The sequence below is a fragment of the Halichoeres trimaculatus genome, unplaced genomic scaffold (assembly GCF_033239565.1).
Source record: "Halichoeres trimaculatus isolate MK-OKI-2021-1 unplaced genomic scaffold, fHalTri1.1 fHalTri1_scaffold_18, whole genome shotgun sequence".
NCBI classification, from domain to species: domain Eukaryota; kingdom Metazoa; phylum Chordata; class Actinopteri; order Labriformes; family Labridae; genus Halichoeres; species Halichoeres trimaculatus.
In genome coordinates this window covers 15,612,207-15,673,154 of record NW_027437196.1, presented here as the reverse complement: position 1 = coordinate 15,673,154, position 60,948 = coordinate 15,612,207, and the positions used below count along the sequence as shown (strand labels likewise).

Sequence of the window (60,948 nt, the reverse complement as noted above, 5' to 3'; positions counted from 1 at the left end):
GTTTATTTATTTATTTTATGAATAGATCAAAGAGCTGCATATGCTCGCAAGCCACAGGTTGGCTATCCCTGCCTTGACGTTTGCCCTACTACTTAGGTCACTTATCTAACTAAATGCTGATACCACCTTTAGTTTCCTTTCATACAAATATGATTTTTTTTCGATTTTTAATTTCCGAGTGTTGTGTAAAAGTTGCAACTTAAAGCTCCAGTAAGGAGGTATTTGATTATGAAATAAACTAAAGTAATACTAGTGCATTTATGTGACCTATAAAGTAAACAGGACCATTATTGGCTGTATTGACTTTTTTTCCCAAGTGGTATCTTTCAATGCTTGAATGCACTGTCACAGGGAAGGTGTCAAATGAATTGATTAATGATATGCTGTCAAAACAGCACCTTTCAAGATTTTCCACAGTAAAGATTTATAGTAAGAGGTATGTTTGACCTTTAAAGGAAAAACCAAGATGAGATTTTTTGTCAAAGAGAAACACCACTGAGGCATGCACTGAGGAAATGGCACCTCTTTGTCTATGAACTTAAAACTCTGAAAACAAGAGCTTTAATTCCTTTTGAGTTGTAAGAATTTTAACAGCTTTGTCTGGAAAAAGCTAGTGGAAGAATTTGTTGTAGAGAAACTGTGCTTGATAAAGACTTAACACTGTCAATACCATAAGAGACAAGGTCCACATATAGCTCTTAATACATGTGAACATATAAAACATGAAATTAGAAAGACGTGAGAATAAGGGTTGGTAACAGAGACAAAAATAGAACAGTTTTTCACTCATCTTGACAGCTGGCTCAATAAATGAAGCATGTTGAATTCCCTCGAGCCTTATAAAGCCATTATTCTTATCAAGAGACTTTATAAAAGAGCCCTCTGATTTCTCTTCTAAAGGTCATCAAGGTCTACTTTCCATATATATCGTTTTAAATGTGTTAATGAAAAAGAACACAGCAAAGCTGTGGAAGGAGTTCCTAGGGAGCTGGAAATATTCTCAGTAGAAGTGTGAATTATAATGAAGTTAAAGTTTTGATTCCATTAAAGCCTAGACCAACTTAGTTAACATGAACTTATGTAAAGTGTTCACTTCTGTCCAAGGCATAAATTGAGAAAAATCACGACACCTTCTTCCCAGACGTTTTTTAAGCTACAGATTGATTTTTTGAGGTTTGTCGCTCAGGGTTTGTCATTGCCATCCCCTTTACCTCCTTTTCACATGTTACAGGCCCTGTGAGGAGCTCTGGAATGATTTCATCATATCACTCTTGTACTGATACTTCTTCACTGTAGACTAAAACATTATTGCCGACAAGATTGGTAACTTTTTTGAACTGAACTTTAGTGACTTTATTCAGGTTCTTTACCATAAAGAAGCATCTCTTGGGGTCTATGAGACAGTGGGTTGGCCTGGTTTACCTTTCTTATAAGAAATAGAAATAGAAATAGAAATAGAAATAGAAAATACTTTATTTATCCCCGAGGGGAAATTCAGGAGTCACCGCAGCATTTAAGAAAACAAAAGTAAGAAAGAGTATAGAAAGTGCAAAAAGGTCCATAAGATATTAGATGACGACATCCCGTCCACCACTCTCCAGCCCAGTCAGCCTCCACCTCCACAGGGTCCAGGACTGAGCCTCCCCAGCAGTCTGTTCAGTCTCTGTCTCCTGGATCCTGTCTGCCCACAGCAGGCGAAGCTCCTCCAATGTGGGGCCGGCGTCCGATGTCAGCTCCGTCAGCCACGTCCGTGAACAGCACGATGCCGCTGGGTTAGCACAGCTAGCTTATCCATCCCCCGGGGCTAGGTCCCACGTTCCCAACAACGATGGATGGAAGGACAGGTCCACGACGTCACCTCCCGGCTCACATCCGAGAACCAGCACGTCGTCCTCACCTCCTCCTCCTCATCTCGAGGGAAATCATCAAGCCCTACACCAGTTAGCATTGACATGCTACAAGCTGCTAACAGCTGAGTTCACATGTAAACAATGCAGCCATGGTTACATGTAGGATCTCCAGACAAATACAGGAGAAAAATAGTAAAAAATATCACCGAAGCCACAAAAAGTTTGGTGTCCTTGGCCGACAATGAACCATACAAAGTGATGATCCACTCCAAATACAAAGATCAGAAAAAGAGATGAAAATAATTACAAAAAAACGGACAAGACGAGAGAGCTGCCGCAACAGGCAGCTGCTTGGGCAGCGCCAGCTATAAACGATGAGTGTTGAGAGAACACTGGTAAAATCCCTGGAAAAAAACACCTGGTTGGTACGACAGGGTTACGGATCATTTTCTTGAAAAGGAACTGAGGGTAGAATTTATGTTTAAATAAATAAACAATTTTTTATTGTAGGCCAGAAAAAAATGAGCTTCCCTTTCTTGACTGACCAGCAGCCACTAGTGTTAAGAACTCAGCTAGTAGAGTTTGGCAGTGAGAAGTAAGTTGGCACGCTTTGGGAGGTTTTCAGAGAGGTTATTAAAAAGTTTCTCAGCATCTGTACATGCATGTGGTGAAAATCATACCTTATGACAGTGGGTGATGGTGCTTATGGGAAATTTAGTCACTATCTAGAATAAAACTTCCACTTCCACTCAACTGTTGAGTTTTCCACAGTAGGTCAAGAGTCAACACAACAAAAAAACATTTCTTATTGTGCTCCTATGGTATAAAGCAAGGTTCCCAATCCTTGCAGCCCATCGCTGCCAATATAACTGTACCTGAGAACAGAAACCACCTGCAATGAGAAGTGGCCAATCCAAAAACTTAGAAAAAAAACTAACAGAAAGGTCAAAAATACATCATTAAGCCAAGGGGCAGAAAATTTGACTACTGATTTAAACATATTGCTGTGTTTGCCATTTACTTTCCTTCCTATCCTGGCTTAGTCACCTCTGTGGTCTTGTGGAAATAAAGGTAGAAAACTATCAATATTTTCTGTTTGCATAGAACTATTTAAGTTTTTATTTTTATTTTTAATGATTTCAAGGGCAAAGGGAAATAGTTTTTGATTTCTAAAGGTATTTCTTGAACCCTTATCAGTGTCTTCCGACCCTCTAGGAGGTCCCAACCCCCTCTTCCAGAACCGCTGGTATACTGTAGTGTAAATGTTTAAAGGAGAAAACCTTTGAACAAACTTTGAAAAGAAACAAACTCATGGTGAGTTAGATATTTTAGCTGTTGAAATTGTAGATGTAAGACCAACAGTTGGTGTCAGTGTTCTTGTAATTGTGTGACCGATTGTCCATGTCCTTTAATCTGCTTTGGCTGTATGTGATAGCAGTTTGTGAAGGAGGCAAAAGTGTGTACCCTAAGGTAACCCACGACTCTCCTGGCTTTTTCTTTTGAATCAAATGTCTCCAACAGATTTTTTCATGCAAATGCAGGTTCAGTAACAGTACGCTGTAGTGAGTTGTTCTTACCAACTGTGTCTTTCTTGCTTCTGAAGTTGCCGAACTCCAGAGGTGACGCTAGCATAGCTGAAAGTGGTTTATTGCCAAATACTATCAATATCAGACACCCTAAAGTTGGTCATTGCTACCAAGCTCTCCAACATCAGTAGACAGTATAGTAGTTGAGTCCTGAGAGTTTCACACTGAGACATACTCCGACAACATACGCACACTTATGCAAACTGCAAAATAAGGAGGGATGTATTTTCCCACCATTGGTTGTTTCTGAAATCGACACAGTAATAACACACACAGGCTATCAGCACAGGTCAGAGGTCTTCATGTTGTGTCTTTGTCCTGACTAATTAGTATGCATTAGCTTCTTCACACACACAAAATGAGGTGACTTCAGTGCACACACATTTTGCATTGAGAGTACAGAGTGCACGCTCCTTGGTTTGCGTGTAATTTGTAGTCAACAAGCGTGCAGAATTAAAGAACCATCAGGAGTGTTTTGTGTTATCTGGAGGCTGCTGTGCTCCTGAGAAAAAGACAGGAAGGAACAAACACAGTTTCTTTGCCAGCTGGGCCTCAGGATGGATGATTTGGTGGAGTCCCAACTCTCAGTCATTATCTCCACTACCAGATCTCATATAAAAGCTGTTGGTTTCACAGAGGGATGCATTCTGACACTGGTCCCCAGGGCTTCATAAAAAGCAGCAAATACTCCCAATCATAGCATTCTGGTAAGTGTGGGCAAAAGGACTATGAGTGCACCTCCAACAGGTTGCAGAGGCAGAAATGTGTGTGTGATGTAAGGTATTGAACATGACAGTGACTGTTGACTAAATCATACGCAAGAGAGTCTGGACACGTATGTATGCTGTGATTATCTGAGGCTTTTGGAAGTGCCCTCGGCAGTGACAGGGCTCCATTGATTCCTGTAATCACTTTGAGGTAATTATGCAGAAATACGCTGAATGAGCTCCTCAGGGGGACGACGCAGAACACTTTCTGTAGCGCGACTGTGGGATTGTAGCTCCCCAGTGACATCCTCTATGCTCCGCAGCAACCCTCCGCCACTGAAAAGCTCCGACTCCCCACATTAAATATGGGCATTGAGGGATGGATCTTAATGCAACAGCACAGCATCAAACACGGAAAGGCCCTGCATACATTACAGCACGCTTTTAAGTTTACTTTGTGCTCGTCCTGCTAACACTCTTCTTTTAAGTCAGGGGGAACAGCTTCAGTACAGATGGTGCGCACAGCCTGGGGATCAGTGGCTGCCGCTCAGGCTCCAGTTTCATTGACAAGTTTTATTTCATAATCCCAGAACGCAGGAATTAAAGAAGGAGGGAAAGCAGCTTGACAACATGCAAAATGTTGTCAAGCATTGGAGGAGGAGGAGGTGAAGGCAATGAGAACAGCTTGTATCCAGCTTACAAAGGGTACAGGACAAAAATACTAGGCACTTTGCATAAGCTGAGTCACTACTTTAATATGACACCTACTGAGCCCAGACCCCAAACTGCAACTGTTTTAACTGCAGCTCAGTGGTGTGTGGGTCCAGCCTTTTTCAGAAGCTCCTTCCAAGATAATCTCTCATAATGATAAAAGTAAATTGACTTGCAAAAAATAGTCAATGCACAAAGTCTGTTTTTTTTTTAATTATTTTTTTGTTTTGTTTTGTTGCACACTGAACACAATATGAAGCGTAACCTTGAGTTTCATGTTTGAACATGTGATTGGGCTTGATGAATGTTGTAAATTCCAAAAATGCCATCTCACTTTAAAACCATTTTACTGCTCTAATTCCAAAAAATGACAATTTTAAAAATTTTTATTACCTCCGCCAAGGAGGTTATGTTTTTGAGAGAGATGGTTTGTCTGTTTGTCTGTGAACAACATAACTCAAAAAGTAACAAACAGATCTTGATAATTTTTTAGGAAATGTTTTTAAAAGGATTCTTTATTCTTGTGATGTAGGGCCATTTTTACCATATAACTCCATGAGAAATGGTTGGATTGCTTTGCAAAAGAATACAAGACAAGGTCACCATAATTTCTGGCAGATGTAAAAGTAAGATCCAGATCCTGGCAATATTCTGGGTACTAAGATCTGGAATATGAAATATGTACAGGGTAGGGATGGGTACCGAATTAGGTACTTTTATAGGTACAGACCAAATTCTGTCAAAAGTACCTGGTATCAATTTACATAAAAATCAAAAGGTACCATGTTTAGGTACCTAAATGCATCCTTGAGACTGTGAGGGAGTGGAAGAGTAGGTGATTTCCCATGCTGGACATGAACACAACATTGCAAGGTTCTATATTGAAGAATAAATTTGTTAAATTGAAAAAAAATATACTTGATTGTTAAACAAATTGCTATTTTTACCTCATAAATACAAAAAAGTACAGAAAATTGGAACCGTTGAGTACCCATTGCCAGATACCGGGCATCTGTACTGAATCATTTCAAAAGTGAAAGATACATTTACGTAGTTATGGGTCATCATAAATTTCCACACTGTCAGGTAACAAATTATCGTACAAACCTGCAACTAACGGCAATTTGTGGCAGACAGCCTGTGGAAAGGGAGTATAACATTAAAGCAGGACTAAAGTGTTGTGTGACAGTCACAATATGCTTGGTGGAGGTCTATGCTTTCTGAGTGCTTTCTTCTTCCTATTTTTTTTTATTATCCCAAGGAAAAAACACTTCAGGAAGAAAATCTTGACACAGGCTGATATTCAATTGTGGAAACCTTTGCATTTCGGAGAAAATAACTTTTTTTTAATATCTATGCACTGCAGTGACCACTATGCAGCTGAGGGTTAAGATGTTTAGCAATAAAAATACTTATCCGTCTTTTTTGTACAGAAAACAGGCTTCAGTGCACAAAACACATCCTCTATTGAAATAGCATCAGTAAGAAAACTATAATCATGATATAATAATAGTAATGATGAATGTGCTCTGACGGGACTTGACAGAGCATTTCAGATGTCTGATGGATGTTTTCCACTTAGTAAGCAGAGGTGATTTTCACATGCAGACTGAGGCTGTTCCACTCAAACTGTCACAGGAAGCTGGCAGCATCAGTTCCTCTGACACATCTGAAATTGGCTTTTGGTCTGTACACACCAGGATCCACAGCAACCTTCTGCCACCCTGATCAGGTAGAAGAAAGGGCAAAGTAGTCCAGGCAGAAAGAGCGTGAGCTGGCAGAAAACAGCAGGCTTCATCATAAGAAAAAATCCTTTGTTACATATCTGCTGATATAAAAAACATAAAATGAGCAGAGGTGAGTGTTATCCACATGTAGCCTACTTCAGTTGAGAATTTGTTCAACTTTGAAGATAGTGAGGGAATGCATACTTCTCTTTTTGAACATTTATTAGATGATTTTTTATTTTCTTTTATGTGCTTTTAGAATAATTCCCATGCAGCTCATTTGCATAGGCTGGAAGGCTTTCTTGCATATTTTGCCACACTGGCGCTCCCTCTGATTATCATGGAGGAACACTTGCTTCTCCCTCTTTATAAAATCACTTAGATACACGATTTACAGCAACTGTGTTTGAAATGCCAAGGACGAAGCTCACTAGTTAAATTTCCAATAATAAATCAGATGCCGTGATTTGCACATGCATGCTGTCTCCCTCGACAGTGCTTACGTGTTTGCACTTCCTAACTCAAAAGCCTTTCAACAAGCTAATGTGATTTTCTCTGTCTGTGTGTGTTGGCTGCAGCTCTTACGTGACTCTCTGATAAGGGGATCATTGTAAATTCCTGAGGGTGTTTTTGGAGGCCGTTAGTCCCAAGAGGCTCTTAAAGACATACATCCCCCCAGAGCTGGGCTCAAGCCATGCCTGCCTATGTGGTGATATAATAAGTGATGCAACGCTTGTTAACTGAGTGGACTTGTTACTTCAAATTATGTTGATCCTACAGTGCTGCATCTCATGAAAGTTTAATGTGTGAGCTGCTTTAAGGCATGTTCAGTGCTGTGTCATGCATACAAGTAGTGGAAGTCTAAGTTGAAATAGCAGAGGAAGCTTCAGGAACCACTGACACAAGGTGGTGCTAAATTTTCTCTGGAAGAGACGAACTCTTCACCCCTGTTGGTTTGTTTGACACATTTGGCTGAGCTTTAATCCACAGGAGATACTCACACCACAGATTTTAAGATCTGGTCGAAATAATGTAGGATTTCGTTTTTTTGTTACGGTTTTATGGATTGTGATCATAACTCAGATTCTCTTTTAAAACTTCAAAAGAATTATTTTTTTTAAAGCTGCACTTTGGGTTTTCTTAAGTAGCATAAAATACTGTAAAAGGATACATAATTTTTGACAAATCAAACCTACAGTATTGAACTGCAGCAACAAGTCTGCTGCAACCAAACATTTCCACTGATGAAACTGGCTGCAAATTCGGAGACATTGCAGTTCCAGAGTTCAAACCAAAATGCAAAGGCATAAATGTACTGGAAATGAAAAATGCACCATTAAAAAAAGCATAAACATCAAACATAAAGCGTTTCTATTAGAATATAACAGAATATTCTTATGTTGATTCCCCATTGGAAGAAATTTGGTTGCTACTGCAGCTTAACGTGAAAGAATGTAAAAATCAATTCTGCTAATCAATTCTAGACTTTACAGGTTTTCTGTCAACAAGATTTTTTTTTTTGAGTTTAAAAATAAGTAATGACATGACACTCTTGATATTCTTGGTGGTGTTGCCACCCTTGCATATTACATTGCTGCACAAATTGCACCATGTCATATTAGGGTCCTTTTTGGTCAAGTGGAGCCAATCTTTTGATCGCTTCTGTCTCTCTGCCGTTGTCTTATAAAATTCTGCTTCTGATTGATGAGCGTGATTGGTGTGTGGCACATCACATGACATTGACAGAAGGTGCGGCTGCTCCGGTGTAATGTAAATAATTAACACAAGAACTGTGAAGCATAAAGGAGAACCATGTTGATGGATCAAACCATTTCTAATCGATTCTTAACATGGACTAGTTATCAATACCCATCCCTGGTTAAGAATATTGAATGGAGCACACCATTAATAAAATAGAAGGGGTAAATGGTTAAAAAGAAAACAACCCTTGACCCTTTCTTAAACTGGTATCCATTTACTACTTGGCCTACTAGGCTAACTAATCAAAAGTTATTACTTCTAGCAGTGACATCACCCATTGGTAGGGCTGCACGATTTTGGAAAATAATCTAATTGCAATTTTATTTTACCAATATTGCGATTGCGATTTAGCATGCGATTGTTTTGGGGGGACATTTATCTTCAGCATTATTCACTAAACACAAGCAATAAATCACTCTATAGTACGACCAAGATAACAAAGGATACTGTCAACATATAAACAGTTTCTTTCTTGTAGGCAAGGTCTGCATGTTAAGATGTAATGAGATGAATTGATATGAATAACATATCTTGATGTAACTATTACAATCACAGCAGAATATTGACTGATTGATTAACTTCAAATCTTTTAGACATGTAATATAATTATCATCAAAAACCTTAAATAAAATCAGAGAAAGTAAGAAAAGCACTGCAGCAAAACAGGCATTGTATGAACAATAATTTGAAAAATAACCATGAATCCTCTCCTCCATGAATCCCACACTAAATAAAGTGCAGAAATATAAATAAGACTTCATCTCTGGCTCAACCAGTAAAATATGTCAACATGTGGAATTCACTTTTAAGATGCACTTTTTAAGGTTTTCTTTTTTTTAATTGCAGTCATTGCGATTTGAGAATTGCGTTGTATCACATTGCAATTTTGGCTTAAATTCAATTAATTGTCCAGCCCTACCCATTGGTTTGAAGAAGTATTACAGAACAACAGTTAATGGTCGCTTTATTGGAAATACTGGTCTTAGCTAACGTCTAACAAGTCAAGAAGCTGGCAGAGAGGTAGAGTTGAAGACAAAGCTCAGGTTAGAGATCTGTTGATGTTAATGCAACTGCATGATGGCTGCTGTGCATAATTAATGTGTTTGTATTGTGTTTACTGTAAATGTACTTTGTTTTTTTGCAGCTTTTCTTTGAAATGACAGAGCATTTATACTGTGTCTCAATGTGACTGTTTTTGAGATTTGCTGACGTGTTGTTCTCATTTTAGATCTATAGGACCCTCTTTGTCCTCATTGGCTGCAATACGAAACCATTGTTTCATGCAAACCCCAAAATAACATCCAGAGAATATCAGCAAACAGAAACTGTGATCAGGACAAAAAGGATATTTGAGACAGTGCACATCAGCAGAAACTTAAGATAAAGAACCTTGAAAGAGATACTGTGTGTGCTCTGCTGAAGTGGCACAGGTCGCACAAGGTAACCTGCCCTGCTGCTGCTGCTGCTGCTGCAGGGGGAACAACTGAAATGGACTCGTGGCACCCACAGAAAGAAATGCACTGTTGGCAAAAGCCCCGTGACGTTGATGAATGTTGTCCTCCGAGTGTTAGGTAATATTCTCTGATGAGATGCAGGGTGCAACTCGACCCGCAAGGTTGCGAGTACGGCACAAAGTGATGACGAGAGGGTGGGAGAGCCGGAACAACGAGGCCGCAGATGGAAGAAGAACAGAGAAGTCAGTGGAGCAGAGAGAGGAATGATTTCTGTCATGACACCTGGACAAAGTAGGGCCAAGGCAGTCCTAGGTTTTTTTTTTTTTTTTTTTTTTTTTTTTTTTTTTGGGGGGGGGTTGATCGGTTCAGTTTTCTTTCTCCGCTGATCATTGTGTGTCACCTGGAATATACAGAATACTGATGCATTTGTATGTCTTATGTTTGCCTTAATAGCAAACAACTGTAATTTCCTTCAAACTCTCGCAGCAGTTTTAGTTTAGACATCAAGAATTTGGGAAATCATCTCTGTTAAGGGTAGAGTCTGCAAGAATTTTCGTTACCTGTTAGTAAACACAACATTCAAACTGGTCTTCTCCGTCCCAACTAAGTGCCAGCAGCAGCGCACACACTTATTTAGTACAAAGCTCTATCTGTTTGACTTTTCGTTTCATACTGGTTGTGTCTTTCTTCTTCTGTGCTATGTCCACTATTGTAGCTGCTCAGGATAGCTTAAACTCGTGATCATCAACATTCGAAGTGACTTGCACACTTGCACTCTCCGCGCAGAAAAGTCCCAATGTAACCAAAACATCAAGAGGGGATTGAGGCAGACACAGACACTGACACACATGTATCAAAGCCCAGAAATGAAAAATGAGCAGAATTATTCCTTTAAAAGTTGACATTTAATTTTTTAAGGTAAATCCTGCAAACACGTTTAAGATCATCCAAACTGACAAAAGACTGATGAAGTGTTCCTCAAATGTGCATATCAACAAATGCAATGCAGATACAGGCTTTTTTCTCTTCTGCAATTCCCACATAAAAAGAGAAAAGCAGAAACATTAGGCAGATGCTGAAACCATTGCATAGCCTTTATTTGCAAAAGAAAAACAAAGAGAAAAGGATCCAAGTTGAATCAATGGATTTTTTTATTGTCTTGCTGTGTCCTAAAGTTGCCTGACAAGCAAAGCAATTTCCCAAAAGGCAGGGCTGCTGTTTGAGCGTTCATCTCAAACACTCAGTCAATACCAGGATGCTTTTATTGAGCGTGACCGACAAAATCCCCTCAAAAAAGGCTTTGGGGCAAAACAACTAAACCGATTATAAAGCAAAATTTCATAGACCTAGGAAATAGATTTCCTGCTTATCTGCCCCAAGAGCGGGGTTATGACCTGAGCAATCCTCACATATACGTTAAGTACAATCAGCTCTTGGAAATACGACTGATTAGTTTCAATACAGCATCTCTTAAAGGGAAAATGCAGTGGATACCACCATGGATTTACTAGAAAGCTCTTTTGTGTAGAGTGGAGGAGGGTGAGGGAGTCACAAGGTACTTCAGTGCCTTCTTGTGGCCACTTTACATTTGTTTTCTTCTATAGGGTTTCTGCTCACCATTGTTGAATAAACCTTGAGAAACACTTGATAAATGCTTTCTAAGTTTTTTCCTTTTTTTATTATAACACCTATAAGCCAGGATAAGAAACACATGCTCTTGTCTCAATGCAAAGCCTGCATACAGCATTCTGAGCTATAGGGGTGTTTACAGCATGACCACTTATACAAACATGAAAAATTATCCCTACCACTCTCCAGTGATCCCGATTAAGCCGTTTTCCCCCTGTGTCATATTTTTCCCCTCTTTCCTCTCCAACAGGTTTCACGTGAGCATAAGAGAAAATTACCTCTCCAGTCCCAGACAAGAAAGGACCATTCATCTTACTAATACCATAGGTGAGTGATCATGAAGTGTGGAGACTCTAGTGGAAAGTTAGGACCTAGTATTATCAATCATCATCATGCCTCCAAATGGAGATCTCTCATCACGCAGCGCACAAAGTAGAAGAGGCAAATGGAAGCTCTCACTTCAGTTGCTGCTAACTGAACTCATTAGTCAGATCTGCTGGTCATTATTTCACGCAGCACCTCGAGGATTGTTGCAACCGAAGAATAACATTCATCAGTCCAATGCAGCGCTGACACATTCAATCGTGGAAAGCGTGAGTGAGTAAAAGGAGCTGCATTTGATTAAGATGGCAGAGTAATGAAGTGAGGTGCACCACACTTGACCTTTCACATTCATTTCACTTCGGCGGAACATGTACTAAGAACTGAATTAATCAAGGCCCTCATGCCATATACACATGAGAAACCACCATAAGACTGACTATACCTCCCTACGTTCTGAAATACATGTTATTTTCTTTCTTTTGTCTTGCAAGTGACGTTTCTATTTCTCCTGATTATTTGATGCACCAAAAGGAAAATTGGTGTTGACATAACCAAGAAACACCTTTGGTGCATGACCTTCCAGCAACAATACACTGAAGTAACAGTTATGATTGAAAAAAAGGACACAGCAGGTCACTATTTACAAACCGTCAACCCAGTGTGGAGAGGCTTCACCACTTTTCTGAACCCACTTTGTTGAAATTCATTTTTAAGCATTCAGAAGTAGTAACATGCTGCTTGTACGTCCAACATCTTGATTAAAGCGGACTTAGTTTTATCATTTTCACCAGTCTTCCAATACAGGGAAAGGTAATCAATAGTGTTTGCCCTGTCGATTGCGCTCAAAGAAGCAAGCAACCACTATGATGCCAAAGCATACCAAATACAACAAGGAGCTTGTTAAAACATTAATTCTCCCTCATAAAGCTGTGGTCGTGTCTTAAAAGAAAACAAATTATACACTTTTAGTGCATAATCCCTGTGAAGAGCCAGTTTGACCGAAAGGATCCCTTGGCTTTGGATGATAAGTGAGTAACGTGGGGTCAATGAGAGTATGGTTGAATTGTTAGCGAACAGTGTCTGTCAGTCCCATGGTATGTCAAAGCTACCTTAACTGAGCTTAACTACCAGAGCAAGCAAAGCTTGAGTGTTAAATAACTTTGAAAAAATTGAGTTTTCAACAAGATACAACCCCCATACTGTGCATGCTGATAAAAAAAAAAAAAAAGAAAAAAAGAAAACCTAAACCATTTTTTTTTAAACCAGGCCCTTAACATGTGTCATTTTGCTGTAAAGATATATTTTTAGATTGGTCTGCAAGTGTTCTCTGGTCGACTCTTGAAGAACTGCAATGTTAAGAGCTTCCACATGGGGTTCCTGTTTTCAGACTGGGGGTAAACACTTAGTTTGTCTCTTGCTTGGTTTGGTTGCATTTCACCCAAAGGCTCACATTATTGTTGATGGCTTGTTTCCTGGGAACCAAGATCAACATTATGAATGAGGGTGGAGATTCAGTGAAATCACCATAGTTTTGAAAATTCATCCACAGAGCACCATGAATGTCTGTAAAAAAACAATGGAAACCCATCAAATCGTTTTTTAAGTATTTTCACCTGGGCTGCACGGTGGCACAATGGTTAGTGCTGAAACAGAGCATCAGAAGTTGGTTTCGCCAGAAAAATGGTGGCAGTTATTTTGCTGTTATATGTGGTGGTGCATTTATTTCTTTACTTTGCATTTGGTCTGAACATACCTTTATTACAGTCCATCTTACCTGGCATTAAAATGTGTGAAAATGTACTTGGGTGTTTTTAAATTTTATTAGCACAGAAAAATATCAAGAGGGCAAAAAACCTGTAGAGAATCAAAGAGTTTGAGGTGATACATTTGGACAGAACACAGTGCATTGCATGAAAATTTTCCAGACCGTCTCATTCACTTATAAATGCGTAGATATGTTCTTACTCTGTGCACAAGTTAAAACAGTTACAGGATATTTTTGCAAACAAATAAATAAGTATGACTGAACAGTGAAGGGGGCTGCATGGTGGTGCAACGGTTAGCGCTGCAGCCTCACAAACATGGTCACCAGTTCGGTTCCCAGCTTGGCTGGTGGGCCTTTCTGCGTGGAGTTTGCATGTTCTCCCCGTACATGAGTGGGGTCTCTCTGTGTGCTCAGGCTTCCTCCCACAGTCCAAAAACATACTCACCAGGTTAATTGAACACTCTAAATTGTGTGCATGAATGGTTGTCTGTCTCTGTGTCAGCCCTGCGATCGACTGGCGACCAGTCCAGGGTGTACCCCGCCTCTTGCCCAATGACAGCTGGGATAGGCTCCAGCCACCCGCGACCCTGAACAGGATAAGCAGTTCAGAAAATGAATGAATGAATGAGTATTCTCACCTGTAACATATCAACTAAGTGGCTCACAGGCTGTTTTATTCTCTATGTGTGGTCAAGAACCAACTCTGCATCTTTCCTCTTTAGCAGGTTAGAAAAGCCTTCAACTCTTTATTGCATGGCTCTTTTTTAAACATAATTAAGGTCCAGAGGTTGGTATTCTTGTGGTAAAAACAATGTCAAAGAGGGTCAGACATGTTAGGTCAAGGGTTATCACCATAGTAACTGTTCAAATGAATCTTTAATTTTTAATATAGCCACAGAAACCGGCTCTTCACAGCATCATCAAACAAAGAGACAGATGTAGAGACAAACAAGAGAAAAACTGAGAATAAAATATGATCAAGGGAGAATTTTTTTACACACTGAATGATAATTAAAAACACTTGCATTCTGTGTGAAACAAACATTATGACTCGTTTACATTCAAATGATTTGGCAGGTTTCCGAGGAAAGTCCTAAGTACCAGTGTGGCAGACTGCCCACATATCCGTCTTACTTTGCTTTGATGACAGGTGCAAGTATGTGGAAATGTTCCCTCTGCACACCGACTGCCCATCAGTTTTAATGGGTGTCACATGCAGGTGGCCTCACAACACAGACGTGATTAAATGGCAGTCACTACCACTAGAAGGATGGCCCTGTTAAAAACACATGTTGGTTTCTAACAACATCATCATGCAGATCTCACTGCAGTGACCTCATACAACCCCAGATAGCCTCTGTTTACTTCTGTTTTTCTGTTTGTGGTTCAAATCTGACACAAATGATGAGTCATGATCCTAAAAGTCGAAACAACAGATTACTATAGCACGGATATAACTAAATGGGATTTTAATAATGAATGAATACCCTTGCTGAGAGAGTTAACAGAGAAAACGAACAATGCAGGGTTGGGTGAGGCTGTCAGGAAATATGAACAAGAGAAAAAGCAGATGATGACATAACTAAAAGGTTGTAGGTGTTTGTACCTGTGACATCCCCGAAGAACCCTTGAGCCCAAACATCATGAGGGAGGCTTCCTTTGTGTGCCTCGAAATCCTGCTTCTCTTTGGTTTCCTCCCTCTCTCTGTCTATCCCTCTTAATCGTGGCTCAGATCAATAGCGTTCGCCTCAGGCACAGACCTTTGCACTAAAACCAATTGTTCCAGGAACTCTGTTCAAGCAGAGCCCAGACTCTTTTTCTGGGAAGCCTGCCTGAATTCAGCATCCCACAAAATGTGCTCGATTTGACATTTTGCTTTTGATTGGAAGAAAAAAAAAAGTTAACTTGGTGCAATATCACAGTCTTGACACATGCAGGGTTCTCTACAGCAACAGCACACTAGTGAAAGAAAAGTTAATATTGTGCTTTCACAGACAAGAGTCTTAAAATGCTTTATGAAAAGAAAATGTTTCACACAGGACTAAAAGAAAAAGAAACAACATGCTAGGCTAAGCCAGTTAATTGGACAGGTTATCTTTACAGAGCTAAGTCTGTTGTTACACCTCTCCCTAGTTCATATGCCAAACTAATGCAAGCTACCAGGCTGCTGATGCTTTCATAGTTAACTATTAATCATTTTATCTTTATTAAGATGTAGAGCAAAAGAAAAGCTAAAAAAAATGTGTTTCCTTAAAAAAAACAACTTTTCCCAAAAAGAATTAATTGGTAATACAAAAAATAACAAAACACAAGAAAACAGACTAAAAGAAAATGAAAATTGAAAAATGTTATAAAAATACAGCTTTGTCTGTCCATAACCAGTCCACCTCTTAAGGCAGCCTTAAAGGAAGCAGCACGAGATGGTCATTGTTTTTGGACGTTAAGCCTCTTACTTGAATGGGTTCCTTTGACTTGATTTATTTTCCTCTGGACAGAAGTTGTTGGGATGTTTTCCCTGTTTCCAGTCTTTTTGCTAAGCTAACAGGATAGCTGTCCCTGCCTAATATTTAACAAACATATTTGAATGATATATCAAACCGCTCGTCTAACTTTCAGAGAGAGCAAATAAACTTTCTTCTTCTCACAGACTGTCAGCAATGTGTTTTTAAATTTAGCTCAGAAATCCAGCTTTGTTCTTCAAAAACCAGGCCATCCTGTTTGAAACTGGAGTCTGAGGCTGCAGGATCAGAAAGCAGTTTGAAGTATACCTGCCTACCAAACATCTGCTCTGAGACCAGACAGTCACAGGATGTTACTGTGAGGGTAATACAAACTAGTCAGATGAGCGAAATTGGGGAAAGCAGTTCCTCTACAGTGTACTGGATAATATGCTGACTCATGTTCCCCCCTCTCAGTCACACACACACACACACACACACACACACACACTCAGACACACACACACACACACACACACACACACACACACACACACACACACACACACACACACACACACACACACACACACACACACACACACACACACTAACACACACACACACACAGAGAGTAGTCTGTGAGTAAGGGAGAGATAAATAGCGGGGAGTAATTTATATTTTGACACAGAGAACATTCACCATGGGATTATTATAGATTATAAAGAAGAGTAGAGGACATTGCTTACAGCTGAATGAATTGGTTCATGATAACCTGCTAAATGAAACAGTGGAACTGTAGATAAAATCCAGCTGTCATTAGGGTAAATGCACAATGCTGCTCTGATTTTGTGCCTTTAATTTTTATCTCAACACACTTCCCTCCTGTGTTGCTGCTTTGCCTGGCTTTGCGTTTACCTCTTTTGAGGTTATGTGCACCTCCCTCTCATAGTTCCCACCTGTGTTAGGTCAGGCCTTGTCAACAGATAGTCGAGTGTTTCTGAAAGCATAACTTTTATTGCCTTTTGGTCGACTGTGCACATGAAAAACTGAGTTTTAAGTCTTGTTCATTTGTTGCACGCACTCGGAGTTGGCAGTTTGTCAGCAAACATCTTCTGGGTACTGTTTAACCAAATGCCTTCATCAAAAGACAAACAAACGCACTATAGAAGAAGTTAATAGTGGGAAGATTTGTTATATCTCAGTGTATATGTGTACTTTTTCTGTGACTAAGGTTTATTTAAGTAGAGGCGTTCAGCTGCTGACAGAGGATCAACACTTTCAGGACATAAGGACATTTTTAAATATTACCTACTGAAGTGGCAAAATTAAAAAAAACAAAAATAACAAAACACAAAAGGTTTCCAATAACCTCTCCAGGGTTTGATTTTACCACGTGGAGAAACGGGAGTTCATTTCAACGCGCAGACCTTTCCAAAAAAGGATCCATTGAGAGTTGGTATGTGGGAGATGAAAATCAACGTTTATTGTACATCTAAACCAAAACTTAAATACAATTAAACTTTCTTTCCATTAGGTCTTAAGGGCTTCGGTCAATGACAGTATGCCTTCTCTCCCGTCTCTCTCCCCCAGGCGAGCTCTGTCCTCCCACTTATCACCTCACCTGGGGAGGGCGTGCACACAAGAAAGCAATTAGTGCAAAAAGTAAAAGATGACCAAGTGTGGCTCCTACACCTACAGTATATCACTGCAGACTAGGAATTCCAGGAATTTCCAAAGTTGGAAGCTTTCCATGAAAATTTTGGGAAAATAACAGGAACTTTCAGAAATTAATGGAATTAAAAGAATTTTTTTGTAAGTTTTTTTTTTTTTTTTAAATTCATATTAACTGTATTTACCTGCTCATATACATGAATAAATACTAAATATTTTGGTTTGTGCATGGAAGCAGGTCTAATGCAGTATTTGTTATTGATAGGAAAATGTGGACTCAATGGAAATGATGTCGGGTAGTAAAGTAGTGATTAGAATTGAAATGTGCTTAGAATTATTTACGTGTGTGATTCATAGTACACACTTGAATTCACATTGAATCATGATGCTTTTTCAAACAAGATCATCCCTGGCAAAAAAAAAAAATTCTCAGGAATTTAAAGAAAAATTAATTGAAGTTAACAGCAACAAAGCCCTGAAATTTTCCTGTAATCCCGAGCTGAAATACGGAAATTTTCAGGAAACTTTCTAAAATTCACAGAAGAGACTTCTACCCCTTTGCAACCCTACTGCAGACTAATGCAGGATTCCTGCCATTTAAAGACCAGTCTTACTGCTTACAGGATGAGCTGCAGCTTTGATAGAAATGCGTTTCTGCACACCTGTCTAGTGTAAATGCACCGTTTAGAGAGAAAAAAGCAGGGATCTTACTGGGCATCATGAGCCTATTATGATATTGTACCCCTGGGATCTCTCCCCTCCTATTTATTGAGTGAATGTGGATGGCACTGTAGCAGGGTTCACATCCAGCATTGTAAACGCCTGACCATCTGTTAATTTGTGGGGTTTGAAAAAACACATTTTACTTTATTACGCAGCTTCTAATAGCGGATTTTGGCTTTGCTTTCGTGGCTGCTACTTTTCTGATCATTACATGCATAATTAACTTCTCTGGCCAAGAGTACTCACCCAGAAGAGCAGTGACAGTGGACTGTTGGGAGTCTGGGCTCTGCCTCCTTCAGCGCAAAACAGCTCTGTGATTATTAACCAGCCTTTTGGGAACTGTAAATTGAGTCTACTGTCTTTAAAAACAGTTAAAAACAGGCATGTTAAATGTAACCCAGCTTCCTCCTGGTGCTCTTCAATAGCTGGCTGTTCTCCTCCAATGAGAGGGCTAAATAAGGACTGTGTCACTGGCTTCCAAGGCTGAATAGTTTGTGAGCCCAGCTGGTCACTCACAAGGGAGAGAATTAGAGGCTAAAAATGGAAGCAATTTTCTTCCAAGATTAGCCTGTGAAGAAACTAAGAAAGATGAGTTTAATAAAGCTCTATGGCACTAAATTTACCCATTCAGTAGCTCGGCCTTGGATTTAGTCTTCATATTTTCTTTGTTGTCAGAGTATTTCAGGTTTTACAACAGGGCTTGCAATTTCTGTGCAAAACAAAGCAGAAAATGAGAACGTTTACCGAAAATTAGAGCATGTAATGCATTCAAACTGTGGAGGAATTCATCATTGTTAAGACTTTCATATTATGCAAAAATAAAGATGATTTTTAAGTGTTGGTGCTTTAACAGATTTAGGAACAGGAGAAAATAAACCAGTGTGCTGTAGAAGCTGCTGTTGTTTACCAAAGAGAGCCATCTGCTGGAGAACTAGCTTTATAGACCTGCATGACAAGAATGCACATTTTTTCATTAAAAATACAAATAAACTTTCAATTTAAATGTTTTCAATTGGAAATCCACCTAATTAATGTCACATGAGCTTATATGCCTCTGTCTTTGGCCCCTTCCTTTGCCTTGGCCTTAAACTTTGGGTAACAGATGTTCTGTTCTCATGGGTCCTCCTTGGCTCCTGTTTTTTCTAATAAAAGAAAGAATGAAGGATTGGCAGTTTGCAGCAGCTGATGTGATTGCAAACAACACTGTGAAGGTCACTTTGGTAGAAATGTGTTGTAACATGTGTACAGGGTATGGTTCACATCATCCACTCCGAATAATGGCGACAGAGTGTGATTTGTCAGTGTATTAAGTGGCCAAGTCAACGCTCAATGTCCGGCTATTTTCATCCTCAGCCATTCAACAGAAGCCACCGAGCCATTCAACAACCCTGATATGGATTGAGTAGGAAAGCTCAAGGCCTGCTAGAAATATGTCAACACATGGTCCCCTCATGATTCAGACACTGTCTCCCTCCCTGAAGAGTTTTTTGTCTCAATTCAATCGTGAAGTTTTGACAAAGACTGATTCATCACGCATACTGTTACCACTCACTTCGTCCCTCTGGCTCATTTCCCCAAATGATTTTTTGGATCCGGTGCCAGTGCAGTCGGTGATGTGTTTGGAAAAATAAGCATCTTTTTCAAGGTGATGATGTCCCCCACTGAGAAAAGAGAAGGAAAGAAGCCTCTGAAATCCTATTACCCAGAGGCCTGGCGTATTTTATTGCCATCAGCAGTGCTGGCCCATCAGCTGCACAGCAACTGTATCCAACTATTGCTCCCTCACTAATTCTATCGCTGGTGCCAGACTTGCCCAGAGTGCGGACGTTAAACTCAAATTTAATCTGTTGTTGTAATTGCATGATGGCTGAAAATCCAATTGAGGTAATGTTGCTGTGTTTGAGTGTAAATGCCATGAGAAGAGAGACGAAAACTAAGGAAATTTTGGAGAGGTGATCGAAAATCTTTGATGCAATTTACTCGTAATGGATAACTTAATTTTCTTTATGTTTGTGAAAGCACTTGATTTTCTCTGCAATTGTTTTGTTCAGAAAAAGAGCTGAAGTTAAGCACATAAAGTGAAATCTGTAATCAAATCACTGTCTTTTTTAAAAAACTTAAAGCACAGGAAATACATAAAGAAACTTTATCAGTGAGGAGGATTTATCAGAAACCAAAACTTGGAAGTGAGAGGAGATCAGAGTCACTATAGTTCAAATGTAAGACACCTCAGAGTCTCTTTAAGGTGTTCCAGAGATAAAACAACACATGAAACTGTGATGGATGTTCGAGTCTCCTCTGCAATCATCTGTCAAACACACATGCATACACAAGGTGACACCAAACAGCAAATGACTGCAAGATTCTGTGTCTGGTGTAATGTCCTCCTTCAGTGCTAGTCTAAATTGTTCCAAGTCACTTAAAGACACAGTGAAAGGAAAATGTAGTCTGAGGTCAGTCAGAATGACAAACTACAATGACCAGTGTCACCTCTGAGCTGGAGCAAACAGATAACACTTTCAATTTGCGCTCAGTCTCCAGTAAAGTGAGTCTATGATAAATACACCAGTGTGAGTGAGCTTTAAACAGCCGAGTGGTTGTCTCTTTCAGGCAACACTGCATTTGGATTTAAAGAAAACCTTAATAAAACACAATAAATGAAATATTGACAGATTCTAAATAAAAATTCATTAAGCTGAATTGTTAATTATGAATAAGACAGCTTAGATCTATACTATACTGACTACTATCATTTTTTAAACTTACTTTTTGGACAATTTGTTCTTCCTCCACTGTACACTGGACATGTGCTTTTTTGCTGGGTCAGTAATTAGCAAGATCTTTTCTAAAAGGGCCAATACCTGCTCTGATCTGCATTTCTATCTTGTAGTGCTCTTTGAGTGATATTTAAAATTTGTACATGTCATTAGTGAATGAACAAAAAAAAAACTGGAGAGTTCAGTTAACTCAATAGGCAAAGTTTTACAAAAAAGTTTAATAAAAGTTACAGCTACTGTGCCTAGCTTTTAATGAGTGATAAAAAAAGACTGAGATTAATTACTGTGACTCTTTGTACTAAAACCAACCTAAAAAACAAGGTTGAATATTTATTCATTTTTCAGAATAATACTACTGCTGCAGAGTAGGTGTCAGATGGAATGGTTTAAGCAATGTGTACAGTGAGTAATGCACTTGAGGAAAATGGGATGTCTTATTTAATTTTTAATCAGAAATCACTACCTATACATTTAGGGGACAAAATCATAGAAAAAGAGGTCATACAGTTCATTTTATCCAGAGGAGGAGCCAAAGTCAACATAAACAAAAAATGCTCACAGGAGCTTTAATTTACAACATTTTATGAACATTCTGTTTCCTGTTTACAAGCAGCCTCTCTGCTTAACACAAAAATTCATTTTTGATTTGAAATAAAAAATTAACGGTTCAAAGTGTATAATACTATTTATTTATCTATCGTTAAAAATGTAAAAAAAAAAAAAAAAAAGAAAAAAATCGATCAATCAATGTTATTACCCAAACAAATTAGTTTCTCAAGCACATCAGTAGTAGCTGAAAATTGATTTCTTGAAAATATCTGTTCAATAAAACACTTTATAGAACATCAACACAGTCAACTTGCTTTCTTAGCAAAAAATTTGCTTTGTTGTGAACATAAAATCTTTAGTAATCTCTACTAAAATATTTGTTGACTTTGCAAACAGTCACAAAGACGACTAAGCTGATTAGGAAAAAACGCTTCTGTTCCTCCATCCATACAAGCTCCATCTTCACCTGACCGTCTGAGTCTTGGTAGTGCATCAGGAAGTGCTCGCCATCATAGTCGTAGACGACGTGTGGTTTCTTCTGGAGCTCCAGGAAAACTGGAGAACTGACACACCAGAAAGGTTTCTTGAATTCATCCACGAGAGTCAGGGACATAATGCAGCAATTCTGAAAAATCAAGGATGAGAGAGATTTGTAAACTTCCTTTTTAACAGAGCTAATGATATAATGAAATCTCCTCACCCTCAGAAGTTCAGATACTTATATATCCATGTCTATCTGTCTATCTGTCTATCTATCTATCTATCTATCTATCTATCTATCTATCTATCTATCTATCTATCTATCTATCTATCTATCTATCTATCTATGTTTTTTTTGCAACACCTAGCGAAAGAGTGCGAGAAGCTATCAGCTCATGTTGTACCTCCACTGCACCCTGCAGGGCCTCACACCTCCAGGGCAGGGTGATGCTTCCTGACAGAGGTAGGTGCTGTAACATCTCTGTCCTGCTAATAGCACCCAGCTGGATGAGACCGTCACAGATGTGAGCTGTACAAACACACAAGTTACAACAAGTTAGTTGGAGAAATAGAAAAAGTACTTTTGTGTGAGGCTTCCAGCTTAGTTCATGTAGCCAGTCAAGCGTTTTTATCAATTCAACAATATCATGTGCTGCATGCTCATAAATTAGGTTCAGTAAAATGAAGTTATTTCACTAGAAAAACTATGGCCCTTAAGTGACACCGCAGAACAGGCAGTGAATGCAGCACCATTCCACAGTATGACTCAGTGAATATGACTGTAAATTAATTACTCCTCCTGCAGAAGAGCTTGGGGAAGCTTCCAGACATGATCTTGCGTTCACTGTTGTGGAGAACAATGTGTAGCTGGTAGTCATGGAGACCATACTCAGGGTCTATGTCATCAAAAGGGGGTTTGAACGTCGGCTCCACGTAGGGGCTGGAGGAAGAAAACAAAAGTAAGAAGGTGTTTAAAACAGGAATGTAGAGAGAACATTAGTGAAAAGTTTGTAAGAAAGAAGGCAGAGAGGAGCTTTTCACTCCTGGTGGGCTGTTATCACAACACACTTTGATGTTGCGCTCTCGCAAGACACCAGCAGAGGGGGTTGTGACCACACTAAGATGGACTACAAGCCTCACCACAGACCTTTTCTCTTTTTTACTGATTCTAGATGCATGAAAAAACAGTAATCGGTTTCTGCTCTCTTCAGCATGTGGCCCTTCAAAATAAATTCACCTTCAAGAGGACAGTAGAACATTGGGTAATTTTTTTTTTAAATATTGCATATATCTTAATGACTGATTGAGCCTCTGCATTTGTGTCACTTAATTGAATATAAAATAAAGATAGAAGATAACACTATTGTTACCTTCTTCAAGCAGAAAACAGAATTTCATCTTTGAGTGGCATGTGGTATTGCATGCCATTAAAAACACATTAAATATTTAAAAATTTAAACTTTTTAATCAAAATCTTAATAAAAACAGACACTCTATACAGACAGGTATGTAGGGTGCTTGGATTTTAAAGTAAGCATGCAGAAACATGTCCGTACAAGAAAATTCTGTTCTGGCTTTTAAAGTCACGCCAGTCCAGTAAGTAACCAGGAGTATAGCAAATAATCACCTTTACTCACTTTAATCACCCTCCACCTTTAAAATTATGTGTAACACTACTTATCAGACAAAGTGGTCAAACAAAGCTAGCGAAAGACTTTTGCTTCATATTTTTAATTATCAAGTATAAAACTGGCAAAAGATGACAAGATTTTTCTGAGCGAATAAACTCATGCACTGCCTAAACTAAGCAAAGAGAAATAGAGTTGTTTGTTGTTGTTTTCCCAAAAGGAGACAGAAATGCAGCTTCAATGTAAGCAGCGAATATCATGACATCATTTACTGGTGTCTATTTTTATTTTTTAATCACTCATTTACCGTGTCCAGTCTTCTGTTTTCGTGAGGTAAATTTTCCTACCAAGAGATCATTTTTGAATATTTTTCTCATCTTGGTTGTCAATCCATCCTAAATTTTTCTTTAGATTATTTCTGTGACCTTATAGGGGACCCAGAGCCTCAGTCTGAGAACCTCTAATCCCACCCACTAGTTTTTCATCAAATTAGCTCAAACACAACACGACTTGGGGATAAGCTTCTACTAATGAATTAATTTACCTGCTTATAATTAACACCTGCTCTGGTTTTGTCCTGACAGCAGATGACTAACAGATCTGCAGTGTCAAAGCTCCTGACACATGACAACAAGAGGAGTCTATATATAAAACATATGAAGCAGTCACAATATCCTCTTGTGATAGTGAAAATCGGGTGTCGGTGACACCGACACATCACATCCCCTCTCCCGCTGTGCATCACATCACAGCGCTTAAAATGAATCCTGTCAGTTATCACACCCTTTGAATACAAGCCTGAACCGTCTAATGGCGATACCCTGCACGTAGTGTGAGCATGTGAGTGTTTGTTCAAGTGCAGCCTACCAAAGAGAAGATCCCTGGACGCTTCTTTCCACCAGCTTGTGGTAGTGGAGAGGGAACATGATAAAGGCGACAGAGTGCTGGTCCTGGAAAGAGAGCCATCATTATGCAATCTAGAGACCTTAGTCTGTGTGAAAGCAGCTTCTCTGTTGCTCTGTCCAGCTTCAGAAAAGGAATGGATAAAAATGTTTAAATTACCTTCCAGACACCGATGATGATACCAGGTTGAAGCAGCCTCAGTTCAACAAGTCGATCCTGGCCAATGACCTGTGCACTTTTAGTCAGCGCATGCATGTCTATCTTCGCCATGAGGGACCTCCAGCCAGGTCTGACAGAGCAAAGAACACAGTAGGTTTACCTGAGGGTGGGGAAAGCGAACGAAGCCATTGAAAGAGTGAGTAGAGATGGGGTTGGTAGTCATACTTCTTTAGGCCTGGGCAGTTGAGGGCAACTCTCCTGATGCCGTGCAGTTGAAGCGTTGAAATCTGCCAGTGGGAGGGCAGACGGCCTCCCCCGCTCCAACACAGAGTCACGGAAGTCTCACAGAAGTGGGAGCAGCTCGGCTCGTGCGTGTCCACCTGCCCTGACTTATCTGAGACTGTTAACTCCCAGGTGACATGCAAGTTTCTGGGATAGGATAAACAATGCAGAGTTAGAAGAATATATGTCAGATTTTAGGAAGTTTGCAGTGTTATTACAGATGTTTCTCTATGCTGGTTTTTAATCACCCTTCAATAACATTTAAAACCAACCTAAGGGCAATGTTTTCAAAACGATCTAATAAAAATCTTTGTATTAACACCCTGGAAAAGACTTTCATGGATTTGAAAGCATGGTAACATAAACATAAAAGCTAGGAACAGGTACTACTAATACTTTAAAGACTGTTAAAATTCAGTACAAAAAGCAATAAATCCAAGCTATGATGATAAAGTGAACTGTAATATCTCATAACTAAAACGTAAACGTAACTTTTTTTATTCATATAGGATTTTCTCCTGCTGTCAATATAATGGCAAGCGATTTCCCCCTCTGAAATTAGAACTCTCTATATCCACACCTACTGTACTGCTAACAAAGAAATACAGAGACTTAAAGCTCCTCGGAAGAATTGTATGTTTGTGTTGGCTTTTGGTGCCCCCCTGTATACAAATTTGCATTTGCAAATTTTGTCATCTACAACAGTCTTTCTTGAAAAAATGAAAAAAAAAATCTCAATATGTTTTCTGTTAAGTGTTAGCTGTGTCAACCACTTTTACATAGAGAGGCTTTAACGTAGGGGTGGGAGAAAGAAATGATTGTATCGAAGTATTGGGTATTTTTGTTCAATGATTTAAAGATGCTATGAGGAGGCTCTGTTTTAATTGCACTCCCTTGCCACCTTGTGGCCCGGAGTCTCCGCACACTGTTGTAAATTACTTTTTGTGTTTGTTTAGGAATGAAATGGAGATCAGATCGAAACAAATAGGCTAACACGACAACAAGTAAACACTGTCTGTTTGTAAGTAGATTAGTAGCCGTTCCGGTGCTCTAAGACATGTCCGTAATCTGTAACATTAGTAAATCCTGGTTAGCTATGTCCTGCCAGTCATCTATCAAGCAGAGCTAAGGTAACCTTACTCTTCATTTTATTGATAGAGTCTCAAGTTTGAACAGACCACTGCAGAATAACTGCTGCATGTGGGCTGGAATGAACATTATCACCAACAGCTTAGCCCTGGTGTTAGCTTGGGCTGTATCACTCTCCCATTTAGCTTTCTCCTGCTCTTCTGTCCTTTTTCTGTCAGACAGTGAGGCTTCTGTGTCTACCATCACTACAAAATTAATCACAGAAGTCATTTTCAGCAGAAAACTTTGGCAATTTTGGCAACAGTTGGTGTGGTGTTGTCAGAGAGACCTTGACGTGCCGCAAATCAATCTGGTCCTGGTCGACCCGACCTGGAAGCTAAGAATTAGCTTTAATTAAAATTAATTAATTTAAAATAATCTATAACCTGTAATACTGTCACTGATAATCTCATTTTAAAGTGTGGATAACAGTCTGGCATATATCTAGAAGACAGACTTTTTCAAGATCACTTTCAAACTCCTCACAGCCCCTTTAAACAGGGATTTTTATGTTCTTTTTTTTTTTTAATTTAAACCCTTCATTTTAGTCCTTATTTATAGGCTGTGTTGGAAAAAGAGTCGAGATGTCAGTTCCCCTGAATAAATCCTAAAATCTGACTCACATGTGATGTGCATTTTTGGGGGAAAATATGGCTCCTGATGTAGTCTGTAGACATCATCATCATCATTCAACTTTGTCACATGGTCTGGTGTTTAAAAAGGAAATTAAAAATCCTACATGTCAGAACTATTAAAGAAACAAAACTTAAAACATATGTGCACCCTTAAAACAATAAATTGAAAGAATGGAATGGGGAGAAAAAAATAGTCCCAGCCATACTTTGAAGGCAGCATGCAGTTACTTAATCCGGCACCTACACATCATGCGTACTGCGTCTGTTGAGTTGTGTGTATATTCAGGGAGAGTAACATGCTGGGAAGGAGCTATGGGTTAGGTTAGTGTGCTGTGTGCTGCATGTAGAAATATTTCTCTGCTTTACTTTGGCTTCACAACATCGGAAAATCACTTTGTCTTAGCAGGAGTTAGAGATACACATCCGTGTTCCTCCCACGGCAGTGCACTCATCAGCTGTTTGGTATGATTAACAAGTCAACTTGATTTGTCCCTGGTCCACTTATCACGTTTCTTGGCCGAACAAATGAAATGAAATGGAAAAAAATAAATAAACTAAACATATATTTGAAGGTAACACATTAAACATAGTTTGAGCAGTGTTTGGCAAAGATGACTCTTGGCTAGGTTTAATGCTTGTTATGTTTCCATAGAGAGCAGCCTGGAACTACTATGACTTTAGTTTAAGCTAATGAACAAATGCAGCTGATGAAATAAAACCACATTTCCTCTGATGAATCTCTTGATCCAGTTCTGTCTGAGCTGCATTTCAGAGCTGCCCCCACTGTGATGCACATATTGTCTTGCTGAGGCACCATCCAGTATCAATTAAGTGGGGGAGCAGAACTGGAGCGTCCCATGGGGCCACAGATGACCCAAGGGAGTTCACTCTGCATTGTCTGTGAGTGAGATGTCTTGTGAAATGGTTATAACCAAGGTAAATCACATGATGTTGGGGGTTTCTAACAGACAGATCTCCACAGGGGGATTTTTTTCACGCTGATGGAAGGAGAGGAAGCATGTTTGTGTGTGTTGTGGATGAGAAGTTTAGGGGGGGGTTGGGGGGCAAAGTAATTTATTTCAACAATTCAGACAGCCTACGCTAGGAAGACAATTATTTCTACTTCCCTTCTGTAACACAACCACTGCCACACAACTCAGAACTGAGTGCTGCACAGCCTCTAATCAGAGGTTATAAAAACACAGCAGAAACCGCAGCGGAGGCGGTGAGAGAGCTCTCCCCTGCGTGCTGGCATCCCCCTGAGCGGACACACCGTTCAGACAGAGACCTCCGCTCTCACCTTTAATAAGAAAGTGTCATCAAGTGCGATATGAAAAACAAACCGAGCTTTGTTTTTGATTGCCAGCGGCTTGAACTGTCCTCTTGTTTCTCCTCTTGAACTTTCTTGACAGCAAGGGTGGATCTCTAAAGTTTTACTATTTGCGAAGCGCTAACAACGAAGGGGCTCCCATGATACCTGACAGAGCTGCTTCCAATGGTAAACAACTAAACACTTCACAGAGGGTAACAGGCAGATAACAGCGTGGCAAGCACAATCAAACACACCTCCTTTAACTCTGAAAAACTGGAAACGGCAAAACTAATTTGGACTAGAGATGTAAACGTCACATTACAGGAGATACTGTTCTGTTTTTGCTGTGCTCTCACCTGAGGATCTGCTCTGTCTGGCTCGGCAGCCCAGTGTGACAGCTGATGAGCCCAAGTTGTCTTTTCCACTTGTTCATGTCACATGCAGCCAAAGTCCTGAAGTGACGCCACTTCCAGTAGCCCGCAGCCCGATCCTGCAGCTCTACCATGTCCGTCTTAAGCAGCAGCTCATCCATGCCCTGAGGTTTCTGCTTCTTATTCCGAGAGAATTCTGCTATGTAGATCTTTATCCACAGGGTGCTACAAAAATAGTTTGAAAGGTACAAAAAGATGGAGTTGAGTGAGTGAGACAACAGGAATCAGAGACAGTGATTTGAAGATAAAGATGTGGTTTTATAACAGATCTGCCATCCAAAGATAACTGAATGACCCTTCAACATGTCTATCTTATAGTTCTGTGTCAATACAAGGGAAAAGAATAGAATAGAAAAGAATAGAAAATACTTTATATATCCCTGATAGGAAATTCAAAACATTATACAAAAGTAAGAAAGTTTATAGAAAGTGCAAAAAGGTCAAAAACAAAATAGATGATGACAGCTTGTCCATCATTCTCCAGCCAGCCTCCAACTCCAAGGGTCCAGGACTGAGCTTCTACAGGAGTCTGTTCAGTCTCTGTCTGTCTGTATCCAGCTCACAGCAGGTGAAGTTCTTCCAATGTGGCGTTGGTGTCTGGTGTTAGCTCAATTAGCCATGTCTGTGAATAGCATGATGCTTCTCTGCTTTCTGGTATTCCCTCTGTTGCTAGGTTAGCACGGCTAGCTTGTCCATCTCATTGGAGAAAGCTCTTACATTCCCAATAATTGTAGATGGAAGAACAGGTCGATGTCATCGCTTCTTAGCTCACAACTCAGTACCAGCACGTTGTCCTCACCTCCTTCTCCTCGCCTTGTGGGAAACATCCGGCCTTGCCCCAGTTTGCAATGACATGCTACAAGCTGCTAACAGCTGATTTCACATGTAAACAATGTGGCCATGGTTACATGTAGGATCACCAGACATACACAGGAGCAAAAATAGTAAAAATATCACTGAAGACATAACCAGTTTGGTGTCCACGACCAACAAATAAACCATACAAATGACCCACTCCAAATGCAAAGATGACAAAAAAGAGATGAAAAAAATTACAAGAGACAGGCAAGGAAGAGAGAGCTGCCGCAACAGGCAGCGACAACAGGGCGGCACCTAGCAATATATGAAATCTAATAAATGAATACAATATATATATTAATATGAATTCTGCTTTTTACTTTAACAATTTAATAGTTAACTTCAAATTCAGGTCTAGTAAGTATCTAGCTGACACTTACTTATCATTGGAGAGCTGATTAAAGAGCTTACTGACATAGCTCAGGCTGAAGAGAGCAGAAGCATCCAGGTACGACAGAATCTTCATCAGGATCTCAGATGGAAGTCTGCGGAAAGGTAATAATCAGACATCAATACCAAGACATAATCAAAGAGTTTTATGCCACCTGTTGTTCAGAATGCCGCTCTTCAGAGGCAGGAGACAATGAGTCAAATGTCATCACACTTTGGAGTTTTGTCACAACTACAGGAACTCACTCAGTCATCAGTTTTACACCCATCTGCTGAGTTTTTGAAAGCACTGAAAATAGTCCAGTTTTTCTAGCTTGGAGATATTCTACATATCTGTAATTTGAGAGTATTGATCAGATTTGATTTGGCAGCACCTGTCCTGGTTAATGATACCAATGTGGTCCAATTAAACCACCTCAGTTGGTGATGTATTCATGACACGTTCTCATTACCTGCCTGGTCAATCACTGACATTCCACAAACAAGTCAAGGAAAAAACGTCTGAAATGCTACACCTAATGAATAAATCATCTCAGGTGTGGGTTTAATGGGGGTAATGTTACATATTTTAGCTCTAAAACTCTAAACACTTAGGTTAACCTCTTGCTGACATTTGGAGCTGTCAACATAAAGCGGCTGTGTTCAAAGTCATTCTTGGCATTTTGAGAGTTTGGGAAGAAGAGCAGATGGGGATGAGTCAGTGAAAAAAGTTTGGATACAGGCACGACGATGCCAGTAAAGTTGCAAATGCAGAAAGCAGGCGTCAGTGGATGAGCAGGAGATGAATCTGTATTAATCTGAGTAATTTATAATTTACTTATTGGAATCATGAGTCAGCCATGCAACCTGTACTGGGAAGCTGTACTTAACTTCAAGGCTACTTGGATCTATTTTAAGATTAGTACGCTATTAGGCTAACAATAACAGTGCTGTTAGTATGATTACACTTGCTTAAAACATTCAGAGTTTTTGATGGTCTAAAAACTTGAACATTGCTCTTATGCTCCATTGCCTGGTTGCTCTATGGCAGGGGTGGCCAACCTGTGGCTCGGGAGCCACATGTGGCTCTTTGCTTTTTGGTGTGTGGCTCTTCGATCCATATAGTTATGAGTTGTGGTGTGCCGATCAATCTAAACTATATGGATGCCAACATTGGGATCAGTTGGGTTTTTGATACTTAAGTTTCAGTTTCTCTTCTCTGGTACGAATTGAAACACACAAACAGTAAATCTCACTTTGAAAATTTGAAATGTATTGTTTTTTATTTTATGTCATTTTGTTTATGTTTGAGAGGAAGTCTGTTTGTAAGACCATGTGTGTGACGTGGCTCTCTGTAGTACTACGGTGTGGCAAATCAAATCTCTTATAAGAAATAAAGAATTAAAAATATTTGCGTGATGCATCATCTAAACCACAAACTGATCATACTGTGGCCAGGGAATAAGAAAAATAAGACCAGGTATAAAAAGGGAGAAAAGTAAGGTCTGACTTTAACTGCTGAAATGAAAAAGCTTCTGTAACATTTTTTTTGTTTTGCATACGTCACGGAATGATTCACTGATGTAACCTTGAAATAGCCTCTCTTTTTTTTTTTTTTTTGCTTTAAACCACATTCAGCAGTTCAAAAAGACAAACATTTGTAAAGGCAAGTGGTTAGGAGATACACGGTAAGAGGACTTCTTTCTTTGATCCGTTTCATTCTTTTTTCATTGTTATTTATTGCTTGCGTTCAACAGCGGACAAATCAGATTTCTTAATTTGAACATGAAGCCGAGTGTCTTCCGTTTCTATTGATTTTTGCAGTGCTTTATTACGTTTGCTGCAAACACGGTCTATAAATCTCTTAACATACAGGGCAGTAAAGCATTGACTGGCTACAGCTTGCGAACACAGCCCGGGTGGAACATATGGATGCCAGCCGGGTAAATATATGAACAAGTTCTGATGGATTACCTCTCCAGAAAGTTCCGTGCGGGTGCCAGAGATGACTTTTTGGCTCTTTTAGTCGTCTTCTCTACTCGTAATCTTGACGGGACTGCTTTGTCTTCTGCCATTGTTTTTGTTAGCGAAGTCCTCTTCAAGACAGATACTTCTGCGTTTAGCTGTGTCGTTGCAAACGACGACTGTTCACCATTAGTTTGATAATGACACGACTGTAACTTTTAGCAAACAAAATGACAAAACTTCATTCTTCAGACTTCAACAGTTAGCTTCAGTTATCACATCTTTACTCTTCTTGTTACCGCTGCTTTAGCGGCTCCAAGTGCTGTGGATAAGTTTCTATACCGCGTCCAGTAGCCATGGTGACGTCCTGTCAAGTTCCGTCCACGTGCAGAAACACATGGCCCGGAGAGGAGAGACGTTGACGCCTTCAAAATAAAAGCTGAGAGGTTATTTATTGTGAAAGTAAAAATTCTTGATCAATACAACAACTGTTAATCATTTAATTTATTGCCTTCTTTCAATAACCTTTCAAGGTTGTTCAGGTGAGAAAAGTATTGAATAAACAGCTGGATAACCTCAGCAGGTAACCTCCATATTGCACCTCAGTACAGCTGTAATTGTGCCAGAAAAAAAATCTGCACAGGCTAGAATTAAGTGAACGAGTTGTCATAATTTATGTCCTAGCACTTCGGAGGCTCAATAGGTGGCCTTTGAGCCTCCTTACTAGCAGCTCGAGCCAGACCATTAGTAATGTGAGCTGCGCCTCTGATTGGACAAACTGGAGGTCTTAATATCTTCTGAACCCCCACATGTGTAGCAATAGCGAAATATTGGAGTAAGACCCAAGCCGTTTCTTGGATCAGGCTGAAAATACATTTTTATCGCCATCTAATTTTTTAATTTTTAATTTTTATTTTTTTTAGCTTGTTGTGTATGTAGTTTCCTTCCTTTCAGCTGACAGCCCCATGTGGACAGTCAATGAGCTGCAACTTTTAGCACTTCAACATAGGCTTCATTTAAGAAAAAAAAAACAGATGATGTAGCCTCTTGTTCCTATACATTCAAAGTGTAAATAAGTTCTTAATGCCATCAAAGTTTTTTCTTGGCTTGGTGTGAATGTGGTTTTCTTTCTGCAGACAGCCCCATGTGGACAGTCAAGGAACTGCAACTTTTAGCACTTCCGTATCAGGCTTCATTTTTTTTAAAACCACATTGCCTCTTGGTCCCAGACATTTAAAACTCCTCAGCTACATTTCACAGCATCAAATTGGTAACAGTCACTCTCTTGTCATCATGAGTTTTGAACTGCCCTTTTCAAGTATTTAGTGTGGTATTTTTGGCATGAAGAAAGACTTAAACATTTCTTTGACCCACTCGCACCAGGGATGGCCGATCAGATCTTAGGGGTAGGCATACCAGCTCAGGTCAGCCATCTAGCTATGCCTCTGATGTAAACATAGACTTTTTTTAACACAAAGTTAATGAATTTTAATTTAGGGTCAAGTATTGTCTTAGTTGAGATTTTTTACTCCAAGGTAGACTTTTGAGGAAGTCAACCATCATGTGCTTCAATATTGGCTTCATTTTCAGGCTCTTTGACTGAGCTGTAAAGGTGCCTTCCCTTCTCCCATTCTTCTAAAACATTGGGGTCAGGAATGGTTTAACAGTGATAGGTAAAACAACGACAGTAAACAACGACACGACTGAAGGTAGAAGTATGAAGTAAATCCAATTGATTAAAGCACATTTAAATCTAAGTTAAGCGCAGTGTATAAATTTACTTATCCAGCAAGTATGGCTTAGAGGCTAAATATGCCTTTGTAGGCTATGACTCATGCTGTACCCAATGCACATATTTATGGATCTTCATTTAAAGTCATAACCTGCTCATCTGTTTTATCTTTGGGCCATTTTATTCTGAAATAGCAGATGGACACATTTACATAACACATCAATTGCATCTGTTTGTCTCTACATCTTTATTTACCTGTCTGACTTCATTAAATAAACAAGGATATAAACTCACGCAACTAAGACCAGGCCATTGTCGAATAAGAGAGAGGTAAATAAAGTAAGTAAACAGTTAAAAGGCGTTAAAACTTTAGGTCAGGGTACATAATTATTGAGATAAATAGACACTTGTGGAAACACACTCGTACATAAGCATTTAAGTCTTTTGCGTTTATTCGTCATTTTATTCGTCAGTTTATTCAGCTTAAGTCTTGCTCTTAAAGGTAACCCACTTTTTGTGCTTTGCGAATGGCAAATAAACCGAGTCTTACAATACAAAGTGATAACACACACAAATACATAAAGTAATAGAAGTTACTGCAGGCACACCATGTTGCTGTTTCAAACGTTCTCTGGGTTTGGCAATTTAACTGCCCATCAGGGTCTTAGTGCAGCACTAAAAGAGGAGAAACAGGCAGGATTGCTGTTTTTTGTCTGCTCAGACATGTTAGAAGAGAGGTCACATCTTACTGATGTAAGACAAAAGAGACATAACACCATCTCCCTCTCTTCCACACAGAGGTTTTTCTCAGGCGCGAAAGCTTTTAAAATAAACTTTCGAGTGTTTGACCTCATTTCAGGGATGAAGAAAGACTTTTTTATAGCTGCACACAAACAGATGGACGTGCAGGCAGATGGATGGACGGATATGTAATTGAAAGCGAGTATTTTTAGTTCTTGGGAAGCATATGGTGATGTGAGCTCACAGGGTGGACATCCTTTGAACTTTTGGGCATTTTATGCATAATTTTTAAGAGGGAATAAGAATGAAACAAGCTGCAGAAAAGAATATAGGCTCACCGCTCCGATTCTCTGCAAAGTCAGTTCTAAGTCGTTGCAGGAATCGTGTCATTATAACTACTTGAGTGATTTGTACATGGAAGTCACAACCAGACTCATGCAAAACCCTCTTCCCTGCAAAAGCAGATGCCTCGCTTTAAGACCCATCACATAATCGACCTCCTCTTGTTCCTGGAAGCCACTTGTCTCTACTAGCTGTCAGGGAAAATCACCATAAAACTGTTGTCAGCCTCGCTGATCAGCCTGCCCGACAGAAGTGAAGTCCCTTTTAGGGCAGCGGCTGCCCCTGGTATGGTAATGCCATGTAGGCCACATCCCCTCTTCCTTTGCATGTCCCCATACTTGACATTTGATGTTGTGTGTACATGTGTGTGTATGTGTGTCCTTCTGCAGGCCTGGGGTCAGTTGTGGCTCTTGGATACCTGATGTCATTCCTCCTTCCGCATGGTTGCTTCACTCAGCTCTGACAGTGCGATGTTTGTCAAATGTGGGTGAGAAAGCAGGGAAGGATCAGACTGATTAAGTCTAGAATAATGTCTTCTGCAAGTCATGGATCGTTGCATTTCATAGAAGCAGCTGGTAGATATTTCTACATCACATCCTGCCTTTTTCAAAGGTTTTTAATGTTTATTTGTTGTGACAGTAATAGCTAAAGTAAAAGATTTAGTTTGTTTCCCCTCCTTTTTTATCTGCTCACATGCATTCAAATTACAGATTACCAATTTGACTAATTATGCTGAGAAAATGCAGACTTCCCCTTGCTTCATTTATGTGCTCTTAAAGCAGAAAGATAAAGGCGCTCTATATTGTATCTTTCTATACATAAACTGGCTACTACCATACATTTAAGTGTGAAATGACAGCTAATTAAAGGTCTAACGTGAGGGTTCAGCTCTTATGAAGCCCACTTGCAGACTCTTCTGAGGTGTTGAGCGCTGATAGGGGCCCTTTACACAGCTCTTCAAAGGATGATGACATGTCAGGAATTGAAAAGAAGAAAAAAGGCCAAAGGGTGGTACAAGGAAGGTCTCTGTGAAGTGGGCATTTTCTGAAGTGTCCCCTTCTTCTTCCTCCTCTTTGGGGTGTTTGTTAAAAGTGATGTGCATGTGGAGTATTTTTCTAATCTGCAGCCAGTGCACACTTTTTGATGGAGAGAGCACTGGCCAAATTCTATAAAAGTTATAATTCTAATCATTTTTAAGCTTTGACTTCTTACTCCTCTTCTGAAATGCATATGCAGCACTTTCTGCAGAGTTGAAAACAGCCACTGGATGGCGCACAAGTATCTTTATTGAGCTCATAAAGATGCTTGTTTAAGTCTCAAATTAGCAACATACAATGCATGTATGCTGAAGATACCATACAGCAGGGTTACCCACTGCAGCACCCCCACCCCCTCACTTTCATTCCGGATTAATCAGAATGAAGCATGAGAAACCCTCAGCATATAAATGACAGCCACTGAGAGCCACTGATCTCCAGCGTCCAGAGGGGCCCCTGAGCTCAAACAACATTGAACTGATTAATATGTAAACAAAGCCATTAAAGTCCACGCATGTGCCCTTAATTACGGGACACTTGTGTGGAGTCTCGTCACATGCAGTGCCCACACACGCGTGAGAAGAATGGGCGTGAGTTGTCCCTCGAAAGGGAGCCCGGAGACTCTTGGTGTTTGAGCACCAGCGATCTAAGCGCTCAGTTTACAGAGTGCGCGAGACAGTGAGCAGATACCAGCGGGATGGAGCGCACAGGTAGGTCGTGATTTACCTTTTTCATCATCGAGAAATGCCTTCAAATAGATTTTTATGCTACGATTATTAATCAAAAAGAGTATGGAACAGCACTGAGACATCGTTCTCCATAGGCATTATAATTTCTTGCACTCGAGAAGACACTCTGCAGAAGCATAAATTGGGTATCCATGATGAAAGAATAGATATGTGTGTTGATATTAGTACGATTTGGGGATTTTAATGTGTGCAGACAAAGATAGCCGTTGATTTTACGCACGATAGTCATTTTACGCACAGAGATTATACTTATTTTTTATGGTTTAACTATCCAAGATGTATTTTCTTCTTTCTGACATTAAATTATCTCCTTTCCTCCCAAATAATCAGGATTTACAACAACACTTGTCTGAGTACTCTCCCCAAATCAACCAAGACGCACGGGAGGGAGGGAGTCACAGCCGGAGAGTCTGAGTGCGTCTGTGTGTCAGAGGCTGTTTGAGAGAGTGAGGAAGCACCGAAGATAGAAGAAGAGAGAGAGGAAAGAAGAGAGAGGGGGTAAGAGAGAAAGGACTAAGTCTGGACCAGGTGATCGAGTACTAACAAACCTCCAAGGGGCTGCCGGGTTCTATCAGTGTGCACGGGATCAGCGATCCAAACCATGGTGCCCGCGCGCTTCCCGGGACCCTGCGCCATGCTGGCGCTTGTCCTCCTCTTGGGATGCGGCGTGGTGGTCTGCGTCGGCCAGAATGACACGGAGCCCATTGTCCTGGAGGGGAAATGTCTCGTGGTGTGCGACTCGAACCCTTCCTCGGACGGAGCCGTCACCTCCTCTCTGGGCATATCGGTGCGCTCCGCTGGGGCAAAGGTGGCTTTCTCCGCCGTGCGTGGGACCAACCACGAGCCGTCAGAGATGAGCAACACGTCCATGACCATCTACTTTGACCAGGTCAGATCACTACTGAATTAAAGTTAAAAGCAGTGCGGAAAAAGTTGTATATTAATCAGATTTTGATTTATCCATAGCTCGAGTGCTGCTTTTTCTCCGCTTCACTCCACAACATACATTATATCTTTGTGCCGTGGGCGAGGAGAACTTGTTTGAGGTCATGTCTCATCGATTTCCTATCATTGCTCACGCCCTGTATGAGCTGATGCCTGTCTGTCTCTCACCTGGAGACCACAGCTATTTTTTTCTTTTCGCTCTGAAAAGGCTTCATTGAATGCTGTGCGTAACTGGCGCGATGTACAGATTCGCTGCCAAAACCAATGACCATCCATGCGGGATCATTTAACATATGCGTCTCAGGCCTCGGCCGACTTGACATGTGCATTGTGTTGCTTTTGCTCGGATGATCTGATAAGTTTTCACGGCTGAGATCTTTGCACAGCGGCCTGTGAGACGCATCAAATTGGGAAGGATCCCAAAGTGCGACTGAAGTGCAGCCAACAGATTTGGCGTAACAGAACTAGAGGATGAATGATACGCCTCTCTGTAGTCACTGTGCATGGCAGAGACAAACAATACATTACTACAGAAACAGCTGTTATGTCGAGTAGATAAAAATGATTGAAAACTGATTGTGCGCCTTTCTTGGTCACAGGTTTTAGTGAACATCGGCAACCATTTCGATCTCAAAGCGAGTGTTTTCCAGGCTCCAAGGAGGGGGATTTATAGTTTCAGTTTTCATGTTGTGAAGGTCTACAACAGACAAACTATACAGGTAAGAAAATCAAGAAAAATCTGTAATTAATAGATGGTTGTATGGAGATGAGACTAAACTCAGAGTATGTGTCTTCCCCTCCCTGCAGGTGAACCTGATGCAGAATGATTTCCCGGTTATATCAGCCTTCGCCGGTGACCAGGACGTAACGAGAGAGGCGGCTAGTAACGGAGTACTGTTGATGGTGGAAAGGGAGGACCGTGTGTATCTGAAGCTGGAACGGGGCACCCTCATGGGCGGATGGAAATACTCCACCTTCTCAGGCTTTCTAGTCTTTCCTCTATAATCTAATCTGCGATGATCCACGTCGCACTCTTCGGACTCTTCTTCTAGGTTGAGGAACAAAAAAGAAAAACAACAACAACAGCAACATGCCATTTATTTTTAACTTAATTAAAAACTGTCAGCCAAGGAAGCCGACGAATATCTGTATACCTACACTCGTCCACTATCTAGTCAAATATGAACGTTTCCTTGGAGTTTCATATATTCAAATCCATCAGTCAACTTTTACGCAATCTGGATGATTCAACGTATTGATCGGCCAGTGGCGCGTGATTGTCGGGTGTGTGGATTTTTTCTTGCTTGGAAAACAAACTTTGCCAATAGACAAAAGGGTGTATCTTGGCAAATCAAGGACACGGGAGAGACAAAGAGAGGAAGAACTGAAGTCCCGGACAGGCCGAGTGTGTTATGCTCTATTTTATGTTTGTATAGCCTTAAAGAATTTATGGTTTCCGTCCAAGTGAAGTATATGGAATAATGGACAACCAGAGAAGAAGTGCTCTCACGCCCAAGGCATTTTTTTGCACGAGTGGAAGTTTTTACTTTATGTTTTTTGTGCTGTCAATGGTGTTGCGTTTGGATGCTGAACATATTGAAAATAAGCCAAATGTAGGCCGAAGATGAGTTTATTAAAACAGAAAAAAGGCGACATATTTCAGCCACCGGAGACGACTTAGAGCCCTTTTATTAAAAAGATTATTCTATCATTTATAAAAAAGTACATATTCACATTATTGTGTGTTCGACATTTCGGAATCTGCGTAGCTTTGACTGATTTAATGTTCAGTGACGTTGCTCACCAAATGTACATTGTGGAAATAATAGAAGAATCCCTATATGTCCCGCTTAATAAAAGATATTGTATTGTATAGGCTAAGCGCATTTATCACTTTCTATTCACAAGAATTTACATTTAAAGGAGGCAGGGTGGAGAAAAGGTGTTTACTTAACGGAGTTCTCAGAGCAAAGGCCTCATGACGAGACGGAGTGCAGCTGGCTTTAGTCGCTGTCCTCGGTGCTGAAAATATATACTACCAAAAAGTCTCCCAGCAGAGGCAACAACATGGAAGGAAATGAGTTTAACTCAGAAATATAAACCAATACATTTTAATCTTTCAAAAAATCTACTTTTAAGTTTTTGTTCGTGTCTTCGTTGGTGACTTGAGAGTCATGGAGCACACGACAGGGCATAAGCGCGACTTTTATGTTATCCCATGTTGGAAAACGGAAAAAACCCTCTTCTTTTACGGTGTCAAAGTTTTTTTTCTCGGAGATTTGTCTATATATTGTCGTTTTTGTTGAATGAAGATGAGGCAAATCTGGTGAAAACAGTCTTAATTACAGTAAAACAGGCGCGAACTTTTCCCGCCTTTCAGCTGTTTTGGAAAATCGCTTGATGTGATTCAATTTTCGGAGCAAATCCACCTTTTTTGAGGGGATGAAACACACACACACACACACACACACACACACACACACACACACACACACACACACACACACACACACACACACAAGATCCTCCACCCCCCAGTGCTCAATTCAAGGCCAAATCTGAACCACATTCAAAGCACAACAGTTTAATGAGTGATTACAAATGCTATCCTGGTATCAAACATCACAGCTCACGGTTTTTGGAAACATGTTGACGCAGATGAAAATGCCAATGTCAATATATTCCACATCCTGCTTTTAGTTTTTTAAGACAAAAATGAGAGAATGTTCTGCAGGAAAAGTGCCAAAAAAAAAAGTGAAAATCAGGGACACCGGTGGCTGGTTTTGTGATGAACAGTGATGAGATGACAGATTCCATCATGTATTGATTTTGCTTGTTAAATCTGTGCCAGTGACAGTCAGATATGTTTGGGTTGAACAAAGATTTGGACTGAGAAATAGCAGAAGCACCGCTGCCACTCAGAGCCAGAAATAAACCCTCACTGTTTTGGACAATGATTTAAGTAGCAAACTGCAGTTTCCTCGTCTTCAGTTTTTGCAAGTTAGCATCTCGAAAACGGATCCGTCTGATGCAAGAATGCAGGGTCGGAGGGCAAACTGTGTTAACTCATGCATCAGCTTATTTTCAAAGGTCACTTCTTTGACTCTTTTGTGCTTTGGAGTGGAGCAATGTTGTAATCTGGGGCACATGGAGACATCTTTAAATTTAATGTGTGGAGCTTGCTGATGTCTTTGCAGGTTCATCTGTAGGAGGAGCTATGAGAAGAGAAAACTCTACAGTTGTCTCTGGTGAATACAAAACATAGATTCTTAATTAGTTTGCAGAAAGAGAAAAGAGGATATACTGCAGAAATAATGAAGTTTGGTTTAAAGACTATTTATTGCTTTCTCACTCAAGCTTAAAACAAAAGAAATGAGGCTGTACAGCCTCAATAGAAATCCTTTAATTTATTTTTGCTGTTTTTGTCATATTAAGCATGTTCTTTGAGTGACTAGACTCTCTGATTGGTTCTTTGAATCCAAATAGAAGTCACTCTAATGCAAAATGTCCATTTAAAACAAAGCCACCATGACTATAGTGATAACAAAAAAGTTTATGAACGCTGCCAAAAAAGTTATAAGTCTTATTGCTGCAGTTTACGATAATCCTCTTTTTTGTAGAAACACACGCACTTCCTGCTCAGAGTCAATATAAAACAGAAGAACACAGAAATTAAAGTCTGTATGTTAGAGTTGGGATGCAAAGTAACAACTGCTTGGCTCTAGAAACATTTGTATTTGATGATATAATGTATGTAGAAACTTGTATCTGGCTGATATTCCTTCCGTGTCCCTTATTTAATCATACCTTCTTCTTGTGTGTGTATATAACAAAACACAACAGCTGAGAACAAAGAGAGAAGAAGAGAGGGAGCTGCTGATGCCAGCAGTAGCTCTTCTGCACAGAGCTGCACAAACTGCCAGCCAATCAGAGTGATTTGGAGGTTGGATTAAATTGGCCTGTAAAGTGCTAATCGTGCTCACAGTGGAAGGAAAAGGCTGCTTCCAAATGGTTCCCTTAGATCATTAAGATAGGCGTTAAGCACAAACTCAACAACTCAGAATGGAAACAAACACTTTTTGGTGAATGTTTGCCATCAGTTTAGTCTGACTGTGGCTACTTCAGCGGTCTGAGATGAATCTTACTTTGAAATATGAGACAGTTATAGAGTATGATGAGCAGTTTGTCTTGAATTTCTTCAATCTAAAACACTTTTATATCTCAATCTGCTCGCTTTGTCCTAACGTTTTCAGAAAATGTTTCTAGTTTTTTTACTTTTACTTAAATTGTGTTGTACTTTTTTGCACTTTGCAGTATAATTCTGTCCACCCTAAACTAGGTATTTAAACTCAGGGCCTACTTTTTATGTCAGCACAGGTGGTGTTTAATGTCTTTTACAGCCTTGTGCACATCTAAAAAAACTTGTAGGGCAGTTTTTGCTCTTATTTTCACAAACACACCCTCACATTTAACCTGCATTGCCTCAGCCTACAGCTCCTGCAGCAGGATTCGAGGCATACCCTCCTTAATGCATCAGAACTTAAATTATGGAACACACTCATCAGACCAATGTCATGTTTGGTTGCAGACTCTCGTATCGCACGTCAGCTTTTCATTAATGAGGTTGTTTTAGAGTGTAAACACCCACGCAGGGCTTAACATGGATACATAACCACACACACACACATGCATATGACAGTGTAATCCCTGCTCATTCAGCCTTGAACAAAGTGGCTCATATTGGGGGAACATCTAAACAAATCTTCAGTCGGCTGCAGAGGAAACATTAAAAGTGTCGTAGCAATGAGAATTCAAGTCATTTGCTGTTGATTTGAAAGCTGTCCTCTGAAGATCAAGGCAGCTTTGACATTCGCTTCCTCTTGTGGTCTCTGAACATTTAATTACGTTGCCTTTGCATCTCTTCTAAAAGGCGATTTGTTCGGTTTTAAAAGGGATGGTTGTTGGCAGGTAGAGTGTCATCTTTTCTCAGCTTTTTTATTTATTAATTTATTTATTTTGTTTTTGGACATTTCCAAGTGGAATAGATTCATGAGTTGTGAAAACAAGATGAATACCAACTTCCTCCGCCTCCTTGCTCGTAAACATCACTTTGACATATTAATGTCTCATTGTGTCACTGAATGTTTTGAATTGTAGGCAGAGGCTTAAATCACTTTGCTCTTGCTTTTTGTTCAATGCATTGTGAATGAGAATTGTTCTCTCTATGCAAAGTGACCAAAAGCATCTTTGCACTTCATGGTGTACACTTTTGATGCAGTCTCAGACCCTTTATGTTCTCCTTAAGGCATCAAAGTGCTTTTTGATCTCAAATTTGATGTGGAAAGTGACAAACACCATTTTTATCTCTAATCTTTTTATCACGTTTACGATTTTTTGGAGTGAAAATCAAATTTTTGCTCTTATTTTAAGGCATATTTTTACTATTTTTAAGAGTTTGGCCTTTAAAGGTGTCTGTAACGGCACATATTGCAGATAAATTTGACCTCAAACAGACCTCTCTGCTCCGTCACAGTGAGAAAAAAACCCATTTACAGTCCCAAGGTTTACTTTTCCATTAGGAGGCCCGAGGTCAAGAAAACATGTTGCTACTGTTTGTGCACAACAAGACCCTTAAGAAATAGTTTCCTGACCCATCCTGAAACCAAACCGAGATGCCTTACTGACTTCTTTTTGAAAAGAAGTGTATGTAAAAGCCAAAGTGTGAGAGTATAGACTTGAAAACTTCACATTTATCAAGTAATTATGTCTAAATCTGCATTTCCCTGCATGGTCAGTTTGATAAATGAAGCTTAATTAGATGCAAGGTTTCTGTTTGGATATTTACTGAATTTCTGCACCTCTTCTTCTTCTTCTATTTCTCCCCTGCATTTGAAGTCAGGGTGTATCTTTCTGCAGCCACACACTGCCAAAAGGAGAGAGACCTTAACAAGATTTTCAACCTTTCCTTTGATTGGAGATGAGCTAAATACATTGGTATGCATGAGAGGAGAAGAGGGGGGGAGAAAACTCAGAAAAAGGTGTCTTCTTTTTGCCATTTTCTTCCCAGTCTTGGTCCCTGATAGGGCTGAAAATGCCTCATGTGTGATTGTGAGTGTGAATAAGATTTTCACAGCATTATTTTTATTCAAGCTGTTCCTGGGCAAACCTAAAAGCGGGGCTCTTTTGGGTTTGAGAGTCGCTCAGAAGGCCTCTGTCAGTCTGATGTCTAATCATTGAGAGCGAATGCATGTTGAATGTCAGGATTTTTCTCCACTTTTAATGATCTTTAGGTCTTTGCATCAACTATAATTTCTTATGCTATAAGTTTCCATCCAAAATGAGGCCTTCTAATTTCACAGGGTGCCAGCCTTATGTCAGAGGAATAACCCTGTAGGAGACACAAAACCACCTGTGTGCCCTTTATTCTTGGCTTAGCGAGAGTTTGAACACCTTTATCTCTTGATTGCAAGGCCGTTGACTTGCATTAAAACGCTATTTTTTACGAGTCAAACTTCACCTTTAAGTTGATTTTCTGCAATGACCCAGCTAATTTGCACATGAATTGGAAGGTAGTGATGCAAACAGAGCTGGGAGGATAGCATGTGGCGGTGGCTTGTTAATAATGCATTTGTTTGCCGAACAAATAAATAGAAGCGTAACACAGACAAACATCAGTCACAGAAGCGCCTCTGTGAGCAGGCCCATCCCTGAAGAAAACATGGGAGGAGGGTGGAAGGGGGTAAAGACAGAGAAAGTCTGTTTATTCCCCCTGCCACAGCCTGCAATATCCATACTGCTGAAACACGCAATTCCCCGAAGAAAATACAAGCCTCGTCCAAGCCCGGCACCCAACGCTCCCCCCACCCTTCCTCCTCCACCACACACACAGATAGGCAGCATGGAGCTACACAGCACATGAACAACTCATTGATGTGAAGCTTTCAATGCATCATTCGTCTAAACATTACATCCCTGCACAACAAGAGGAGGGAGGGAGAGACAGCAGCTAACCAGTTTAACCACACTCATTAGAGGAGAGGAAAACTAGCTCAGCACAACTAGCTGGGCTGCACTGGAGAGCACACAGTGGGAGTTGGTGATACTTGAATTTTGAATGCACACACACACACACACACACACACACACACACACACACACACACACACACACACACACACACACACACACACACACACACACACACATAGAAACATATTTTTCTGACGAACACCAACAAAAATGTTCATGTAGAGATGAACAGCTACAGAAGAACAGTCTTAAAGCTACGTCCTACAGGTGCAGGTTAGGATTCTGGCTATGTAAATTTTATGGATCATTTGGAGGGGGTATAACAGCAAGTTTGATAAGGTTACATTTCTTGCCTCTGCTACAGGAAATAGACAAACACAAACCCAAGGCAGAAGAATATGTTGTATTGATACAAACATATAACTCAATAATTGAGGCATTCCCTCCACAGATTTTTTTTTTTCTGGAGCAGATGGAACCAGAGGAAACCACACATTTGGTGTTGCATGTAAGTTTTTGAAAATATTATATTCATGGATTTTGGAGCAACAGTAAAAAAGAGGGGCATGGTGTAGAAAACACATAATAAAACAAGAATCAAGCCAGCAAAAAAAAAAAACAATTATTGATTACTGAATTGACCTCTGTGAATGCATGTGTATAGCAACAAAAACGTGATCAGATTCCTTATAACTCCATGCATGCTTTATGGACACACCAAAGTCTTTTAATGTAGCACAAAGCGGAAGGATAACAGGTATCCAGAGAATTTAATTTCCTTACAAGAGGAAGCTGGTATTGATCGTATGCTGGCTAATAGAAATAAGAAATAAGTTGAAGTGAGAGCTTTTTATAACATAATTAATCAATAAAAATGACACCCATGTATGCAGAGAGATTTTTCTCTCTCATGACACATCCTGACATCAGGAGACAATTTTAAGTCGATCTGTCACCTTGTAGGAAGTGTTGCTAAGCACAGGATGTACCCAGTGTAGCACATATAGGTGTTATATAAATCTCTAAGTGTTGAAAAGATTTTTTTAAGCTTTGAATAATTTTCCACCAAAAAGTTTGCTCAGTAAAAACAAAACAACAAAAAATATATATAAATATATAAGCTGTGTCCCAAATCCATGAAGCACAGTGGTTGCACTCAGTAGCCTACTTACTGGTCTGTATCAGCAGCTTATTTATAGAAAATAATACCCCCACATTTTGCCAGTTTACACCAACAGGAAATGATATAATATGTGTGCCACTGCTTGTCAATCAAAGTGATACTTTGGAGTGTCACTCGAGCTGTGAGCAGGTCCTCCATTTCCTATGTGAGTTGCACTGTGGGAGAACAACAGCGCTCTCAAAATGGTTCATGTTTAGTATACACACCACCTGCTTTGAGTACACTTCAGAATTTGGGACACAGTGCTTGTTGAGTGATGGTAGTTTGATGGAGTCTGTGCTCAAAGCGTGTTGCTCACTGGATTTGTTTGGTTTAAGTTTTAATCTTGAAGGAGGTTTTCAGCCACAATGACGTCTTTTCAATCACTGTGTGTTGAATGACTTATCCCTGGTGAGTGGGCTGCTGGCCAACTTTTAAAAGCCCATGTACTTAGTATTGCTGAGCAAGGAAAGCAAAGATGAATGACTGCACATGAAAAAAAATCATGAATATCAGATGAAGGCCAACAGTCAGGACTGGAAGCCAAGATGTGGCTTGGATCATTGTTACTTTGATTTCAAAATCCCACCAACAATTACCACCTTTCACCACAGGGGTCACTAAAGAGAAACAGGAGCATCTTTAAGATTGTCATATTTAGGCTTAAACTGTAGACAGGGTCTGTTTTCTGTTTTACTTCATACAAAATTTGCATGTAGGCACTGCATACTGCCTACTGCTTTTGTATGTTGTATGACTGTTCTGTTGGATCTATTTTATAGTGTATTACCCTGGTTTTCATACTCAGAATTTTACCTGGATCAGCAGGACTGCTAGGGATTTATGGCATACTGCAGATTTTGCTAGCTTTCGCATACTGCCTATTAGATACTGAATTTCAGCCCAAATAGTATGCACTACTGGTGAAGTAGGCAGTTTTGAAAAAAGCCAAAGTCTCAGTGATGTCACTCATTGGTTTCTGGTGGTGATGGAAATACTGAACTCAACCTTAATTTGTTCTATTAAAGGTTGAAGCAAGGAGGCAGGCATTTAGCCTCAGAGACACCTACAGGATGCCCACCTGGAAAAATTAAAAGGGTAATAACTTTTGAAATATCAAGTTATGAAAAAAGTCAGCCCACATTAAGTGTGTGTAGAAAAGAAAATCAGCTATTCAGACCAAAGCTGTTTTTTTTTATTTAACTGGGCTGTGAACATGTTAATTTAGATGACAAAACTGACTTTTTGAACTGGTGCATATATGGTTTCTGGTGTTTTTGCAGCCAACCTCAAGCAGGACTTTGAAAAACTGCAGTTTTTGCACTTCTGGCTTTTTGCCTTCATATTTTTTTTTTTACTTCAGATTGCTGCTTGATGTTTCAGCAGTAAAACTGAATTTTTAACTTTGGTGTCATTGCAGTCCCATAGCCTTTCCAAGCCAGTCCCAAGTGGACACTTTAGTAACTTCATTGTTTTTGGTCTTCTGGGGATTATTGCTTTCCTTAAAGTCAAAGTAAGCTTCTTATTTCATACAGGATGTCTTGGCTCACTCTACTGTGATCTTGCCTTTTTTCACCAATTTCTTCATTCACCACTGGAAAGTAGAATTAACTTTTCATCTCAGTCCATTTTGGCTGTTGTCCAAATGTTTTATTAGAATTACAAGTCCCTGGATAACATAGTGTCACCCCACCAATATACCTTCATACATGGTAGACAAGATGTTATGGATACCAGCCTTGAACAGGTAGTATGTGTGAGCCCAATAATGACCACAGTAGTGTCTGGTAGCATGTGTCTATTTCACAAGCTTTTATAGATATGCTCATAAGACAGCTCTCCTTGCAGAGACCAAAACTTGCCACTAACTTTAAGGCAAGTGGGGCACAATAAATATTAGGGTTTTTTTTGCACACTGTAGAGGATTATCTTAACTTGCCAGATATGTTTTATCGTGTAATGTAAAACATTATAAAATGGCAATTTTCAGGTACCCCTACAAAGAGACATTTAAGTCTGCTAAACTCATGCCTTTGAAGACTTAAAAATAAATGTTTGTCACAATTTCAAGTACGTGTTGGAGCAGATTATGAATGAGTCTGTTTACATGGTGCATGTACTGGCATTCAAGGTCATACGGGATAATTTAAGTGAACACGAGGAGGAAACCTTTTTGTGGTCAGGTGTTCCGGACGGAAGATTAACTGTTTTTGAATGCTGAGGCGACATTGTGCTGCTGAAGTAGCTGTAGGTGTTTTTTTTTTTTTTTACAGAAAAGTGGTTTCTCTGACACCTTATGAGCCTAATATAAAAAAATGCACTGAGCATTCAACAGGTGATATGACTCATGATATTATTCATCAGACTTTGTGATCTGCTGTGCGTCAGGCAGGTTATCCAGGTGCAGCGCCTTAGCGGTATACAGTGTTGGTTTGGCCTCTATAGTACCAACAAAAGAAAATGTTCCATATTGAAAGGCTTTACCTTGAAAAACTTCTGCCTCTAACCTGGCAAGTAAATATGCAGTTATTATTTAGGATTTCAGGCAATGGCGACCTGGCATGTGGTACAGCATAAATTGTACTGCACAGAGAAACTGTGTGTTACTGAATGTCTTTCAGGTCAGCTGTGAGTTTAACTGCTGCTGCATCCTGTGATTAACACTGTTTTAGATGAGACTTCATTGTTAAGGCTTCTTACACTATTAAACTTATTGCCACATAAATTATCTCCTGTAACAACACACATGCATTTAAGTGTTCTGTGAAAGGGGACAAGGTTGGAGTTTCAGGCAAGGGCTTTAAATCGAAACTGGTATTAAGTTGAGTTTAAATGACTGTTTTTGTTTAATACTTATTTATGGTGTTTAGGAAGTAGTTGGGTTTTATTTTTCCCCATAAAAGGACTTTTTATGATCATTTACAATGTACCAAATGCTGCCAGAACATTTAAATATCTGACTATAAATTTGATGATGCTAAAGAGAAGGCTAGCATTGAACATTTCACATATTTTTGGAAATAAATGGTAACCTGTCACTAGCAGCACAAACATGGAAGCCACACCAGAGTCCAGTAAAGTATCTGTATAGGTCAGCATCGGTGACAAACTAAGTTTGACCACTGCTTTTCTTTGTCTAAATACAGAAGTGAAGAAAACAAGCAGCCTCCAGTCTTGTTGAATTATTGTTGTGTAAGTAACAAGCTGGCCAGCTAGCAACAAATTACATGTGATACAAGCTGCCACTGTATCTCGTTGTTCTCTTTGCACATCTGCGCTGAACAAAGCATGTTCTGACCATGTGCTAAAACAAGGTGTCCTCTTAGATTGAGAATCAAAAGTGAAGGACAGCTCAGGCATCATTATTTCTGTCTTTAATAAGCTGTGGTCTTGGACTTCTGGATCATGCTGTCTTACAATAATGGCACAAGCTAGCAATGCTCATTGTGCAGTGTTTCAGTCTGGAGAATTGGTTTTGAACACACTGCCAATCACACCTACATGTGATGTTTTTAGACAATAAGATGAGTTATAAAACATGGGGGATTTCCCACAAAACTTTACAGGTATGGAAGCAGAGCCTAGAAATTTAATGATGTCCTGGAATTCATTACAATATACCAGATCTGCCAATAAAAAGGTAATGTGGGGACTATTTCATTGGTAGATTTTGGTTTCTGTGCAGTACAGTACAATATCCTCAGAGGTATTGTAAGTGAAAGGAAAAATATGGAGCCCCAACATGTCTCAATAAAATATTTTATAGGGAAAATGTGCATTTCAGAGCATGTAAGTGTCTCATCTTTTCATTGAGCTTGGAATTCACGTCATTATACTTTGCCTATACACCATTTAAGTATTCCAATATTGAGAAATTGCATGTTGCCTCAGGTCAGATCAATGTCTCCATGGACAACAAAATAAAAGCCTGAGCATGTCAGGCCCATCCTATCATAAACAGATGGGTGGAGAGGCTTGAATTGAGCCTGTGTTCATCCGAGTTTCTCCACAGCCTCAGGCACTGCGGGGGACCTTGAGGAATGCTACAGGCACGTTTAAGGGCGAAAAAAGAGAGAGAAGCCTTTGGTAGAGGGCTGCAGAGTTAAGGCCGGTCTGCGATAAGTCCACTGCAGTGACGATGATAATTAATCTCACTGTCAATAATCCCCTTCATTTTCCCCCAGCTTGACAGGAGGCGCATGAGGAGGGAATACGAAAGGAAAGGAAGGTCATTTGATATCAGAAAGCCTGTTTGAAATCATATTTTTCATGTGAAAAAAAAAAATATCTTTGATTCTTTTCTTTATCAATTAGTACTTTTAACGGTTAAAAAGTACCCAGACATGAAAGTGTCTTGGCACCAAAGACCGTGCAAGAGATCAATCTGGCGACCAACTTTCGTGTCTCACAATCACTGCCATGCAACTGGTGTGTTTCTGAAAGCAATGTAGAAAATTAGATTTAAGATTTTCAACAATTATTTATGGGGGAATTTCAATCAAGGGATCTTTTTTTGTGTCAGATGTGAGTTACAACAACAGTCGTATTGAAGATTCTATGAGGAGGATCTGTTTTAAATGGGCTGGCTCGCCACCTTCTGGCCCGGAGTCTCACGCACATAGCATTTTAACCAGGAATGTCAGTAGCCAGCTAAATGCAGTGCCACTAGCAGCCCAGTGCTGTGACGTATCCGAAGGCTAACGTGATAAGGACCAAACTTTGTCTGTTCATACAGTAGTTTAGTAGCCATTCATATGTAGTGCTACTGACGGCCGAATACTGGGAGACATGTCAGTAATGTGTAATGTTTGTGAATCCTGGTTATGTCCTAGCAGTGCTCATCTACCATCAAGAAAACTCAGTAACAAACATGAGACAGTGGAAGCTTTTGCCTTTGCTTAAAACTTTATCTATGTGTTGAACAGGAAGTAAAATAACGTGATGGTCAATGAAGCAGCATTAGATGATATTTACTCACACATAACCAAAGGGCAACATCCAGTTAGTAAAAATGAAGCCTATGCAAAAGTGCTAAAAGTTGCTGTTCATCGAGAATCCGCTTGAGACTGGCTGCGTAGGAAGTCACGTAAACATCCAGCCATAAAAACAAACTTTTATGGAATTAAAAAGCATATTTACAGCCTGGTTCAAAAATAGCTTAGGTCTTAAACATTGATTTCACTATCGGCACACACTGTGCGGTGAGTGAATTTTTTCTAACTTGGTGGTTTACAAGTTATTAGGGTCGTTTGATTGTCCAATCAGAGACACAGCTCAGGTCATAAGACTGAAGGGGGCTCTGTAGCTGTTTGAAAGGAAACTCACAGCCAGCGTCATAGTAAATGTAGCTGTGTCTGATCGGGTTCATTTAACGGTTTCAGGAACAGGCGGGTTTCGTCTTGGAGACTACGTCCATGTTTTAAACAGTCTATGCACATAACTCTTTCTGTTATGGTTTTAGTTGCAGAGACTGCAAAAACACTACTTTTTTTTCCCTCTCAGCGTGACTAGCGCTACATTCAAGCTCATTTCATTTAATGCCACACATTAAGGAAATGCAATTTACAGCTTAAAAGTAGGAAGTCCTTTACATCTTCAATTCAGTTTAAGTTGCCTGGAAAGTAAATTTCAGCAAAGAATTGCTGGAGTCTCAGGGCAGCTTGCTTGTGAATTCACAGATATCGGAAGGCGACACAGTTGCTGTGATGGTTGCTTGTAAGCTTAAGTAAAAGGCTGATTTGGTTAGTGAGTGGTGGTTAGCATAAAGCTAGCATAAAAACAAGAAACCAAAAAAAGCAACCAGCTCAACTCTTTCTTTACCATGTCAAACCCATGAGTTTTGAAACAGGCTGATGTCCTATTTTGGAGTTTTTTGATACACAGGAACAAATAATCATCAAGGACAAGAATGGTGAATTTATGCATTGTACTTTTTAAAGTTGTCAATTTGTGCTTTGAGGTAGATGTCAAGCAGGAAACACCCTTTCTATTTTTAATTTCCCATATTGGATATTTTCAATGGTACATAACCAGAGTGATGACTTTTTCTTGTAAGAGGACACTACAGGATAAGCAAAACCACTTTGTCCACAGGGGGCGCCTTTTGACACGAACCAGAAGTTCTTTAAAGGACCACTAATTATATAGATATTCCGCTTAGTGAGTCCAAGCTGCGAGTGTTTTTCTGTTACACCAGGGGCTGTTTCTTGGTCAGAAGCAGTTGCCAGGCAACCAGCTGAGATTCCAGGAAGTAACTTCTAAGCCAGGGGGTTAAACTAACAAACAGTGACCAGACGTGTTAATTTGTGAGCTTTAGAGGATAGATTTGTTTGTGTATCAGAGTGAGTCAGGCTTGATTCCCCCCTGTTTAAACCTTGCATGCAAGGCGATGCTAACTGGTTGCTTGTTGACATTTTTCAGCACAGATGTGAGCTGTTTTGTTTATCCTATCAAATTATTAGTAAGAAAATGAATGGGTGGTCTATATTTGCTATATTTCAAAACAAAGTATGGACTTACAGGCTGCCTTTTTTTGTGAGGTATATATAGGTCTTTCGAGTATTAGCTTATTAAGTGTGCTTCTTTATACGATCAATTACAGAACATGTTTTTGCTGCTCTCCTGCAACATGGAAAGCATTCCTCTCCTGGCCTGTGAATGTGCTCATGTGTTTACTCTGGCTGCTCCATAGCTGACAGAGAGAGCCTCTTCTTGGATGCTGGAGCGTGCGTTGGATCTGATAGCATGTTTAAAAAGAGGCGTTAGAGCCAATCCACTTTGGGGAGAACCTTGCGCGGGATCAATGCTGGCATGCTGATGAGCTCTGCTCAGGTGTTGCCAGAGGCACCATGATAATGGTCAGAGCATGCAAAATCATTCCAGGAGCACTGAGGAATTAATGAAATACACACCAGACCACACACTCTCTCACAGTGCACAGGCTCATAACTGTGACATCATACTCGAGGTGAGAGGGCAGAGACACTTTCTCTGTCCAGGAAATTAAACGCAGCCATCACGTCTGACCCTGAGACTGCAACTCCACAGAGTTCAATCCTCAGCATGAAGAAGAAACCAAAAGACTCCCTGTATAGAGCGTTCAATTCCACACTGGTTTTCCAGAATTTTGGATTCTTTAATATCCAGTAAATTCAACTCACACTTAATTCAGAATTATTTAAAACCATTTAGAGTTACATGACAGCCGAGCAGCTGAGAGCTTAGGAAATCCATTTTGTTCTGACTGTAGAGTCTGGTTTGTGTTGAGATTTGCCCAATCAGAGTCCCTCCCCATCCACTCTGCCCCACTTCTCGAATAGTCCCCATCTGGTTTGACAATCTGTTTTGATGGAAATCAGTTGTTTTTTTTCCCTGCTCCTCTCTTATCTCCACTCTCTGCTCTTGCAGTTTCATTTTTTTTTTTTTCACTTGAAGTTTCCCTGCGATCATGCCTCAGAAGCTTCAGATGAAACTTGGGCATGATCACAGCCTCTCCTTGCGTTGCCACCAGTGCCTCGCAGTGCTCACCTCCCTCGTGGGAATAAGGCCTCGCACAATAGGATGCTTTAAATTTCACCTAAAATAGGGCTGGGAGATTATTGGGATGGAAAAGTAAGTGCTTGGTCTCCGTGCTGTTGTAAAAAGAGGCATTTTTACCATCTGTTAATTTTTAAAATCTTGATTTTTTCCCCCCTTTTTTACGGGCTGTTTCATCTCATTCATCTTACAAGACCATTAGTTAGGCTAATGGTCTTGTAGATCTTTATAGGAGCTGGATGGTGGGTTTTGTTTTATTTCCTTTTATCTGCTTTTCTCAGAAATACAGATGGACTTTATTGTTCTCTTGAGTAGTTAAGTGATTGACAAGATTGCTCCAGGGTCACTTTAAATCTCCCTTTATTGGAGGGACTGAACCATGAATTAATCAGAAGATTACATGTGGCTTAGTCAGAGCTGTTTCATGTTAAAGCTAAAAATACTGCACTTAGATTTCACTTATTGTTACGCTGAGAGATCCAGTTCTGTTTACTTTAGTCTCGATTTAATACTTAATGAACACTGACGGAATATAAGGTTGGAGAAATGTTAAATTTCAGCTGGCAGGAAAGTTTTATCAGCTCTGCATACCTTTGGATGTCAGTGTTGAAAGAGTAAACACAGTTAAGAGAGTCAGCAAGAAAACAAGAGAGGGGGAGACGACTCCCCCTCATTGCCCCTCCCTCGTCTATCTCAATGGAATAACTGCAACTACCATCACAAACTCTGTCTCTGTCAACAACTGCCAATGCATCTTCAGACGGTAAATCGTGATCAACGTGGAGAGAGACTCAACCCCGGCAGAGAGAGAGAAAGAGAGAGGCGAGGAAGCAGAAGAAACAGTTTTTTTTTCCTCGCAGAGGCATTGTGAATATTCTTTTGTGTCCTGCTTTCCTACTCGCTGCCTTTTATATTGCAAAGTTTTGGAGTGTTTTTAAATGCAAAGGTGGTGCGCTTTTTCTACTCCCCAAGTGCATTCCCCTCCCAAAACACTTTCTGTATCTGTGTCTTCCTCCCCCCCTTCGTCTCCCTCTCTCTCCTCTTTCACCCCACGCTTCTTGATTTTCTATCTCCCACAGGTTCACCAGATGATACCACTGCCTCCACTGTTCCTTTCTTCCCTCCTTCCCTATTTCTGCACGTATAATTTTTGGGTTCCGAGTTTACTCCAAGGTGGTTTTAAGGCAAGTGGTTTTTACCTTTCTTGTGTTTTATGTGATTATACACAAGGAGGATGAAGACTGATAATAAAACGAGAAGCAAAAAGGCCTTTTGATGCCTCAAATACAGAACATACACGTGTGTATGAAGCCAATCATAAACCTCTCTTGCAGCATATTTATGGCATTCTTTCAACTCCTTTTTTTGTATCCAAAGGAAAGGAATAGAAGCCTCCCTGTTGTCACTTTTAGCCTCCTTTAAGCCTCATATGCAGGAGAACAGAGGGATTCGGGGTAATAGCACACGACACATGAACCTTGAAACATGTCCGACATCAAAAGATCTGCCTTTTCTGCGTTGAACCCCTCAGAACACAGTGAAACTGTTCAGTTGGCGGTGGGCAGAGGGGAATAAAAAGAGCTCTTGATCTGTGTTCGACAGTGTGGGCTGTGTTTAATCCTTGCCACAGACTATACAAGAATCCTGTTATAGTCTTCGAAATAGAAGGATTTTTTAAGGGTGGTGCTTCCAGCCGTCCCACCCCCTTCCTTTCCCTCTCCATATCCTCCTTCATGGGCTGTCCCAGGTGCTGCTGCATTTGTGTGGTTTAATAATTCAAAAAAAGGGAAAAAAAGCGCAGGGGAAGAAGAGGAGTCCTTCTGGCCACTCCCCGCACCCTCAGGCTGCTCCTCTTTTATCTCCGATTGTACTTCCTTTGCTCCACAACGCGTGTGATGCTATTCTCTACTTCTGTGCTGCATGGGCTGTTTCTGCTCAACTAACAACAGTCCCCTGGTGAATCAAATCAGGAGATTATAAGAACATTCAAACAGACCAAATTGGCTTCCAGGAGAGCTTAAATCAATCCTAACTTAAAAACTGCAAGAATTGAGAGTAGCTTTTGGGATATTTGGTGAAAACAGATCAGATCGGGTAGTGGCTGTGGGGTTGGTGAGAATGTAAACCAAGGCTGTTCTGGGTGAGACCAGAGTGAAATGCCACAGCATCAATTACTGAATGATTGAGAGCAATCCGACTGTGTGAGCCGCCATTCAGCAGGAGAGAGGAGGATATAATGGATAAACAGTGATTATGCTGAGCCCAGATTGTGAATGTTCTTATTTACAGTGTGACACTGGGACAACAACAGCTGTATTACTGCCTGTCATCTATGCAGTATGTATTTCTTTGCAGTGTCTTTCCAATTACCTCTCATTCTTAAAAGGAGCACAACACAGCTAACCCTGACTAGATGACAGATTGTTGACTCTTTGTCAGCTCTGTTATCACTGTAATGTATTGTTGTATTGAATTGATCTTTATGACAAGAATCTTGACTCTCTAATTGACCTAAATGCCATATTAATCATATCCATAGTGTCCATTTTCCCCTGAGCCCCGGGGTGGGAAACTCAATCACTGTAATGATGATGTATTGCTGTAATGCAGCTTGCAAAGCATATAACTGTGAGAAATCTGATAAATTGTTATCATTTTAACTCTTTATAACTGATCAGCAAGTGAAAAGATAATTGTAGGAAGCATCTAGAGGGATAGTGAGACAAAACTCTGTTGGGTTTATCTTTTCTACCACAAAACAGGTCATAATTTCTTGCAGCAACTCCACCCAAGCTGAATTAATATTTGACAGTATGACATTATTGAAAAGGCCTTATTTCTAAACATTAAGGAAGTGTTAACAAGCTAGTCAAAGGCAACGGTAGCTAACCACAAGTAATTCAAAACAACTTGTTTCCAACAGTAATATTATCCAGCTAAAGGTATAACCGGTTGATGCTAACGAGAGGAAGCTAGAGGTGTTGTTGAAAGGCTACACAGTAAATTTAGCAACTTCTAGATCAAAGTTTTGAATAAGCAAGTCATAAAGCAGTCCATTTTAAGTTAATGTTAACTAGCCAAAAGTAATGTTTGCTTAATGGATTGTTAACTAGGTCATGGTAATTCTTGCCAGCTTGAGAAATGTAAATGTTAGCGAGCTTGAGGTTATTCACAAGGACCGAAAGCTAGCTAAAGATAATGTTTGCAAGCTTGAACTGTAATTAAAAACAGCATAGGGCAATGATAACTGATTAACAGTATATCAGCTAGCTAGAAGAAATTGTAAGTTATGACAGTTCTTGTCATTTTTTTTGCTAAATATTAGCTAGCTAGAGGTTATGTGAGCTAGCAAAAAGGAACAGTAACTAGCTGAAAATAATGTTTGCTAGCTTGAAGAATGAAAGGTGATGTTAACTTGTGTAGGGTTAATTGGCTTCATGAACTGTTATTTAAACAGCTTTTGGCAATGATAACTAGCTAGCAGTATACCAGTCAGCTAAATGTGATGAAAATTAAGTTATGATAAGCTAGATGTACTATTTGTATTATAGCTTTACTCCTGATATCGTGTCACAGGTAAAAGTGGACGATTCTAGCATGACAGTCGCGAGTACTGACAAAAGTCACATTTGTTTATTGTTTTTTTAGCTTTATGTTTTAACATTTTGGTGTTTCCTTACCTCTAAATGAGACATGACTCTACATAGTGCAAACCATAAAATGATGTGCTGAGTCCGTCTTTCAGTCATTCGCAATCATAGTTGCGAATCAGCGGCGCCCGTGCATGTGAGCGGGGTCGTTGCTTTGAGGGAGCCCCAAGGGGAGGGGGAGGAGGGGCTAGGAGGAGTCCTGATGAGATGCGACATTCAAATTCATGCTAGTTTTTCAGGACTGCCAACCCTGCCTTTAAGTGATGTTAGCTTGTAGAAGGTGATTTTATGCAATGACATCTCAGTTAACTAGTTAATGTTAATTAGCTTACGTTATACAACAATGTTTAGGTACTGTCATCAAGTCAAAGGTAATATCAAGTAGAAAACAGTAGCTTGCTCAGGCTAGCTAACAGAAATGTTAGCTGGCTTGTAGCTTTCCATTGCATTAAATGTTGTGACCAGCTTCCCAACAAGCGCGGCATTAAATCTGTGGTGTCCCCTTTGAATGCCCCAGTGTTCCCTTGTGTGGCCATTGTTGTATTTTTAGCTGCTAACATTTGAGTTTAAGATATTTTTCAGACTCTCTGTGTTATAGAGAGACACAATTAACAAACTTGTATGCAGCTCTATGGTGCTGTATTATCTTCTTTCCCACCCTGGGTGTGATGTCAGATGAAAAAGGCAACCATGTGAGTTATGATAAATAGCATAATGAAGTTGTGGTTCAAAGCAGAATTGACAACAGAAAATTGGCTTTCCTCAACCTGTCTCATTTCTTCTTGAAATTCAACACCGTCCCACCTCTGTCTCACTCGGTATCTGTCTTTGTCTCTCTCCCTGTCTAACCCTCCACCCCCTGCTTAGTTAAGCTTGCTAAGTGATAGGCCATGGCATGGGCTTCTCCGTTCAAAAGACAGGCGCATCATTAGAGAGCTGTAGAGTGCAGTTCCTGCCCCCGGGGGAGGGATGACAGTCCGTCACCGCCCTGGGGCTTACCTTACTTTGGACTATGGAAATCAAAGATGGTGCGCTGGAATTTGAATAGAATAGGATGAAATACTCTCACTGCTTTTTTCTCCCCCCTCATCCAGCATTAATTCTGCAGTTTGAGAAGAGGTTAGAAAAAAAAAAGACTCAGATCATTTTGAAGTGGTAATGATTAATCACTGAGAGCAGACCAGGTCACTTCACAGTGAAAAGGTGTTTTTGAGGTTAGGGAGAGTAAATAAATGTGAGCAAATAGTATCAGATAAAACATTTGTGCCACCCTTGGCCAAATGTGGCCACAGAGGGGTTAACATATTGCTAATTCACCCTTAACTTCACAACAAAACTCCTGAAATACTCTTTCCATGTGTCACAGAGGATGACTTCTTCTTTTCAGAAATGAAAAAAAAAAACCTTTTGATATTGCTTTTTGAGTTCTGTCTTGAGTAAGCGTGGTTCAGCCTCCTTCTGCATCTCTGTGGTAACCTTGTTCTGTCAGAGCCTTAGTTTTGCTAAGACTTCTGTAAGGTACTGTACTGATCTGCTGCTATTCATGCCAAACAAAGCCCCTCATTTTGTGTGAACTGCAGCACCATAGAGAGCACAAGTTTGGATCAAAGACCTCAAATCACTTTGCGGTTGTGAGGCTCCTTTCACTCCAATTACTCAAAGCACTTACTAGAGAGGCTCATACATATGCAGATGTAGGAAATATAAGAATGTTTTACTGCGAATATCACTTTACAATTTGGGCATATGAATTCTTGAGTAGTTAAGAGTTTGGCAAATATACGTGGGTGTGTTATAACTTCTGTTTGATTGTAATTTAAATGCGATATCGTTTTTTCCCTTCCATTCTCTGCAAGCTGTGCTCCTGCTTTTCTTTAACGAAAAACCTATTTGAATATTTGACTCAAGCTACTTGACAGTTTGCAAAGATTATGTACTACTAAACTTGAGCACAATGGTACAAATTGATTGAGGAATATAAGTGCTATTATCAAGTGACCCCTGATTTTTGCAACAAGTGTCAAGAAACCCCTTAGCCTTAATGCGGTTGCCAGAAACTAGTGCTTATGAGTCTAAATGGAGCCTCTTCAAGCTGTCCTGCACAGACCACTTTATTGCTGTTATCACGTTTCAAACGTGTTGATTCAAGTTGAAATGAGAAAAGAGATTGAGAAAAGCCTTTGTAGACGTGAAATAGATTCTAAAACTTGAAAACTGTTTGTTACACATGGCTGGTAACAGTGAGTTGACTGATGAATTGTCTGTTTTGCATTCAAAGAAGAAGTTAATTGCGCACCATTTATACATACTTAATGTAATCAAAATCAAATCATAAAAATAAAGGAGCATGATTTCAGCTCTGATAGCGCTTTACATTCTTGTGGGAAATAAATGCCAAACATGAAAAGACGTGTAACTTTTCCCAAAATCGTCACAGAAATTGATCAGTTAACTCTGTATTTCTTGATACAAGCTTCTTGTTTTTCTTTACAGTCATCTATAAAATATTAGGGCTATACATGTAAACCTGGTTTAATGTGATATGATTGAGGTCTGAAATTTGCAAACTATTTTTATTCCCATGCTATTTTGGCTCTTAAAGCACACCATAGCTAAGCTGCATCTCCCTGCTTCTTGCTACTGACGACTTTTAAATGTCACATTTCCCTTTAGAATGCTCAGACATCTCAGCTGATGAGTCAAAAGCAGTTTTTACTTCCAAGTAGAATTAAAAAATCCCATCACAATACTATGAGCTGGATAGCATCTGACTTCAAGCCAGTCATATTGTGGCAGACTCTGGTATTAAAGTTGTCTTCTGTGCTGCTTTGTATCAGTGAGTCAATAAGGACTTAAAATAGCAAATGCAAAAATAATGGAGTTACAAGCATATGACTCAGCAAATAATAATGGTAATCAACTATTTAGATCCAGCAGTTAGTCCAATCTTTAAAAATGTATCATGTGACAGCCATGGTAAAGATGTGTACTCTTTGATGAGTTGGTGGGTGCATATGGCTGATGCTGATACATATCCTAAAAAAGACAGGTGGACAGCTTGGTATAAACGTTCATTTTTAATTAACATACTGAAAAACACTCCTCCTGTTTAGTAATATAGCTTGATTTTCAGTGACCAGCTGCTCGGCGAAATATTTCTTTCAAAATTGTATATTTTATCTCAATGAAGGTTTGATTCAGAGATTTATACCACTAGGAACAAATAAGCCCAAGTCCCAGAGGACGGACTGAGGAAGAATGAAGCAGTTATCTGTTTTTCTTTTTTTTTCTACTTTTTTTGTTCTTTTATGGTTGTAAAACAATGAAACATACAACAACCCCACTCAAAACTGGTGTCTTTTTCTTCCTTTGATATATGTAAACACATTTACTTGATACAGGAAATTCAATTTCATAAAGCCATGCTGCTGTTTTATCAAGACTTAAATGCTCAATTAATGCACACAATAAAAGACAGTCCCTTTTTATCCTACAGAAGCTTCCACTTTGTTTTATCTGGTAAGAGAGATTGTTTAAAGATGGTCACTTTATTAAATTAGCTACTCACATAACTGATCCATCACTGTCATTTATCGATGGATTAAATGTGCACAAAATGCGAACAAAATTTTCTGGAGGATGAAACAGGATTAAACTTCCTGCAGCTGTCCTGCTTTGGGTAGTAATTCGAAGCATTGTTTCTGCTTTATTAAGTGTCTAATCAGTTCACGTAAGTTGTCATTTTGAAAACAGTTTAACTTACTGCATCATGTTGAAAAAAAAATGTGAGTATTCCCAGTAGGATGTGTTTCCAAACACTCAATGCCACTGGAGCTGACTCTTAGGTATTCAACAACAGTCCGTTGTAGCCTACAGACATATAGAAAAATGGTAATTAAGCTAGGTTTGCAACTGTAAACAGACAGCAGGTACCTGTAAATGAAGGTAGATCATCTTCCTCCTCATTTTTTTTTTTTTTTAAATATAAAGAATTATTCAGAGGAACTGGGGGGATTAAAGGACCCCCACACAGCGTGATCCATTTTTGGCTCTTGAACAGAAACATGCTATCTAGGTGGTTTTTCAGCCTGTCTTTACTCACGGGAGTCTTTGTCAATGCTAATTGGCCAGCCTACCGACCAGCGAAGTGGAACACAGCTTCCCAAACACATCACGCCTTGTTTGTTATTGAGTGAATCC

General features: G+C 39.8%; 2 protein-coding genes across 3 annotated transcripts; one reads left to right on the top strand and one right to left on the bottom strand.

The window, feature by feature from the left end:
- Nucleotides 1-21,608: 21,608 nt before the first annotated feature.
- fbxo15 (F-box protein 15) lies at nt 21,609-32,181 on the bottom strand. Of its 2 annotated transcripts, none has more exons than XM_074693739.1 (9): nt 31,835-32,181; nt 29,872-29,976; nt 28,559-28,798; nt 25,071-25,274; nt 24,846-24,975; nt 24,651-24,733; nt 22,950-23,095; nt 22,560-22,684; nt 21,609-22,300 (listed from the first exon to the last, which is right to left on the bottom strand). In XM_074693739.1, exons 1-9 carry the CDS (start codon nt 31,933-31,935, stop codon nt 22,031-22,033), a joined length of 1,404 nt encoding a protein of 467 aa, XP_074549840.1. In that variant the 5' UTR covers nt 31,936-32,181; the 3' UTR covers nt 21,609-22,030. The 2 variants fall into 2 exon arrangements, with proteins under 2 accessions (XP_074549840.1, XP_074549841.1); XM_074693740.1 differs by having other exon boundaries at nt 29,907-29,976; nt 31,835-31,897.
- A 3,877-nt stretch (nt 32,182-36,058) lies between these two features.
- Nucleotides 36,059-39,244, top strand: cbln2b (cerebellin 2b precursor). Its single transcript, XM_074692933.1, has 4 exons — nt 36,059-36,387; nt 36,757-37,315; nt 37,971-38,090; nt 38,179-39,244. The coding sequence occupies exons 2-4, from the start codon at nt 37,028-37,030 to the stop codon at nt 38,374-38,376; spliced, it is 606 nt and encodes a 201-aa protein (XP_074549034.1). The 5' UTR covers nt 36,059-36,387; nt 36,757-37,027; the 3' UTR covers nt 38,377-39,244.
- The last annotated feature ends 21,704 nt before the right edge of the window (nt 39,245-60,948 follow it).

Bases quoted from the DNA above. Each gene is read 5' to 3' on its own strand.
- cbln2b (XM_074692933.1), top strand. From the start codon at position 37,028: ATGGTGCCCGCGCGCTTCCCGGGACCCTGCGCCATGCTGGCGCTTGTC. The intron at 37,316-37,970 runs GTCAGATCACTA...TCTTGGTCACAG, and splicing joins TGACCATCTACTTTGACCAG to GTTTTAGTGAACATCGGCAA. The intron at 38,091-38,178 runs GTAAGAAAATCA...CCCTCCCTGCAG, and splicing joins ACAACAGACAAACTATACAG to GTGAACCTGATGCAGAATGA.
- fbxo15 (XM_074693739.1), bottom strand. From the start codon at position 31,935: ATGGCAGAAGACAAAGCAGTCCCGTCAAGATTACGAGTAGAGAAGACG. The intron at 25,275-28,558 runs GTGAGAGCACAG...ATCCTATCCCAG, and splicing joins CAGACAGAGCAGATCCTCAG to AAACTTGCATGTCACCTGGG. The intron at 22,301-22,559 runs GTACAACATGAG...TTGATTTTTCAG, and splicing joins CCCTGCAGGGTGCAGTGGAG to AATTGCTGCATTATGTCCCT.